Source organism: Benincasa hispida, chromosome 1, assembly GCF_009727055.1.
Source record: "Benincasa hispida cultivar B227 chromosome 1, ASM972705v1, whole genome shotgun sequence".
NCBI lineage: Eukaryota > Viridiplantae > Streptophyta > Magnoliopsida > Cucurbitales > Cucurbitaceae > Benincasa > Benincasa hispida.
The window spans coordinates 4,442,459-4,514,547 of record NC_052349.1 but is presented as its reverse complement, the minus strand read 5'-3'; the positions used below and the strand labels follow the sequence as shown (position 1 = coordinate 4,514,547).

Sequence of the window (72,089 nt, the reverse complement as noted above, 5' to 3'; positions counted from 1 at the left end):
CTTGCGCCCATTCGAATAAAACACTAAAGATAAATTTTTTGCAAACTGAGAAGTCCAATCGTTTTCGTATTCCAAAAAATGATGATTGAGCAGACGAAAGGACGTTTTCTCTGATACCTCATAAGTGAGAGGGAGTGTAAACGGCAAAGCCTTTTGAGTGTCTTGAGGCCTGCCACCGCAGAAATAGCGTTGGGTCCATCAATGCCCAACCTATAAATTGACCCCCCCCTCCCCCTGTCTGTGAGCTCATTTTGCTTCATTTCGCAATTAGAAACCCTAAATCGCTCTTGCATACCAGACAATTTCTTCCTTTTCAGAACCCTAACAATTTCCAGTTTCTTTCACTCAAGCATCCATGGCAGATCCACTTCCCAGCCATCCGTTTCACCTTTAACACCTTCAACAACCCAACTTACCATGTGAGAGGCAGTATTCCTTGCAGCCAGTCGTCGTCTCGCCACTCGACCACAAACCGTCCCTCGAGTCATCGAAAGACTTAGGCGAAACCCTCTAGTAGCCAGGCCATTCTAGTTCAGAAGGGGACAAAGTTCTGAAAGCACCCCACTTCCAACACCAACATTCTCCACTGAAAGTGAGAAGAAGAGACAAGATGATAAGAAGGTGTTTGGGAGCATCCTTAGCAACCTGGAGAAAGGAGAAGGACTGTCCGAGGTTGGGGTTGTGAACGAACCACTGCCTACGGAGGAGGTGACAGAGAAGGTGATGGAAGAGGAAACAAGGAGAAACGCTCTGGTCATCGTGGATCCTAAGGAGACTGCCAACGCATAATCCAATAAAGGACCCTCCATTGTTGCATTGGAGGAAATGGTGGTTGAGAAGCAGCCGGAGGTGGTTGAAGAAAAGAAGAAGAAAAGGAAGAGCAAAGAAAAGAAGGTTGGAGAAGATGAGCCATCCCATCATCGCAAAGCAAAGAAAAAGATCAAAGAGAAGGAGGATGAAGAAGATGAGGAGGCCAGGCTGAGGAAGAGGAAAGAAAGAAGTGAGAGGAAAGAGCGCAGGCGGGAGGAAAGGCGCATGAAGAAGGAAGAAGAAAGGAAGAAGAGGGCTGCAAGCCCAGGGATGGACGGGGAATCCACCTCCGTGAGGGAGGATAAGGGGAACCAGCGCAACTTAGAGAGCCAGCGCAACCTAAAACAACGCAAATGGTTGCGACTAACGAAGGAGAAGAAGAAGATATTACCCTCTTGATACGGCATCGCAAGGAAAATGTGCAACAGGGGTCAACTGTTGACACTCAAATTTTGATTGATGCATTAGAAGAAGAGGAAAGGAAGAGAAAAAAGGAGGAAGAGAAGCAAGGAAAATGGCGTGGGCACAACTTATCATGGCAGAAGACAGTCGGAGGAGAAGATTATAAGATGAGGAGGTGCGCTGCAATAATGAAATCTCGAGAGTCGAAGAAATAAGGAGGCTCGAAGAGGAACAACGCCTTTTGTTGGCCTCTGAGCAGTTTGAGAAAGAGTTTGAAACAGAAGAGAGAGAAGAGGTTGAAGAAGAGAAGAAGAAGAAGGCAGAAGAAGAAAAGAGGAAGCAAGAAGAGAAGAAGAGGAAGTGCCAAGCAAACAGATAGTCTTTAAGAGAGAAGAAAGGAAAAGAACTCGTTGAACGAGAGAAAAAGGAATAACACAAAGAGCGGGAAAGAAAGCAAAGGGAAGAAGCCCGCCTTGCATTGCCTAAAGATAAGGGCAAAGCAGTGGCAGAGAGTAGCGAGCCCACGTTGACAAAAGGGCGTCCATCGAGGAAAAGGGGAAACGATGACATGCTGATGGAGATGGGATTTTACCATGCGCCAACAAAATCATTGATGACCCTACTAAAGAGCAAATGAAAGATGCGCTGGAAATATTAACGCAACCGGGCACCAAGTGGACGGTTTCTCCTAAAGGCATCAGAACCATAGCGTCCAAGGCACTGCTTTCTGAGGCGCGGCTTTTGGTATACTTGGTCAAACGACGGCTGATCCTAACAACGCATGACAAGACGGTTTCAAGGGATCGCGTCATGGCCGCATACTGCATTGTGCGCGACATTCCACTCGACGTGGGCCAGTTGATCGCCAGACAGCTCAAAGCTTTGGTGGGGCACATAAGAGGACAATACTTCTTCCCATGGACCGTCTCAAGTCTATCCCTATCACTGGGTGTAGGCATTGACAAAGAACCCATGCATGAAGTCCATGGCCTCATCAATATCAAGATTCTGAGGATGCTCCTCAAAGACTCCTCACACTGCCCCGAGCTCCCCTTGAAAAGGCCCACCATCGATCTCAGTGCGCCGCAAGAACCCAAGCTGAAGAGACAGCACAAAGATGATAATGGAAAAGAAAAAGTCCAAGACCCACCAACGCAAGAAACAGAACCCTTGGACCCTTTACCCTTAATAATCCGCCCTCCAAGCCCTCCCGCACAACCTTTTTTCCATTTCACGAGCATTTTACAAACCTTCTCCTTCCCCCAGATTCTCCAACCGCATATTCAATAGCCCCAACTTCACCTTCATCATCATCACTGCAACATTCTCTTCCACCGCCGCATGTTGATGACCCACACGATTTGGGTGAAGGCACTTTTGCTCAACCCCAAAATGTTGATGGCGAGACATCGCAGGCACAACCCACTGTCGCCTCCTTAGCTGCTGAGTTAGCAGATATACGGTCCTTTCTTGCCCAGCAACAACAACTCTTCTCCCAACAACAAGAACTTTTCTCCCAGCAACAAGCCTTCTTTGGCCAGAGAATTGATGCGGTAATCGAGCGAGTTGACGATTTACAACGCAGTGCTACCATGACAAGGCAGGTGATGATTAATATTCAGCGCAACACTTATACGATTCACCTGCACTAAAGACAGCTAGCGGAGCGCAACTATGAGTACTTCAATTTCCTGACAGCATATCTTCATGGACCCATGGTGCCTCTGCATCTTCAGCAACCTCTGATCTTTGAAGAAACTCCTCCTGTACCACATCAAAACCCTCCTCCGGAACCTCCTGCTTCTCAATAATCTTTACATTTATTTTTTTTATTGCGGCCATTCTGTATTTTTATTTCAATTCATTAATTTTTCTATGTTAACTAAATTCTTTGATTCTCTGTACAGGTAAAATTATTTTGTATTGCGTTAATTGTAATTATTTGTGTACTTAGTGAACTTTCAATACAATTGAGTACATATTCTCTCTATATGCCTTTGCCTTCTTTATCATTCTTTGTCAATTTTTGCGATATTCTTGATCTTTTATTTTTGCGTTCTTCATTCGCTGTCATGATGTATAATATGCATACACTTAGTAGCATTTCCCACACTTTGTAATTTCTGACTAACACTTAGTTAATTCGTAGCTTAGCAACACTTTACCTTTTATCTTTCAAAATTCTGCTCAAACCTTCTTTTTGAAAATTTGTCTAAGTGTTTGTCTATTCTGCCCAAACAACGCAATGAGGACCTTGCGTATCTCTAAATTTGGGGGTGGGGAAGGTCTGAGTAGATGAGATCAAGATTATGCGGTCATTAAGAAAATGCATTCATTTTCCATCTCAAAAAAAAAAAAAACATACAAAACTCCAATGTCAGCACAAGGAAAAACCTAAAAAACAATCCCAACTTGATAAGAGTTAGTTGTGAAAGGAACCTGCTCGTAGTTGGATGTTCGCATGACACCCGTGGGAGCAAGCCAAAACGAAGGTGGGTTTCCAAGAACGACGCATTATGAAAAGAAAAAAAAAATGAAAAAAATGAATAAAAGAAAAATAAAAGAATGTAAGGGACAATTATGAGTTAAAGTTGAGATTGGCACACAATCGTAGTTGGATGTTCGCATGACACCCGTGGGAACAAGCCAAAATGAAGGGTGTAACCATGATCAACAGTCTCTAAATAATTGACGCAAAAGTTAACCACCGCATACGGATGCATCAAGTTATTTTGACTAGAAGAGGTAAACATTCTTTTTAAAACTAGAAAGGAATTTTTTAGAAGAAATTTGTTGTATAGAAGAATAAAGTAGGGCTTTGTTAGGAATTAGCAAGGATAGAAGGAAATTGCGTTGTTAAGTAATGTGCCTAAGTGGAGCATTCGAAGCAACCAATCGACGCAAAAAACTAGGATAGGAATTGAGCATTATTGCCTTAGTAGAAGATATGCTTAAGGACAAGCATATATCTAAATTTGGGAGTGTGATAACTTGTAGAAATACAAGTTATTTATACTATTTTATTTAGATATTGCAGCTAAAAGAGAGAAAAGTTGCATCGATTGTATGAAAATTGGCTAAGAAATGCAAGAATTATAAATTATCGCCAATACACCTGCTAACACCATCGATGGTAGAAAAGGATGTTTCCATTCTTTTTTGTAGGAAATCAAGTCACCGCTTGCGTGCAAGGCTCAAGAGAAACTGAACAACGCATCTCTGTCGCATTGCGCTCGTCAATCAATAATGAAGAGATGATCAACGCAATGACGGCGCATGCGACAGTTGATCCAGAGCTGAACTTCAACTGCATGCAGTAATAAAAAAAACACCGCATGCGAACACATGATCGAAGTTGCAAAAGAGCAATGCAATTGCGGAGGATTCAGACACGTGTACAGCTTACCGTTGTGCTTTTTTTATGGGATTGATTGCGTAACAAAAGGAATATTCATTCTACCATTTCCGGAATTTCCTTAACAATAAAGTGGGGTCCACACTGCAGAGATTCAAAGCTGAGTCTATAAATAGCCTATGAAATTCCATTGCAAAATATACTTGATACGAGGCTATTTTGATATTTGTATATTGAGAGAGAGATTGGTCTGAGTGCTGGTCGGAGAAGATCCGGGAAGAATTAAGAGACAAGGTCGAGAGGTGAGTCTCAGGGCAAATACTTTCAATCTCCGCCATGAAGCTCTATACCAAGGTCACTCCTACCTGACGAGCAAGCCTGAAAGGGAAACTCTTCCTTCCATTCATCCCATACGCCGACAAGCAAATCCACCGTCCAGATTTGTGTCAAGATGTTGGCACTCTTCTGTATTTGTTTCTATCTCTTATCATCAATTGTATTCATTTTCTTAATCTCTATCATTCACACCATGTATTAGACGCTAAATTTTAGTATTGAATGTCATGATCATTTCCATCTCCATATTTCTATCTGTTTCTGTTCCTCCATGAACCGCTTTCTCCATGATGTTTTCTTAATCCCTTGATAATTAGCATGAATCTAACGAGTAAATTAATCTGTGCTAAAGAAATAAATATGTTTAGCTAAAGCATACTAGACGACATCTTCACCTGTGAAAGTAGAAGTGAAGATGCCATTCTGCCTGTCGAGAGAAGGTTAGAAGAATGCGTTAACTAAAGTGAGAAGTACTTCCAGAGATGGAAGCAACCTTGCATTCATCACGTTCATCCCTGTTTTACCATAGAGACGTGGGAACGCGACCGATCACCGAGAGGTGTACGCCAAGGAAAAGTGAAACCCTAGTTATATCTTTGACGCAATTAATGAACTTGCGATGTTTGTACTTGTTATCCTTTCTATTTCTGACTCATACATAAAGCCTTGCCCCCGCATAACATGATCCTTTGTATAATCTTCACAGTCAGTCTCAAACTCGGTATCATGTATCATGTATCCTGTATCTTGTTTCATAATAGCTTAGGTTTACTTTTATTGCACTTTATTTTTATTGCAACTTTACTTTATCTGCACAATTTTACTTTACCGCACTTTACTTTTCTGTACAAACCACAAACTTTTATTAATTGAAAAACCCCCGGTCGCATATATCACGAACGTAACGCATTAACCTAAAACAATCCCTGTGTTCGACCTTAGATCACTCCGAGAAACTTGCGTTGGAATTATACTTGGTTTTAGCACAAGGAAACTTGTGACAACGCATAGCATACTACAAGTATTTCATTAATAACGCATACATCTAGAAGTAGTATCGCATAAAGTCTGAATAAGCATAACACATCATCCACATTCCATTTCCATCCTGTGTCATCAAGTTTATGATAACATGAACTTGTATGATCCATCATTCATCACTATCCACGTGTTTATTTTAGAAGAACACATCAAATTTCAAGTTCAACAATCGCTAACTCAACAAGCCTACCATTTTGGGGATTCGTCTGATTGGAGAGATGGGAACACAGCTACACAATAAGGAATTCACTCCTTCCCCGAGGTCGGGGTAGGTAGATAAATTGCTCCCTTAAGGGCTGATTTCGAGGCTTGAACAATGTGGCGCTACACCCTCTCCTGGCACGAGAGAGGTTTAGTCATAGTTGGTTTGATCTATTGTTCATTAGAGAGATTAGTGGTACTTAAGGAGTTAGATGTAACTATAGGGGCAAAACAATAATTTTTGCTAGTTGTACTTACGAGCAATTTGTGAAGGGTCATCGTACTGTTGATTGGTTATATCTAATGGACACAAAAATATATCTATAGTGCGAAAAGTGCAACTGTCGGTCTTTAGTGGAGTGCCCAATAGTTAACAAACGGTGAATAATTTAATTAAAGAGTTTGATTAATTATTCATGTACCATTGGAGCTTCAAGCTACAGATCCCTGAGGTCCCCTTGGTAGCTCAATAGGATTAATTTGAATTGTTCAATAGAGGATTTAATTATATATGATATAATTAAGTTATTTTAATTATACGTGATATAATTATTATAATGTATTTGATACATTATAGATTAATTGAGAAGAAAAATTTTGAATAAGATTCAAATATTATTAATATGAATTGGATTCATAATTGTTAAATTTAATATCAATGTGATTTATATTAAATGTCATATAAAATAGAAAAGAAACTATAGATTATATTTATTGTGATACAATATTAAATCTATAGGTTATATGTTATATTGATATATATATATATATATATATATATATATATATATCATATGATAAGTTATCATATTTATATTTATATATATATTAAATATCATTTTTATTTTTTTAAAATAAAAATGAGGGAGGGAGTTAACTCCCTCCCCCTCTTTTCTCTTACGTGGGTGGTTGTGATTTTTGGTTTGAGTCTCCTTCTAAAATAATCGGTTCATCGTTTTTTACAGTGGAGAAAACAACAGAAGAATTCTGTGTGCGAGTTTGATTTTGTTGGTGAACAATTTCAAACCTTCCTCCTCTCTACTCAAAATTTCCCTCATTCCAAAATAGCCAAAGCCCACCACTTTTGGGTTCTCTACCTGAGAATACCTAGGAAGCCTTTGTGGTAGTGTTTGTGCTCTTGATCAAAGTTTTTTCTTGTAGAGAGTCTTCAAGATGTTCGTGTGTTGTTCGAGGGATTCTTGACGAAAAGTCTTCAAAGGTAAAGTTTCTAAAACTTTTTTTATAGCATGCTATAATTTATGTAAATGCATATCTAGTTCTTTATTTACTGTAAAATTTACATTCAATGAAAAATGGATTTGGGACGATCTTTCTTCCGCTCACATTTCTCTTCAATTTGGAATCCTTTAATTGGTATCAGAGCCAGGTAATTGGTTTACTGATCCCAAATTTCATTTTTTTGTTGAATCAATTTTACAATGATGGTGGGTTTTACATACTCTGCATTCTATTTAAAGTCATGTGATGAATGGTTTAGAATGTAGTTTTTGTTGATGGATGTTTTGGGATAGGATACTTAGTTTTAATCCTTAATTTCATTTACAAATTTAGTTTGTAAATGTAAAACCCAAACCCTAATTACTTCAAGTAAGAGTAAGTAATGTGAGGTCTTCTAATGAGTTAAATGAAGCCATGTTTTAGGAGGGATAGAGGATGGAAGCAAGAAGAAATAAGCTCTTGTGTAGTTAAGTGTAAGCCCCGAATTCTAAGTTTCCTAAACAAGCGTGTTTAACCAAAGGAATGATATATTAAATATCATATAAATAAAAATCCATGTTATTTATAGAAGTTGTGGAGAAAGGAAAAGAAAAACATGTTAAATAAGGAAACACATTTATTAGTTTGGCACGTGGCGGTTAATCCTTGAATTTGGGAGGTGGCAAGAAGATTAAAGGGGAAAAAAATTCGAAAGCTTGGTTTCGGCAATCTACATGAGCAAATTTGGTGAAATCGGTGCCATTTGAAAGCTGAGAGAATCTAGTTTTCAAGGTTGTCTTGCCAGAGAAAGATTGTAGGAGAAGAAGAACAAAAAGTGAGGAATTTGTAGAGGAGGCAGAATCCCGGATTAATCAGGGCCCGAGGTGAAGATTGGAAGCATGGTGCCAGAAGAACTTAAGGAGTTGAAAGTTCAGTTACATGAATCAATAAATAAGGGTTACAACACATCCAGTGTGTCACCTTAATGACATATTGGTGTATTCAAGCAGTAGGGAAGATCACTGGAACCATTTAAGGATAGTTTTGTAGATGCTATGGGAGAAGCAGTTGTATGCCACGTTCAGCAAATGTGATTTCTGGTTAGACCAGGTTGTATTTCTTGGTCATATAGTTCCAGCAGCAGAAGTGAGTGACTCTAAATGCTTTAAATGTTTTAAGTAAATTGCTAAAGCTTATGAATGTTTAGCAATGCATGCTTACCGAAAGCTATTTATGACAACTATTCTCAAATAGTTACCACACAACGCACCTCACATTAATGTTGTATTTATGCTATGTTTTACAATGACCATGAGGATGCGTTAGTATAAATGTTTTTGGGCAACTAAGTCATTGAAAGATAAGAATATGTAAGTTGAGTATGAGTGGCTAATTACTGAAGTACACAGAGAAGGCACTGAAGCTCAATCTTAGAAATTGAATAGCTCGATACTGAAGTACATGGAGAAGGTATCCGAGCAGCTCAATACTGAGGTACACGGAGAAGGTATCTGAGCAGTAGTACCTAAGGTACGATGGTACTTGAACTAGAATTGTACAATTAAGGGAAAAGTTGTGATTGATAGTGTCGAGAACACTCCATTCTAGCCATGAATTGATATTGAGGGATTGAGTAAAGATTCTCTCTTAACTAAGAATGCAAGTTATGTTTGTAGGAAGAGAACAAGAGGAGTTCCTTCCCAGTTAAGTAGTAACGCAGTAAAGAATGATAAGGAGTGAGCAAAACGGCCACCCTAGACTAATAGACTAAGGCATAGTCTAGCAAAATAAGAAAAATGCTATGTGATGTTTGTTTTGTCAACAAGTGAAGCCTGGAAGGCAAAGGCCGGCAGGATTACTCAATCCACTACCGGTACCTGAGTGGAAGTCGGTAATCACACAGTAAACATAGACTTTTCACTAGAAATGGAATGTATAGTAGGTTTGCTCAGAGGGTGGTGACAAACGTGAAGTCTATTCTAGTGAATTCAGAGGAAATGATGTAATCTAGAGGAAGTCCTAGTCAGATTAATCCTAAGAGGAGGGAAAAGATGAGCCACAGTGAGCTCAAAATGTACCAGGGGTACATTGAGTATTAAAGTAAGGAACAAAATGGTCAGCAGAAGACAAAAGGGAAAAGTTCCAGATCTGCTGATGTTTCAGATAATAGCTCGAAGTTTGGATTGTGACTGAGCTAGGGACTAATACAGTTAAGAAAACCTTATGTATACAGTATGGTCAGCCATAGTTTGGGAAATGTTATAGTACAAAGAATGCCTTCTCCCAAGCATGGATAGAAAGGACATCCTAAAAAGAGTGCTCTCGATTAGGTCGAGAAGTCTAGTTGACACAAATATTGATTTCACAACTAGCAAGTAATTCAAAGGTATAACAACTGGAAAAGAATGTTCTAGTGGTATTGCTGAGAAATGGAAAATGACCACCCTAGTAATAAATGAATATTATGACTCAGTGAAGAATGGAAGAGTCACAAGAGGGTGTGACAAATACAATGAACTATGATGACCAAGTTGTTCATGCATATTAGTATTACTCAATATGAACAAAGTTAATATCAGAGTAGCGCAGCGAAAACGTAGTAAAAAGGGGGAAGAAGAAATAAAAAAAGAAGGTTGTAAAGTTTACGACCAAAGGATGTTGTCAAAGTCTAAGTGATAAATAGGCCGAGCAAATTTCGAGGACGAAATTTCTTTTAGGGGGAAGAAATGTGAACCCCGAATTACTTCAAGTAAGAGTAAGTAATGTGAGGTCTTCTAATGAGTTAAATGAAGCCATGTTTTAGGAGGGATAGAGGATAGAAGCAAGAAGAAATAAGCTCTTGTGTAGCTAAGTGTAAACCCCGAATTCTAAGTTTCCTAAACATGCGTATTTAGCCAAAGTAATGATATATTAAATATCATATAAGTAAAAATTCATGTTATTTATAGAAGTTGTGGAGAAAGGAAAAGAAAAACATGTTAAATAAGGAAACTCATTTATTGGTTTGGCACATGGCGGTTAATCCTTGAATTCGGGAGGCGGCAGGAAGATTAAAGGGGAAAAAGAACTTCGAAAGCTTGGTTTTGGCAATCTACATGAGCAAATTTGGTAAAATTGGTGCCATTTGAAAGCTGGGAGAATCTAGTTTTCAAAGTTGTCTTGCTAAAGAAAGATTGTAGGAAAAGAAGAATAAAAAGTGAGGAATTTGCAGAGGAGACAGAATCTCGGGCTAATCAGGGCCCGAGGTGAAGATTGGAAGCTGTAGGCCAAAATATAAGCCATTTTTTACTGTAATTTTAAGGTAAGAAAGTAACTCAATTCTAAACAAGTTTATAGAAGAAATTTTCTTCAAAAGAAGTCTGGATTTTGAGTTATGAATTTTTTTAATTTGTAATAGAGATTTTGTGCATAAGTAGACAACTGTTTGGGAAGAACAAGCAAACAGCTCACCGTGGAGAGTTATAGCGAGATTTTATGATGAGGATCTCGCTCTAGAAGAAAATCTCACTAATTTTGTGATGAGGATCTTGCTCTAGAAGGAAATCTCGCTAATATTGTGATGAAGATCTCGCTCTAGAAGGGAATCTTGCTAGAAATTGGGTTGAATCTTGCTGGAAAGGTGAGTATTGCTAGGATGAAAGGATCTCGCTCATGAGAAAAATGCTCTCATGATGAGTATCTTACTAGTAAAGCTGTCTTTGATGATAAAAGTTCCATTAGTTAATGAACTAGTTGAGGTATTTTGCTAAGAATTCTAAGTAGTGTAACTGGGAATTATGTCCTTTCAGGCCAAGAAGAGCTAGAAGAGGCGTATAACCCGTTAAGAGGCCAGTGAGCTGTGAGTGACTATGCGATGAATTAATGTTTTAATGATTTCAGGCTAAGTGTTTAAATGAAGTGACAAGCAACATATTTGTGAAACTGTTTCTCATGCTGAGTAAAGCATGTTTTCCATTGAATTGATATGACTTAAATATGTCATCCTGTCCAAATACTTTCAGCATGTTTAAGTAACTCCATTTTTATGATGAACTATGATGATGGATGAACTAGTATGATGATTTGAGCACTAAGCCTTAGTGTTCAACTAAATGTTTATGACTAGTTATATGACGGATACTGAAGGACAATGAGAAGGTATCCTGTCAACTAAATGTTTATGACTAGTTATATGACGGATACTGAAGGACAATGAGAAGGTATCCTTTCAACTAAATGTTTATGACTAGTTATAAGACGGATACTGAAGGACAATGAGAAGGTATCCTAAGGATATTGAAGGACAATGAGAAGGTATCCTAGTCAAGTACCTAAGGTATGACGGTACTCAGTTATAACCACGTGCACGTAGGTAATACGACGTCGAGGGATTGAGCAAAAGGGTTCTCCTCGACTAAGGTTGACATTGAGGGTTAGATCTAGTAGTTCACTCTCAACTAAAGATAAAGGCAGTCATATCTTTTCCTAGGCTAGAAGGATAGTTTGGAATTGCTAATGCTTATGAATGTTTATCAACGCATGATGTTACTAATGTATGAGTTTTCCAAGTATGTTTTCCATATCTAACGCATGCTAATAGTTTTACAAGCTAGTTCTACATGATTTAAGCCAACTTATTTTGCAAAGTATGAAGCATGCGTTAAGGTTAAAGCTAAGGTCGTATGAAGCTTGATGTACTATGCTTTAAATACCTAAGATTGTCAAAGTACATGCGTTAGTATTCCTAAATATACTGAAAGGGATACTGAAGGTAGGGAAGGTATCCTAAAGAGTTTTCTATGCTATATTTGAGAACTATTCTTTAAATGCTTTTTGAGAACTTGATAGCTTGAGTGAGCTGGATACCAAAGGTAAAGAAGGTATCTGAATAAATGTACCTAAGGTGTTGACGGTACATAGAAAACTCCATGAGCACGTAGGCAGGTCTGAATAAGAGACCAAAGTATGGGTCTCTTAGCCGATAATAGACATTGGGAGCTAGGGTGATGTATGCTCGTTCTCAACTAAGGAATAATGATGTTTAATGGTGGTTTTAAAGGTTTTATGTACACGTTTGTTTGGTATATTTTAGCTTCAGTATTATGTTTTCAAGCTTTCAATTTAAAGCATGAGATTTATGTTTTTCTTAAGTCACTCACTGGGCTTCTAGCTCACATTTTCAATTTTTTTCCTTTTCAGGTAGTGGTCAGTTCCCAAAAGACTTTTCTGCTGCTGCTCTGCCACTCAAAGAAACAGGTTGAAGGAAGCGTAATTGAAGACCTGTATTAGTTAGTACAAATGTGTCTAGCTAGTGACTAGTATTCTTGATGAAGCTCACTAGGTTGTAATATCCATGTATAAACAATGTTGCGAAACCCTGTAATGTAAATGTGTTAAGTTCTGAGTTAATATGTATGTATTTAGGGTTTGAATATTATTTAACAGGTAAGATAGGCAGTAAGTGCCAGTAAAATGGTTGGTAACTGCTGCAGTCACCATTCCGTCCAGGTTAGGAGGATAATCTGGTGCGGGATGTGACAGTAAAGGCCCCTGTTTTGGGCATAATTATGTTATAGAGTCTATAAGTCATTGTGTTTGAGTCGCTCTGCTGTTCCCAGGGAGGTTCAAAGAAGAAAATAAGAAGACGAAGTAGTTCTACAAGATCATGTAGCTACAGCTATACGATCGTGTAGCTTTTGATAAACGATTTTATAGCTTTTGCTAAATGATTGTGATCGTGTGGCTAATGCTACACGATCATGTAGGTTTTGCTACATGATCGTGTAACATTTGCTACAAGATCGCACAACAAGTTTGCTACGTGATCGATGCAGAGGGTTCGTTAAAGTGCAATTCGATTCAAGCAGTTTAAGGCCTGGTTCACCTGTTTAGAACCTGATGACTCTTTCTCATGTAATAGTTAGCCTTTAAGTTTCTTTTTAGGTGTCCTATCCCGGTTCATCAACTATTTATATTAAATATACATGTGATGTATGTTTTTCTTATATGCCATATTGTATGTCATACAGTTTTAAAATCCCACCATAGGTTATGCATTTATATTCATGCATCATTTTATATTATAAGTGTTATAATATATATGAATATGCATGATTTAAATTATATAGCATGCTCATGCATCATATAGTATAAATGTTATAGTATATGTATGCATGCACTATAACATTTTCATGCATCATTTATATTATAATTGTTATAATATATGGTTGAATGTATGTATGGAAAGTATGTTATAGTATGATTCATTACCTATTTATATAATTGTTATATATATTAGTAATGAATGGAAATTTCATGAAGCCTTAGGTTAAATTATAAATGTTATGATTAATTGAAGTATGTCAAGCATTGGATGTTTAATTGTTTCATTTATTTATAATCGTTATAACTAAATGAAATTAGAATTAAAATCAATAATTAAGAGTTGCATGCAATTATTTTTAAAATTGTTTTAAAATATGATTGAGATAGACCTAAGATCACCTTTCTAACGAGATTAGAAATCTTAGTTTAATCTTTTAATAGGTTTAATAGGATTAAATAATTCTTAATAAAAGATTAAATATGTAACAAATGTATCTATACGGGACCTTTTTTATAAGGCAGGTTCTAGCTAGGTGGGGTACTTAAGTTGATGGAAACGTCGCACCCCTACCTGGGAACCTACCTGGAAAGATGAATTAGATAGTTTGTTACATGTATGAAGGTTTGATCAAATTCTATTAAAAAGTTTAGTGAGACTTCAATCAAAATTGTTTAATCATCAAAGCAAGCGTTATTAAATTAATTTAATTAATTAAAATTGTTTAATTAATTACTTTGGAATTAATTTTGTTTAAAATTAGTTAAGTTTATTTAAATATTAATTATTGAATTAATATTTTATAAAATTTATTTTCATTTTAATTTTTGAAATTAGATTTCAAATTAGAGATTGAATTTTGTATAAAATTCAATTTTAAAATGAAAAATACAAATTTAGTGGGTTTTTCCCACTTGGGACACCTAAATTTCACTCAATCTCAACTTGTCTCGATGTCAAGTTCACAATCAATTGATTGCATGAGATTTTTGAACAAAAATTCAATTCTATTGACTGAGAAGATGTCATGCAATATGGGTTTTTTAGAAGAGAGAAAAGTTCTCTATTGTTATTGAAAAAACACCTAAATATTCTTCTAAAATCTCTCTTAATTCAGTCTCATTTTAGGTTCTACCACTCAATTTAAGGTTCTAGAGTATAGTAGAAAAGATCAAGTGATGGTCTACTAGCCATTGGAGAGGAAATTCGAGTAGGGAGTTGCTAATTTGTGAAGGATTCCTCAAATGTATGAATTTCAGAAACTCTATTACTTTATTGTGAACATGCTTACTTGATTGCTAAAATTAATGGAATTAGAGTTCTTAAGATCCAAATTACTTCCACTTGTTGATTGTCAACACCGACTGAATGGACCTGCAATATAATATATATATATATCAAAGAATAATTACATGTTGTTTTACAATAGATCTATCACTGATAGACCAATATTAATGATAGACCATATCAGTTAAACAAGTCTATCAAATACTGATTACATACTCATTGAAAGCTTGATTAGTGATATATAAAGGATATGAGAAAAGAAAAACTTGGATTCATTTCTTTTAGATTTGTAAAAAAAAAATTGGGATCAAGGCATAAGATTCCTTTGCATCACCATTCATTGACTTCATAATGTATTCTTTGGTCCTCCAAGCTTTATAGTAGCTAACATTTACCTCAAATTTAGTACGCATGAGAATCATAATATCATTCGGAATCAAATGGTCACAAAGGCTAAAATCTTTTATCATACAATCACCAATTAGGGGTGGAAACAGTTCAGTTCGGTTCAATTTGGTGGTCAAACCAATCCGAATCGATTTATTGGTTCTAATCGAACCAAATCGAACTACATATATGCAATTCAGTTCGGTTTTAAATTTGGTTTTGATATATTTTTTTTAAAATCTATGTTATATTTTTTAACTAAAAAATGGTTCAGTTTGGTTCGGTTTTAAATTCGGTTTTGTTCTTTAAATTAAAAACAGTACAATTTTAAATTCGATTTTACTTTTTTTTATATATATATAAGTTAAAAATGATTCAGTTCTGTTTCAAATTCGGTTTTCGAAATTGAAATCGAACCGAATCGAATTAATTCGGTTTCAAAATTTCTTCAAATCGGACCAAACCGTATTTTTTTTAATTCACTGAGTTTTCGGTTCGGTTTGATTTTAGAAACGGTTCAATTTTTGTGGTTTGAATAGCCACCCCTATCACTAATCAATGATAAAGATGCTCGTCTATAAGAAGTTTGAATAGCATTTATAGAACAACTGTGATTAGCAATATACTTTTTAAGTTTCCATAGTTCCCCACCCTTATAACGAGATGCACGAACGTACCATAGACAATTATCTCGTGAGCACTTCAACACAATTGATTTAGAATTTGATATTACAGTCTTGAACTCAAAATTGTTCTTTATGGATATGTAGTAAAAAGACTTTGATACTATTTTCTTACTAGCAAACATATCATTCTCCTTTAAATCAAATGTAGAAGACAAGCTACTAATATGAACATCTGTTATAATGTTGAAATCATCATTATTTGGAGAAGAAGAAGACACAACACATAGAAAATGATCAAACCCACTATTAGAAACCCCTTCTAAAAACATATCAGTTGCATGAATAACTAATGGATGTCTTATACGTTGTTCTTTAACTATATTAAAAAACCAAGCAACGTCATTATCGTCATGAATGTCAACCATATTTTGAATGCCATCGATACCAAAGTCCAATAAGATTGATAATTGTATTGAAGAAATAGTTGCATCCAATTGAATCTCTTTTAATATCAAATGCACAAAATTTTCAAAACATATAATCTCATCGACTAATATGCCTTTAGTCTTGTAATTCAAGCAATTATGTTTATCATCCCACTGTCCGCTATGAAACACCACTACTGCAAGCTTAATCATATTTTCAAGTCACTGCAAGAAACACAAATTAAACTCATAACATTGATAAACTAGTATAATAAATAGAAAACAATATCTATTAGTGATAGACTAATATCATTGATAGACTATGATATATATCTATCAGTAGTAGACTCATATTAGTAGACTAATATCAATGATAGAAAGTTCACGACTGATTGAATAAAAAGCCTAAATATAAACCAAAATAGAAATGAAATGAAACTTGAAGAAATAATCAAATCAACTGATAATATCAAAATACTTCAATTAAACATCAATGAAACCAAAAACAGTACAAATTTAAAACAAATCTTAAAAACCTAAATGAAACTAAATCCAAAAATTGAGGAAGAATTGCGACCTAGACTTAGGAGAGAGGCTTGCACAAGAAAAGGATGAAACAAATTTAAATTAAAAAACTAAAAGGATGATAAAATACCAAATCGCAAATAGAAATAGCAAACCGTGAATAAAAATATCAAATCGCGAGCAAAAAACTGATTAACCGTTCCTCTCATAATCGCATGGGAAAGAATGAAGAAGACGTACTTGAAAATCGCGCATGAGCTCTGTTCGCACGAGATTTCAAGAGAAATTTATTTCGTGAAACTTTAATTTTGTATTTGTATTAATTTTGTGGAAAGTGAGTACAATCTCTAATACATAATATTTTGATGCTTTCAAAATAAACTATAGTCTTTAAGCCGGTTGATCTTCTTGAATGATCGGCCTTTGGGCTTGTTGATCTTTTTAGATGATCGACCTTTGGGCTTGTTGATCTCCTTGAATGACCAACCTTTGGGCTTGTTGATCTTCTTGGATGATCGACCTTTGGGCTTGTTAATCTTTTATTATGATCGACCTTTAGGCATGATGACCTTCTTTGATAATCGGTCTTTGGGCTTGATGATCTTCTTGGATGATCGGCCTTTGGGCTTGTTGATCTTCTTGGATGATCGGCCTTTGGGCTTGTTGATCTTCTTGGATGATCGGTCTTTGGGCTTGTTGATTTTCTTGGATGATCGACCTTTGGGCTTGTTGATCTTCTTGGATGATCGGCTTTTAGGCTTGATGATCTTCTTGGAGGATCGACCTTTGGGCTTTTTGATCTTTTTGGAGGATTAGTGTTTACACGAGGCATCCTGAGAAACTTATTTCGTGGAGTTGAACTTAAGTTGGTGCTGATGTTGATGTTGATTTGATGCGATGTGGATCGATCTCTAGTACTTGATCCTCTGATTCTCTCTCGGTTGAATGCGTACGCTTGATGTATAGAAGCAAAGCGTGTGGATGTTCTTGAGCTTGGAGTCTTGGAAGAATGCTTGTATCTTCAAAGGACTTCAGTCTTCAAGCGTGGTCAAAATGCTTGTATCTTCAAAGGACTTTAGTCTTCAAGCGTGGTCAGAATGCTTGTATTTTCAAAGAACTTCGGTGTTTAAAATGCTTGTATCTCCAAAGGACTTTAGTTAAGCATGGTCAGCTTCAGGAGTCGAGGAGTCTTCTGATTGTAGAGAATTCCCTTTAAGCTCTCGGGAGTTAGAATTGCTGACCCTCCAAACGAGGAGAGCTTCTTTGTTTATAGAGTTCATAGGTGGCCCTTAGGTTTGTGAAGATACAGTTAATTTGTTGAAATCTTCTAATCTTCAAAGCTTCAAATAGTTTAGATCTTCATTTCTTCAGAATTTGAGAATTTCAGTCTTCGAAGCTTGAGAAGCTTCAGTCTTCAGCACTTGAGAGCTTGAGTCTTGGATCTTAGGAGCTATCTTCATAGCTTTAATGTCTTCTGATCTTCAGAGCTTTAGTGTCTTCTAATCTTCAGAGCTTTGGAGGAGTCATAATCTTCAGATCCTTGGAGCTTTAGACTTCAAATCTTTAGAGAGCTTTTACCTTCCATTCCTCCCCTAAATGAAGAGGTAGGGCCTCTATTTATAGAGATTTCTTATGGACCTTACATGGACTTGGGCCCAAATTGGGCTTGGTTGGTCCATGGGCCTGGCCTTTATGCTCAATTAATCGAATTTGGGTCTGATTTGACATTCGGGTCAAATTCAACCTATTTTTTGGCATAGTTGAATTTTAACCCAAATAATAATATCAAATTGGGCCAAATTAATCTTATCGGATTCAACGGTCATGATGAAACCACATCATTGGACTTTGTCGTCAACTTAAATTCGAGACACATGTCCACTCTTAATTGGTTACAAATTTGATGATACGTGGCAATTTGTAATTGGTCCAAAATTTCTCCTCCAACGAGCTCGATGAAAAAGAAAAGAGAAGCAAACGGGAGAATAATGAAGACTACCTCAAAATCGATCATGAAGAAGACGACAGAAACGAAAAAAAAAAATGAAAAAATGCAGACTACCTCAAAAGCAAGCATCAAGAAGATCGCAAAGACCAAAAAAAATCAAAGACACACGAGAATGGAGAAGACGGACAAAACGAGGATATTTTAGGAATAAAATGAAATTTTTAACCGAATATTTCAAAATATTCTATATATGCAATTAGTTTTAAAAAATGATATATATTTATTTATTTGTAATAAAAAAGACACCTATTACAAATTTCCCTTTTAAAAGTCATAAATGACTACTTATTTATAGGGATTTTGGCAAGTAGGATGTGACACATTTGGATTATTGTATGACATATGGCCAACACATGTGGTAATGAAAGGAGGACATTTGACTTTTGACACTGAGCTTGGGCATCTATCTAACACATTATAATATTTATAATAGACAATACTTGTTTTTTAAAAAATTTTAAAAGTAAGATTCTTCTAATTTGTCCCATATTCCCATCTGATTTTTATTTTTATTCATTTATCATTATTATTTTCGGCCATTTTTAACTATCTAGTCCAGTTTCCCAAAAGAATCAGTCAGGCCCAATCACCCATCTAAATCTATGCACGAGCCCAGATTTTTGGTTGGGCTAAATTTACATAAAAAGCCCATTACATTTTAGGTCCACGATGAGACAATAGGCCTTGAAAAGCCCAATAAGGCCCAGTTCATCAAATCAAAATCGCCATATACATATTGAAATCTCTTCTCAAAGGGCGTCTTCTCTCCCAAAACCCTAGCTGCTCGCTGAGACTGAGAGAGTAGCCGCTGAACCAAAAATGGTGTCGGGTTCTGGAATCTGCGCGAAGCGCGTCGTCGTTGATGCAAGGCACCACATGCTCGGGAGGCTTGCTTCGATCGTAGCCAAGGAGCTTCTCAATGGACAGAAGGTGGTCGTCGTTCGATGTGAAGAAATTTGCATCTCTGGAGGATTGGTTCGCCAGAAGATGAAGTACATGAGGTTCTTGAGGAAGCGTATGAATACCAAGCCTTCTCATGGCCCTATTCACTTCCGTGCTCCTGCCAAGATCCTCTGGCGAACAATCCGTGGGTAATGTCTATTGTCGCTCTGTTTTTTCTCTGGTTAGATTGAGGTGAAAATGTGTGTTCGATTGTCTTCTAGATTGCTTGAATGGCGTTTACTACGGTTTACTTAGGTCTGTAGTCGATCATGAGAGCAGCAACATACATTCATGTATGCTTTGTGGTATTTTAATAGTTTGTGTAGTTTATGTCTGGTTAGGCTAGGAAGAAAATTTCCTTTTCACCATCTTCATATTCCTTGTAAGGCCTTGTTATAATCTAAATGACTTAGAAGGAGCAGCAACACAGGTGTGCAACTTATGTTTTCTGTGATTTGTAAGTGACATGTACGGTCTACACTGTATTGGGCATCTGATGCTTGTGGAATCCAATTTCATGGTTAACTATGTTTGGTTGGAAAATTGCTAGGCTTGTGAATGGAATGTCATATTGAAACTGTGAATTCATTTTCCATATTTTGATTTCCTCAAGGAGAAGAGTCGTCTTTCATGCTCTGCTTCTAGATTGGGGGCTTGGGTTCATCCCTCATCTGTTTTGAATTTTAATTCCATAATGTATGCACTAGATAGAAAGGTTGACAGCTTAATTGGTTGCTATTCGTGCGTTTCTTAGGATGATCCCACACAAGACAAAGCGTGGAGCTGCTGCTCTTGCTCGTTTGAAGGCATATGAAGGTGTTCCTCCTCCCTATGATAAGATGAAGAGGATGGTCATCCCCGATGCTCTCAAGTGAGTTTGAGGACAATGTCTTCATATTATATTAACAGTGCCAATAGGCAGTAATGAATTCCGTTTTTCTTTTAGTTGTAGTATATAATCTTAGCTATGAGTTCAAATTTTTAGATACAAATGGAAAAAATGAAACAATGCAAGCAAGCCTTCTTGTTCTGATTTTCTGTATCGCCGTGTTCTCTATATTGTAATATTAGGGTTTTGAGGCTTCAAGCTGGACACAAGTACTGCTTCTTGGGCAGACTCTCATCAGAAGTAGGATGGAACCACTATGACACTATCAAGGTAAGCATTAAGATTGATGAATCTATACCATTCTACATGGTTTCTATTCACAAATTCTCTCTTCCAATGCTATCAAATCAACATTTTGCCATATTTTTGTGCTCCCCAATTGCACATGATTTATCTTCGAAAAATTATAGTACCATATTAGTATGGAAATTTTCCTTTTCATTCTTTGCCATTAAAGAATCATTTAGGAATAGTATGGAGGCGTGGAAGGAGTATGTACTACTCTGATCAGTACTAAAATTTTTTCCCATTTTCTTCAAGCATCCCTCATATCTAGCCAAGGCTTTTGGTCATCTTCCATATATATTTTCATGTTGATGAAGTGAATAGATGATGTTGGCTGAATCTATTATTCTTTTACACTGATTTCTGATTTCTTTTTTTTTTTGTTCTCTCAGGAGCTTGAAAGGAAGAGGAAAGAGAGGGCTCAAGCCGCATACGGGAAGAAGAAGCAGTTGACTAAGTTGAGGGTCAAAGCCGAGAAGGTTGCAGACGAGAAGCTCGGTCCCGAGTTGCAAGTAATAGCTCCAATTAAATACTAGTTTGTTTGCAAGATTTGTGTTGAGAATGCGTAATGTTATGGGAGAATGGAATTGCAGTTGTATTTGCACTTTGCGTTTTCTTTTTTAGTATCATTTTGTTGTCTATTGAAATTGGTCGCCATTTTTCTTCGGATTTTGAAATTAGTTAAATTTTGGGGAATCACTTATTATTCCATATTCTACTCTACTACAATAGATCTTATACCCTGAAATTTTGTTATATTTAACATGCACGTGCTTTGAATGGACGACACCCATTCGTATAACATTATGTTTTTGTCTCCTGTTTCAAATTTATGGTGCTAAAGAGAGATCGATCAAATAGAAACTAAGGGGCGATTGGAATAAAAATCATCAAAATATAATAATGCTAATTTATTACCGTTTCTACTATTTTACATTTTTTTTGCTATGGTATTTATTATTTCTTTCTTAAACTAAAATTGTTTACATTTCAAATACATATAATATTATAACTTAAACTAAAATAATTTACATCTCAAATACAAACTATCATAATCCAATTATAATAATTTTGAACTATAATAACTAATTTATTGTTCCAAAAGTCTCCTATCTGTATTTCTTGAAGGTTTTTACAATTGTTTGAATTTTATGAATATGTTGAATTTTATTAATTGTGGTAGTTGTAGTTATATTCAAAACTTTTAATTGTAAAAATTGAGTTTTCAAATTTATAAAAGTGTTAGAATTAGATTCAAATTCATATAGTTGTAGAAATTGGATTTTCAAACATTGAATGATAAAAAATTAAGTCATTAAACTTATACAATAATTAAAATTGGGTCTTTAAACTTATACATTCGAATAAATTAACTCAAACATTAAATTTGAGGTACCATTAAACTACTGCCAGACCTCTTTAACTCACTTCTCGAAACCCATCTCTGAATCTGTCCAGAACTGTCCGAAATTTGAAGAAGAAATATCCCAAAAAAACATGTTTGATCTTTGAGGATCTTGGAAAGCTGAAAGAGAGCTTCTATCCAAAAAATGACTTGAAATGCTCCCATTCCAGAAGGGTTTACAGAAACTCCTCAGATTTTGATTTCAGAAATGGATACAAATTGGGAACTGACATTCCTGATCATGAGCGTGAGAACCCTAATGGGCATTGTGGAGTGGGTTTGAGATGCATCTGCCATGTTCTCGAGTGCAGTATATATATTTTCTAACAATTATAAAACTATAGTAAAACTTCAATATCTAAAATTAAATGTTTTAAGGGATAAATTTTTACAAATTTAAGTTTGGAGGCCCCATTTTAACTATGAAGGGCTCAATTTTTATCATTCAAACCTAATGTAAGTTTGAAGATATACTTTTATAAGTTTGAGTGCTTAATTTTTATAATGGAAAATTTGAAGATGTAATTATAATTACCACTATATTTTAGAGATGTTTTTTTGCTATTTGTCCTTAATAAAATTATTATGTTAATCAATTTTTTTTAAAAATTTATTTAAATTAATAATCTGACTTTTAACTTTCAAATTAAGTTGCAAAATTTTATTATTGGGATTAGTATGCTATTTTTCCTTTTTCTTTTTTACATAAAATAATAACAATAATAAAAAAGATATTGATTATCTTGATATCGATTTTGAAACCTGAAGTTTAGAAATTAAAAAAAGTTTCAATCCTTGGTTTGAAAGTGGTGGATTAAATGTGATGCATTCAGAAAACAGGGGGTCAAACTCAGGGACTGGAAATATGGTGAAGATATATGCTTAGCTAATCAATATATCATCAATTAACAGATTAGAGATTAACATCAACATTCAAGTACAAGATAATTTCATTGTCATTCCCCATTCTTTATAAATAAATAGAAAGTCATTGCTTAAATGGCATACAAAAGAATGAATAGATGCTTTTTATTTTCCCATAATTAGTTTTGAGTAAACAAAAAGAACTCTCTTCTGCATGAAATTAACTACTTCCATGACTAGATGCTCCCAGTGATTGCAGTTGCAGCTGCCTACTTTCCTCCTTTTCATTTCATTTCACACTATTTTTTTAAATAACTGAATCTCTATAACCGTGCCCGCTCCAAGGCCCGGAACCTGGTGACATCCTCCTCTTAAATCTGATGAAAATCAATATTTCAGAGTATATGTTTATGACCTCTTGCGTGGAAATGATCTCTCCAGCATTTCAATCGTTACCATGTCCAGAAAAGAAAACTTCCAAACCACTCTTCTGCTTTAGAGGCGACTCGATGATGATGTTCATCCCGTCCCAACTATCAATTTCGATAACCTTTTTTCTCGTCTAAAGAGATTCCATGTTCTGATTTCTAAGGCATACAAAACGCTATGAAAAGAAAGAAAGAATTCAAAATTTTCCATCACATAATTGTCCTAAGCCTCCTCACTACCTCTACTACTTGATGTTGTATGTTGGAACGCTGAGATAAAATTTAGTGTTCTTGAAGTCATCCAGAAGGGGATTGTAATCATCCTTCAATCTCGTCTTTGATGGCAATCCAAACTCTTCCATGAAAGATGAAGTGTCAAGCTGGCACCAGAAACACAAGTTAAGCAATCCGAAGAGGAATTTAACAGTGAAATCGAACTCATCGTGCAGTAATCACCAGAATTTAACTACGTCTCGTTTGTTAATGATTTCGTTTTTAGTTATTTGTTTTTTGAGATTTATGTTTGTTTCCTCTCAATTTCCATAAACTATAGTTTTCACATTTTTTAAATGTCCCAAAAATTGACTTAGCTTTGGAAAACATCAGTAGAAAGTGAATAACAAAACAAAGAAAAGTGAAAGTTGTATTTATATGTTTAATTTTCAAAAATCAAATGGTTATCAAATAAAGTCTTAGTAGTTAGTAATCTCGTTCGCATTATAAAGAAATCAGAAACAAAAACAATATTTAAACTTTGTTTCGCATCACAGGTTATTCATCCCTCATGGACTAAGTTCTCAAGAATCAAGCAGCATTTTCCTCAAGAGCCCCCCAACTTTCTAGATGTTTCAACGAATAATATATCAGAAAGGGTGCAACTTACAATTATTGTTCGCCTCTTTTTCCCCATCTTTGGCTTTTTATCTTCATGTAATTTCAGCCATCCAGAACAATAATGGTCAATCTGTTCCAGTAATACAAAGTCTGTGGGGAAGAAGATGTCAGCATCACCCTGCATATCAACCAAAATCACTTGAGTACTTATCACTATGGAAATGGCAACGCTCGCTAGCAAATAAAAAGGCAATAGCTGGTGCAGGAAAGATAGAAAATTGAATCCAATTTCAAGTTTCTGGACTCCAGGCTTGCATACCGTTGCATCTAAATAGCTTTCATAGTCTGAGCTGCTTCCATTTGCCTGCGCACAAAAAAAAAAAACGAAAACAATTGAAACTACAATCATTTTATGTTCTTGTTTTCCAAAAATAAATAAATAAAGAAGAGAGAAAGAAAGAAGAAGTTTAAATACTACTTTAGTCCCTGTATTTTTTACTATGGTTCATTTGGTTAGGTAATTTTAAAATGTTCATTTTGATCCCGATACTTTCGATTTTGATTCATTTTGGTCTTTGTACTTTCAAAATGTTCGTTTTAGTTCTTGTACTTTTAACTTTGGTTCTTTTTAGTCCTTGAACTTTTAAAAAAGTGACTCTTTTGATCCCTTAGAAATGAAGTTAAAATGAAAACAAAGGGGCCAAAATTGTTACTTTTGAAAGTACAAGGATCAAAATTACACCTTTTGAAAGTACGGGAACCAAAATGAACCAAAGTTAAAAGTATAGAGACCAAAGTGAACTAAAATCAAATGTACAATGACCAAAATAGAACCCCCCAAAAAAGTAAAGAGAGCTCATTTTATGTACTGGTTTTGAAATCGAATGACATAAGACCTATCATCCAGAAGATGCCAAGCAGCAGGAATCTCAATTCTCGTCAACTAGAAGAAAGAACATACTTTGGTTGAAACTAATGGTGCTCTTTCACCAGCTATCCTCACATCAGGTAAGTAACTAAAGTCTGAGGCAATTAACGACATCTTTGGTAGCACACGATGCAACACTTCGAGTAGATTCTGAACAACCAGTATAGAACACTAAAAGTTAGTGAAATCTTGGGGGAGGGAGGGGGACAAGATCAATGAAATGGTTTCTCACCAAGCATCCAGTTGGTAGCCAAGATCTTCTGGGTTTTGGAAAAGCTTTAGACCAAATGCCTTTTGCCTTTGATAAAACACTGCTTTTGGCATGGTCATTTTCAGTGAAATTCACAATATCTAGACAACGCTTAATAAGAGGGTCTTGCAGTGGCTTATATAATTCCACAAGTGATTCCCTGTAGCCATAGACAAGCACGATCAGCAACAACTCGAAAAAATTGTCATGGGAAAAAATAAGCAAAACACCTTGCTAGGCGACATTTTTAGTTCTCATCCGTCACCAAATCACATCATAAGAACTAGAGAAATTTCTTATATGCACTGAATAAATAAAATATCCAAGAGTTATACAAAAAAGGACCATTTCAAAAGGTATACAAAAGATGCTTCCAATTCAAAATAAGAAAAGATGAACTGTGGCTCGTGATGGCCTGTACATCTATTATCTTTACACCAAAAGAATGCATTCATAATGGCCAACTCTAAAACCTCATCGGAAGATTTGACAATGTCTTGAAAAATCCTAGCATTTCTCTCCTCCAAAATCTTCCACAAAATAGCTGGAATGATACTGGTCCATAACCATTCTTAGTCGTTCTTGAAAGGACGGTCAGTATACAGTGATAAAATCCATTCAAGAGAGTCATTTGGGTCTCAACGGAAAAAATTCAGTGAATTCCGACCAAAAATTGGCTACAAATGGGCAAGTGATGAACAAGTGGCTGTGAGATTCGTGCACTGCCTGATGACTACAATTTTTAAAATAGAGGCAGGTAGGAAGCAAGTGGATGCAAGTGGCCAGAAAAAGAATGAGATCATTTTTTTTTTCTTCCTTTCTTCTGGATGAGGCCCAAGGATGCAAGTGGCCAGAAAATGACTATGGACCAGGTAATTAAGGTTAAAGTTGTTAGCAGAACACCTTTGTTTCTTAAAATATTTAAACCATATCACATAAAGATGAAATAAATGAACCACTAGTCTAACAAGAGATCTCTTTTAGGAAAATGTAGCAAGATCTAAATTTAGGCAGGCATGAATCATAATGCATACCTGTCAAGTTGCTTTTCTACCCATACTTCCATCCATGAGGAAACCTGATTTTCTGAGTAAATAAGATCATGAGGAAGATTGTCTAGTACCTGTGAGAAATCAACAATTTAACTGGTCAATGAAACATAAAATTGACTCAAAATTGAAAGAAGTTAGAAACCACTAGAAGATTAAAAATACATGCTCAACAATGTCTTCAGTGAAAATTTGTCACATGATTATGGCTCACATTAATTGGGCAACGAAACGAGTGACAATTGAGGAAACACAACTATGATGGACTATTTCATAAAAAAAACATCTCAATCCCTGTGTCCATATTCCATGCATATGCAATCATACATAATTTAATTTTCAATAAGGAAATTGAGGAAAAAGCCACGGACCGTTGATGCATACGGTTACTGATTTACAATTTACTAGTATATTTTATCTCAGTAAATTCTTCTGATTCAAAGATCAAAGATCAACAATTTCAAATGTTTCACAAGTTAATCTTTGGCTCTTTTTCCCTAAGTTTATAATTGAGCATGGTTTCAATTTCTCATGCACGATCACCTTCTCTACATGCTCACATGCAAGATTGACCAGTGCTAATTTAAGTACAAAAAGGCGACTGTACAATCAACAATTATTCCCTGGTATACATATAAACGTGGAAAAAGAATCTATAAATTCTTTCCTTCACAAATTTGAAAGTATGTGAACTTTGTGAAGATATACGTACGTGAGCTAAAAATGAGATATACCTCAAGCATAATTACCCAACATGGCTGCTCCTCCACGTCTCCTGTGATACAAGGGCAATGGATAATATTACAAATATATTGTAGAATCATAAACACAAAATAATGTTTAAATAAAGAAGAAAAAAAAAAGTAATAACCCACTATCCATTTCAGATTGTCAAGGATACAAGAATAACAACGAACACAGTTTAAACTTTAAACACTTGTATCTACTTTGGAATATCTTCTCTTTTCTCACCCACACTTTAAACTGAATGCTTAACCCCACCCACCCACACACGGCCTAAGACAAAGGTGTGCAACTGATTGACAGCACTAGTTTAGAGAAAACTGAAAAGTACGAGAACATACCCCATCCACTCAAGTCAACAGCATCACGGCACTCTACTCTGAATTTTGATTGGTGACTACGAACCTCTCCAACAGTTTGTCTTTGTATCTCTGCTAATGATGGACTTATTTCCACTGAGCTACAGTCATATATGTAATTTTCACATGAGACATGAGGACAGAATATTGAAACAAGAGGAAAGGGGAAATTGTGAAATTTTCAATAATTTCTTACAAAACAATCAATGTATAGGTTTTAATTATTTGACAAGTACCAGTGAAAATATTGTTGATAATTCAAGAATAGAAGACTTAAAAACTATTCTTATATATTTTTAAGATACAAATAGAAGATAAAATGTTCTTTTTTTCCTTGTGATTTATTTTATGATATCCTACTAATTGATTCACTGGTCAAAGTATTCATTAAGATTGTTATATATTATGTTTCTTATAAATAAAAAATCAACACTGTGCAATGTATATCTATCTTTTAATAATTTAAAGTTAATGCACTGTTTCCTACCAAAAAAAAAAAAAAAAAACAATTTATGGTCAATAACATATATTCTTTAGGAAAATTGTATTATGAAATATATGATCATATACATATTATAGAGGATATTTAGGGGAAAACTATAGAAGTCTATAAGATTCCCTCCATAAAAACTGAGCCTCTTTAACGAAAAGAAAGCTGTTGAAAGTTGTTCCTTGGCTATATTTAGAGCACAAGGCATAGATGTGCTATGCATAAAGTAATTGAGCCCTAAAAGATAGAAATATATCTCAGCTCAATGCAGGCATCGAAAGGTATTACTAATTTCATGGTAGAGAAAAAAAAAATGCAGCGAAAGCACATACATATAAGTCATATTGTTGTAAACTCTTGTAGGTGCATTCAACATTATGTAATCCATTATCCCCTTTGCACACGTTCCTGATCCGCCACCAATTTCATATATCTGTGGACACATAAAAAACACACACATACACACAATCAAGCAGGCATAACATAATTAAAGATTAAAGATTTAAAACATATAACTTGTTCAACTTCCTGAAGGCTCCTATTTTAAAAGAAGGTTATGACTAATTGATTGTTTGACTGCTCCCAATGCCAATGGAATATTTGGATTCAAGAAACAGAATAAACCTGTGAAGAAAAATATAGAGATACTTTTCAAACCCCTGATATTGTTCATCTAGTGGCTTGGTCTCTTGCACTCTACTGTATATCTCTGTTAGTGATACAACATTTTTGCTTTTTTGCTTCCAACCCAGAAAAATAATAGCATAGTGTTGAGGCACCCGGCAGGGGAGTATCCATATAGCTCGAGTAAAAATACTGAATTCTTAAATTGAAATCCAAAATCAGTTACCAATTAGCAGTAATGGCTTATAACTTATAACCACATATCTCATGCAATACTCACATAAAAAATCAGTAAATCTCAACTTTCAACTATAGTCACATTAAGGTTGTATGGAAAGGAGTGTCAATAACTTAAATACGCAACAGGATATTGTAAGTGGCAGAATGGCCTTGCTACCATGATCCACTGATATTCAACCCTTAGTCGCTCTGATTCATCAAAAAGAAAAAAGAAAGGATTGCCAATGCTTCAATTTCCTACAATACAAAGATCTTTAGCTTTTTTGGGTGGGACAAGACATCACAAAGATCTCTAGTTTCTTGGGTGGGACAAGACACCTCAACAGGCTATCACAAAAGTATTAGTTATTTAGCACTCAAAACAAACCGAAGATGGGAAGACAAGATATCCTCCGATAGCAAAGTTAATTAGATTTAGCAGCCAGGAAAAAGTTTGGATCGCATGCCTCCCCTAAGTGGGAAAAATACCACAAAAAGATCCTGTGTGGCTATGAACTAACGGTTAAAGTAACAAGAAAGATAGAAATCTTACTTTTAGTGGAACAGAAAGATTAGCAGTACGCATGATTGCTTCAGCAATCCCATGGGCATACCAAGGCTACAAGGAAACAAAATTGCAAAATCAAAGACAATAAAAGCTGACGGTGCAAAATTGACCAACAAAAGCAAACGTGAATGATGTAGCCACAAACTTACTATCAAATTAGCTAGATTTCATAAATGTTGAGAAAGGAAATTTTGATTCTGGAAATTTTGATTCTACTCTCACCATGGTCTAGCAAAAAATTAACAAGGAAGATACGTGAATATATTTTTTTCATGCTAGTTTAAATTCGTTTCTCAAAAATATTTAGAGAATACTTCTTAGAACTCAAGAACACAATGATACTAATATACTTTATATATAACTAACAGACCCTTTTCAAGTAAGGTCATATTGAGGAAATACTCAATATTGAACCCATTGGTACAATGGAAAACAAATATCTTATTCTCCACCAATATGAACATAGCTCGACGGTTAAGGCATCTTTACTCCCCTCTAAGAGTTCATAGATTCAAACCCTGCCTCCACATATGATATAGTATTCTCAAAGAGCTAAAAAAAAATCTAATAGTCCCATAGACATATTTCACATTTGGAATTTTTTATTATTATTAGAAGAAGAGTAAAAATTAAGAAACTATTCAACAACTTGGACAAAAGAAATATGAAAATCTACAAAATGATTTAGTTAGGGGAGGAACAATGAATCTGTGCATTGTGTGCATATGTGCGTGTGTATGCATGAGAGAGAGATAGAGAAACCAATTGCCTTAAAAATCTCCACTGGAGTAAACCATGATATGTCACTCTGCTTGTAAATTTTATCCAAGTACCTCATATAAGCTTTCCTGCCTAAATCAAACATTATAGAATGATATCAATAGTACTGGATTATGCTTCTTAAAAAATTAGCATGTTGAGTTGACAAGAATATAATACAACACATTGAAAAGATTTAGCAGAAAACTACACATTAGAAATCTTGGGAAAGGAAAATGTCAGCATAAATTAGGAAAAACAATAGAAATGGAAGTCTCGGAGAAGGGTGCCTTCCAAAACATAAATTCAATATGACATAAATATCATAGCCAAATAAACCCCGTAAATCATTATTCACATAATTATTACTAAAATCAATTTCAATGCTGAAAATTTGAGAAAGAAAAAAAAAAGTGTACGGTGCCACGCACGAGGTTTTCTGACTCTTTCCTTTATGGAAGCAGCTCACTCGAGCTACTATTGTCTGCCATAGAGTGTTTCAAGGTGTGGACAGGGATCCTAACGAAATTTGGTCTTTGGTGAGGTTTCATATTTCTCTTTGGACTTCAGTCTCGAAGATTTTTTTTGTAATTATTCTCTGGGCAATATCTTAGTTGGAAACCTTTCTCTAGTGAGACTTTTTCTGTGGGTTTGGTTTATTTATATGCCATCGTATTCTTTCATTTTTTTTTTCAATGAAAGCATTTGTTTCCATAAAAAACAAATTTGAAAAAAAAATGGCATTGTTTCCCATTTTTGTATGAAAATATTTAATTCCATAGACCTATTCTACAAATACTTTTGACCTTAAGAGGAGGGCTTTCAACAATTATAGAATGGGCGAAAAAAAATACAAAAGGCCACATGGTCAGCAAAATTTGCTTATAGATATAGCCGTAAAGTTCAAAAACAAACACACACCACCTCCTTCAAAGTTCAAGATAAACAGCATAAATCATTTGATCGGAAATATGATTACTCTTAAACCTGCCTCCTGGACACAGTTTGCAAGCCATTACAGCAAAACAGAGATAACACAATTTTGAAACTCTCGTCAATCCCAATAACTCATGCCTAAATGCTCGTGAACACCCAAACTATACAACTTCGAAATGATGGCATACCTTCAAGTTGATTGAACTTAATGCTGTGTTCCAGAACTCCAACCGACCGTGACCGGTGAGCGAAGTATCCATGATTTGGATCATATAATGCGGAGTGTATGAAATCCCGAACCTGAGAATCATTCATCGAAATCCATAACTCCGAAATGCAAAATGTGAGGCAATAGGCGATAACCAATCGGCAAAGGAGGGGGAACCAAGTAATACTTACAAGAACCGGCTTATCACCGACAATGTGAGTAGAAAAAAGCAATTGAGATAGAAGAGCGCACGAGCGTTGACATGAAATCACTGCAATGAAGAAATCAAGTATGGGAGAGGAAATTGTGGAATACATTGAAAGAGAAAGAGAGTATACCTCTGGAAGAATGGAGGAACAATGAAAACTTTCTGTAAGGGAACACCAGTGAGGCCAAAACCATGATGTTTTTGAGATTTGCCCTACTTTTTTAAAATGAGGTTTTTTCTAATCCTTTGTCTCACGGGTGAAATTACTAAAACCGAACCCCGCGCACGCGATTGAGCTTTATCGTCTCGCTCTCCGGCGATCGGTCTCGCTCTGCAACCCAAACTGAAACGACGGAGAGAAGAAGAAGAAGTCGCGTGGTCTCGCCGGAGAAAAAAGCAAACGTCGGATGAAAGAGGGAGAGAAGAAGAACAACAACAAAATTAGATATATTTTTTAAAACAAAAACCAAAGTTGAGAATACATTTTGTAATTTAATCTTAAAATAGTATAAAGGGGTGTACAAACTAATTATAACCCAGTTATAATAATCTAAGACTATAATAAACAACTTTTTGCTCCAAACGGTCCCTAAATATTCATATTTAAAAAGATAAATATTAAATTTAACACAAAATCTTTAGACTGTTTGGAGGCCCAATATGAGATGGTATATCCAATATCCTATATCATCTTAGTGCTTGAATATACTCGATCATACTTGATCAAAACTCCCCAGACATCAAAACTTTCTAGACATCAGAACTCCTCACATCATATATATCTCAATGCCCCAAACAGTCCTTAGAGGTGTATCAATTCTCACAAACTTTAAATCTCATCGACTTGTTAAATTTTGATACCTTAAAATTCAATTGCCAAATTTACCTTTTAACAGACTTTTTTTTTCAACTAGTTAAAATTAAGTGCGTGTTTTGTAACATTAAAAATGAAATTTAGTTATACATATGAGTTAAAATAAGATTCTTATATTCGTAATAATCTTTTTTTATATATTATTTTAAAAGATGATTTTCATATCACTCAAAACAAATTTGAACAATTTTGTTAAAATAATTATCATCTTAACACATGCTAGTCTATATGCTTGTTTGCTAAACAATTTTGTCACAAAATTACTAGCATTGACTCATTTTCCATTGTTTGAAGGTACAAGAGTTAGGGTGGTTTGTCCATTGTCTTCTTCTTTATATGGGTACTTTTTACATTGAATTTTTAAGTGCTTCCATAAAGTACTAGTTATACAAGTATTACTGTCACATGTGTAATTTTTACCACAATAGTTACACTTGCACTTAGCTCCATCATTAGCACTCGCTTCCATTTTTGTGAAATGATCCTAATAGACGAAGTTGATTTATTAGGTCTCTTTCGATTAGACTTGGGAGGTACGGGTGGTATATTTATAGGAGTTTGGCTAACATTTGGAAGGGGAGGAGGAGGAGGAGGCGACATTTCATTATTACCAGTTTCATTTGTATTATCACTACTACTGTCCATCTATAAAATAAATAAAACTAGTAAACAACTAATTACACCTACCTATACAATTAAAAAAAAAAAAACATTAACTTCTAAATTAACCCAGAACAACTTATGTATAAAGATCAATCACACATAAATAGTATATTTACATAATAGAAATTAATTTATTTTACTCACGATGAAGTTAGAAAATGGTGATTCGGCTGTATCTGATTTCGTGTCCGTCGTGACGGCTTTAAAGAATCTAACTATCCTCGAGACACTGCGAGGTCGAACAAAAATTGATTCAATTAGTTACACAATGGTAAGGTAAAAATTAAGTAATGAATAATTTAGGGATTAACCACTCATAATTCATCCTAATATTGACTTAACAGTGATTAACACATAAACAATACTACAGATTTCCAATTCAACATCATCAATAAAAAAGAAAAACAAAAACTCCATACCAAAAGAAACAGACGTTGAAGATCTGGCATGAAGGACTGAGAGATGATGAATGAACTGAGAGATCTGGTGTGAGACTAAAACGCACGACGAAGATATGGCATGAAGGACGTTGGATCGGAAGCGGAGGCATGAAGGATAGCAGATCTGAGGCAAAGGCGTGAAGAACGATAGATCTGACTTCTGAGGCATATCTGAGGCAGAGGCGTGAAGAACGACTACGAGGGGCCGGGAGGGTGGAGGTGTGAGAGACCATGAGGCCGAAGGCGTGAGGCATGAGAGACGGGAGGTGTGAGGTGATTGCGATTTGCAAGTCTGCGATCAACGGCCGAGGGCATGAGGTCGAAGCGTGAGACTGGAGACGTGAGGCCGAAAGCATGAGACTGGAGCCAGAGCATGAGGTCAGAGTCAGAGGTATTTACAAGTCTTCGATCAACTGTCGAAGGCGTGAGGCCGAAGTCAGAGGCACGAGGCCAGAGTCAGAGACGTGAGGTCGGAGACTTGAGATGAGAGGGATCGACAACATTGGGGATTGGGGAAACATTTAGGCGACGAGGGTTCAACCTGACCCTAAATGGGAGTAACCCGAGACCCGACCCGGAATTTAATTTTTTTAATACTTTTTAACCCAACCCAACCCGACGATTTGGGTTGGGTAGTCCGGGTTGGTCGGATTATCAAATTTTTTTAAAACCCCTAGGATAAGTAGTATGCAGCTTTATAGTTTCATGTAACTTATTTATTTCTCTACTGGTCTCATTTTAAAGCCCAAACCCATGGGTTTGTTATGGTTTTTTCGAAACCACTCTATTTCTCTGTTTTCCTTCACTCTTTTTCTCTCCCAAAATCTTGCATTATTTTTTCAAAAAAATATTTAATTGCATCCTAGTTGATACTTATCTTTGTGCATCTCACCAAAATCGTTCAACCATAATTTGACATGTCTTAATTCTTCTTATTTCTTTTTTGCAATATTTTAATGATTTTTTATGTGAATGATGAGAGTGGGAAGAATAAAGATGGACGATACTCGGATGCACTTAAGTGTTACCCTTAATTTTTTTCTCTCTTTTTCCTCGTTTCTTCTTTATTTTTTTTAGTTTATATTTATTTAATTGTTGGAAGCGTGTGATGGACATTCACAAATAAATAGCCAACAAACGATCATTTGAAAGGGAAAAAAATACTTTTAATTGAAAGACTCTTTAAACTTGGTTCATACTTTTGATTGAACTCACTTTCTGCGTTCTTCTCTATACACTTGGATACATCAACAATGTCAATGTCAATCCTATTTATAGGATTTTCATGAGTAAATTTAAATACATAACTCATACCCTAATTAAATATACATGGAACAATTAAAATCCTACACTTAATTCATGTGAGACTCTACTAAATTAACTTTTACCTTAACATACTCAATTAACTCTCATATTTAATTTTTCCAACTCTCATAAATTAATTCATCTATAACTTATCTAATTAGAACATGTTTATTTTTCAACATCCCCCCTTAAACATGTTTTCTGAAAACTCCAAGCAAAGTTCTTAACTTGTTAAACACATCAACTTTAATTGGCTTCGTGAAAATATCCGTAATTTGATCTTCAGTCTTCACATATTCAACTTGAACCTCCTTTCTTGAAATGTAATCTTTGATAAAATGAAATCTTGTATCAATGTGTTTGCTACGATCATGAAATACTGGATTCTTTGTTAGAGCAATTGTTGACTTATTATCTACATGGATCACAAATTGCATCATCTGCCAAAATTCCAACTGTCTTCAGCAAATTCCTTAACCAAATTGAATGACAAATAAATGAGGCCACAACAACATATTCTGCCTCACAAGTAGATAATGTCATAATAGGTTGCTTCTTAGAACTCCAAGTAAATGTAGTATTACCAACAAAGAACATATATCCACTTGTACTTTTTCGGTCATTAACATCTCCAGCCGAGTCACTATCACAACAACCTTCAAGCTTGAATTCTTTAGATGGAGAATAAAACAATCCATAATCAACTGTACCTTTGAGGTAACGAAGAATTCTCTTTGCCACTTTTAAATGACTAATTGTAGGAGATTCCATAAATCGACTCACTAATCCAACGTTGAAAAGAATATTTGGTCGTGTGCAAGTCAAATATCTCAAACTTTCAATTAAGCTTTTGAAGTATATAAAGGATCAACAACATCGCCTTCTTTCTTTTTGGACAGTTTTATCCCAACTTCAATTAGAGTTGTGATAGGATTAGAATTGAGCATCTTGAACTTCTTTAGAATTTCTCTAGCATATCATTCTTGAGAGATAATACTTTCCTCTGACTGCTTCACCTCAATGCCAAGTTAATATGACATCAGTCCAATATTTATCATTTCAAATTCTTGGGTCATTGCCTTCTTGAGATCTTCAAACATACTTGCACAATTTCCTGTAAAAATTAAGTCATCCTGTAACGACCCGACCCCCTAGGACTTAAGTTAGGCCGTTACTAAATACATGCATGCATGAAACTCAAAACGACACTCGGTTATGGTGAAATAAATGCTAATTAAATAAGGTAAGTTTAAAAGACTTTCATTAAATTCAAATACTAAATCAATAGTAGGGTACCCATAAATCATAAAGGATAATAAATAAATTTGAAAAACGATTCTTAAAAGTAAGTTTTAAACATCAAAACTAAAAATTAAGAGAAATATGAAAAGAACTTTAAATATCATGAGCGGAAGCGTAAAAACTAGTCTCAGTAGCTTGATCACAAATTTCGCTTGACCATCGCCGATGCATCTCTACCCTTACCTGAAACAACAACATGAGAAAGAATGAGTATAAAATACTCAGTAAGTAACCTCACTACTGGGGTCAGGCTGAGCATCTATGTCGTCTAGATACCCATATAAACTGCTTTAGTCCTCATGGGACACATATGCACATGGAACAAGAAGGATACTGAGTCCTATCCTACTATAGTTAAGTATGCCCACTACCTCTACTGAATCCCGAAGGAAACACAAACTGATGAATCCCAAAGGAAACACAAACTGGTGAATCCCGAAGGAAACACAAATTGATAAATCCCGAAGGAGACACAAATTGGTAAATCCCAAAGGAAACACAAACTGGTGAATCATGAAGGAGACACAAATTGGTGAATCCCGAAGGAAACACAAACTAGTGAATCCCAAAGGAAACACAAACTGGTGAATCCCAAAGGAAACACAAACTGGTGAATCCCGAAGTAGACACAAAGTGGTGAATCTCGAAGGAAACACAAACTGGTGAATCCCAAAGGAAACACAAAATCTAATGGGCATCTAATTAATCAGTAAGGACATTTGCACAGTCTCAACATCATAATCATCACTATACGAATCTATGACATACATATAAACCTTAACATCATGGCTCTACAACATACACATATACCTCAACATCATGGTTCTACAACATACATGCATACCTCAACATCATCAGATCAAATACAACCATGGAAGCACATACCATTTCATACTAGCATTCAAGTGTCTATGTGCATAAATAAATAATTCGGATCTCGTAACAGAACATACTTTAATCATGTTATACTATCAATCTTTCATGTTGTCATTCTGCCATAACCTTCATTTAACATGCTAGCATACATCTAATGCCTGGCCCGTGGGCAGTTCTAGTAGTAAGATTACTTACCTTGAGGTCGAACCAAAAGCAATTGAATCTTTGTGAAATTCTTGAATCCTTAATCAAGCCTAAACATAAACCAAGCTTTAAAATTAATAGTTAAGGCCAAATTCCAAACACCCAAATATTACAAAATATTTCCAGATAACCTTACCTAAGATGTGGTCAAATTCGAATTCACCTTCCAAACCTCCAATTTTAAGCCCAGATAATTAGCAAACTAAACTCTTATTTATCTTGAATGAAATTCTTGAATCAACCCCCTAATCATAATTTGAAACTAGGCTTACATGATTAAAGCTTGAATCAAATACATACTTCACTACCAATGTCTCAAATAAATTATCCATATGTAGCTTTGTCAAAAATCACTTCCAAATAACTTTACCAAAATTTCTTAACAACCAAAATTAATCCATAAGAGGGTAATCAAAGCATAAAACTTACCCAAATGGGTATCAACTAATTGATGCCAAAAGTAAATGAGTGTTCAAGAATCAACCGAAAACAAACCCAAACGCCAGAAATCTTACCTAAATCGATAGATCCAATGACGACAAAAGCGAACGACGCTTGAGCAATGGTGGACGGAGATCATGAAGAAGAAATTGACGCGGCAGCTTTGGGCGGCGTCAGACAGGCTCACGAACGTGAGGAAGAAAATGAGGGTGGGATTTGACTTTTTAAAATAATAATAAAAAAAAGGAAGTAAATATAATTACATTTAATTCCTTTCTGTTTTATACTATTAAATTCCTTTCCGTTTCAAAAGAAAATTAATTCCTGCCATTAATTTTCAATTTGAATTTCAAATTGAATAATTTCACGCCAACAATTAAATTCCCGCACTTATACTTGAAGTCCAAAATTCCAAAAATGCCCTCCAACTAATAACAATTATTGAAATTCCAAATAATAAAGTTACTGAAATTACATTATTACTAAAAAAATGTGCGGGGTGTTACACATCCACATACAGATAAACAACAAAATATCTCCACGATCATTAGTCTTAATATATAGAGAATGTTCATAAGGACATCTCAAATACCCATTGTCAAGGAAATATCTGTTGATTTTGCTATTCCACATTCTAGGCGCTTGTTTCAATCCATACAATGCCTTCTTTAATTTCAAGACTTTATCTTCTTGTCCTTTCACATCATAGCCAAGAGGTTGTTCTAAGTATACTTCTTCTTCCAAATATTCATTCAAGAATGCTGATTTAACATCTATTTTAGATCTTCCATTTACTTTGAGCAGTAATTGCAATTAACAACCTTATGGTTTTCAAGTGAGCAATGGGAGCAAATACTTCATCGTAGTCTATGCCTTTTCTTTGAGAATAGCCTTTTGTAACTAATCTTGCCTTATGCCTCTCCACTTCTTCCTTTTCATTTCTTTGTCTTGAATACCCATTTAACACCGATTGCTTTCTTTCCACTTGGAAGATAGAAAGTTCCCATGTATCGTTCTTCTTTATGGGCTTTATCTCTTCATGCATGACAGTCTTCCACTTTTCATCTTGCAAAGCTTCTCCAAAATTCAAAAGTTCACTGTCACCAAATAGACAAAAGATAGTAAGATTATTAAAACTTTGACTTAACTCTTTAGTCTCATCATATATGTCTCGTAAACTTCTCATGCCATGAGGTCCTTCACTTGATCTTATAGACGATGAAGGCGTGCTTTGTTCTGGAGTGATTGGCGACATTGGTGGTGTTGATGGAGAAGCAATGTCACTAGACTCATCATCATCATTAGGAAAAAGTAAAAACTTATAGTCTTTTGGTTCATCATTCCAATTCCATGTTGTTTCCTCATCAAACACAACATCTCTACTTACTATCGTCTTCTCTATAGTAGGATTATAAAGCTTGTAGTTTTTTGAGCTTGCATCAGAGCCAATAAAAATATGCTTATCACTTGAGCTTCCTACGCTTTTGATCAGGCATATGTGCATAAGCGATGCTTCAAAATACTATCAAATGAGCAATGTATGGTGTTCTTCTTGTCTATGCTAGTTGAGGCATTTTGTTCCACAAGCTTCTAAGGTTTCCCTCCTTTATCCATATACTACAGACCATTTTGGTTATCACTTAAGATATGATCCATCTGTATGTCACCACATACATGCTTAAGTTACAAAAGACAACCAGAGATCTTAGTTTATTGGTTTGTGGTAAAGAAATTAAAACATCAAATGTTCCATAGACAAAAGTGAAGAAAATATCATATATTACTACATCACAAGTGTTTGTTCAAACTGTGTTTACAAACTATAGGACCCAACGAGAGTTTAGGGCATCATCCCCAATAGGATCAACAATTTTAAGACGACTCCAATATGTCGCTGTTTTTTATGGTCGTACCAACATAAAATGAGATTTTGTCCACTGATCTCAACCGCCCTTTCCGTTTTGAAGGACAAGCAGAAGATGTTATTTTTCCTTGCGGTGAAAAAGGTTGTTGTTGCCTACACCACAGAGAAGCCAACTGTTTCACAAACAGATCCGACCAAACAACAGATCAAGGATGCTTTTGTTTGGGAAGAAAATGATTTTCTCTGTAGAAACTTTATTTAAATGATCTGATTGATGATCTGTATGACTATTACAGCACACCACACCAAAAGAAGTCAGGGATGCCCTGCAGAAAAAATATGATACCAAAGAGGCCGATTCGGAAAAGTATGCAAACAACCGTTATTTGAAGTTCCAAATGACGGACGAAAAATTTGTGGAATCCCATGAATTGCAGAAGATTGCTCATGAAATCATCAACGAAGGTATGTCCCTAAACGAGCAATTTCAAGTTCATGTTATTATTGGCAAATTACCCCTTATATGGAAGGATTTTAAAAACACACTGAGACATAAAACCAAAGAATTTTTCTTGGAAAGCCTGATAACACGCTTGAGGATTGAGAAGGAAGCTCAAAAGTAGGACTAGAGGGAAGAGGTAAACGTCGTACCAAAAAAACCTACCCCTACTGTTAAAAAACCTAGACTAAAGCCAAAGGAAAACAAGATTAAAGTTCAAAATTGTGGATCCAACAATCAAAAAAATCAAAAGAATTAAAACCCCCTTCAAGAGAAACGGTGCAATTTCTTTGCTTTAACTGTAACAAACCTGGGCATATGGCTAGGAACTGTAGGAACAAGCATCATCCTGTACCTACGCAAGTGCAGGTGAACCAAACTAAAGAAAAATTAGTTGCCATGATCACAAAAGTAAATTAGTTGGAGGTTCTGAAGGGTGGTGGCTAGACACTGGCACTACGCGTCATGTCTATCATGACCGTGGTTTAATCCGTATTATGAAACAAAGGATAGAGATATGTTGTTGGGTGATCACCACTCAACAATAATTGCTAAAATCAATGAGGTATAGCTAAATTTTACCTCTGGAAAGACCATCACTCTGAAGGAACTTCTACACAACCTAGAAATAAGGAAGAATATGGTTTCGAACTATCTCCTTAACAAGGTTGGCTTCACTTAGATCATATAGGCTAACTTATATACCCTCATAAAAAATAATGTCTTCGTGGGAAAGGGTTATGCAACTGATGGAATGTTCAAACTAAACCTTGATATGAATAAAACTCAATCTTCTACTTATATGTTGTGTTCTTTTAATGTTTTGCATGCTAGGCATTGTCGTGTAATAAGAATAATTAGTAACATGGGTAGATTGAAAATGATTCCTAAATTTCCATTAATGACTTTAGTAAATGTGAATATTGTAGTCAGGCTAAAATAACTAAGTCTTCGCATAAATCTGTATTTATGAAATCTGAGCCTTTAGTTTTGATTCATTCAGACTTAAGTGAGTGTGATGGTGTTTTGACTAGGAATAGTAAAAGATACTCTATCACTTTTATTGATGATTTCTCTGACGTCACATTTGTATATATGCGGAAAAATAAAAGTGATGTTTTTGACATGTTCAAATTGTTTGTGACTGAAATAGAAAATTGTTTAACAAAATAATAATAATAATAATAATTAAGAGACTTTGTAGTGATAAAGGAGCCAAAGACAATTCATATGCTTTTAACAATTTCTATAACTCACATGGAATAATTCATGAAAAGACGACACCTTATTCTCCTGAAATGAATGGTAAAGTTGAAAGAAAAAATAGAACTCTATCTAAATTAGTAGTTATTATTTTACTTAATTCAAGAGTTGCCTCTTATTGGTGGAGTGAAATTATACTTATTGTGTGTTATGTGCTCAATAGAATACCAATGTCTAAAAACACAACCTCACCCTACGAAGTCCTTAAGAATAAGAAACAGAACTTGTCATATTTCAGAACTTGGGGGTGTCTCACCTATGTAAGAAAAGCAAAATCCTAAAAGAAGGAAGCTTGCTAGTAGAGCCTATGGACGTGTTTTTATAAGGTATCCAATAAATGGTAAAGCCTATATGTTTTATGAACTAATAAATCCAGATATTATAGAATCCAATGATGTTGACTTCTTTGAGGATCGATTTCCTTTCAAATCAAGGAATAGTGGGGGCTCTAGAACTAGTAGTGTGCCATTAATTAGAAATCAAACTCCTAATGAGGAAGCAAACCCAGAGCACAGAAGAAGCAAAAGAACTTGTACTATTAAGGACTTTGGGGATGACTTCCAAACCTTCAACGTTGAAGAAGATCATAAGAACCTAAAAGATGCCCTATCCTCAGTAGATGCCAATTTATGACAAGAAGTAATAAATGATGAAATGGATTCTTTTGAGTCAAATAGAACTCAACATTTGGTAGATCTACCCCCTGGTGGCAAGGCAATATGATGCAAATGGATCCTAAAGAAGAAACTCAAACTTGATGGAACAATTGACAAGTACAAAGTCAGACTTGTAGCTAAAGGTTTCAGACAAAGAGAAAACATATATTTCTTTGACACTTTCTCTCCTGTAACCAGAATCACCTCAATCCATGTGTTCTTTTCTCTCGCTGCCTTAAACAACCTTGTAATTCATCAAATGAATGTAAATATTGCATTCCTAAATGGTGAACTTGAAGAAGAAATTTATATGGAACAACTTGAAGGCTTCATAGTCCTGGTTAAGAGAACAGGGTTCGTAAGTTAGATAAATCTCTTTATGGCTTGAAACAAGCTCCTAAGCAGTGGCATGAGAAATTTGATAATCTCATCACATCTAAAGGATTCAAAGTTAATGAAAGTGACAAATGCATCTACTATAAGTTTAAAACAATCTATGCACTATCATATATTTGTATATAGATATTTTGTTAATTTTTGGATCGAACTTGTACGTTATAAATTATGTGAAATCCTTGTTAAGTGAAACTTTGATATGAAAGACTTAGGAGAAGCATATGTAATCATAGGCATAAAAGTGACTAGGTCTGAAAAGAAAATTTCTTTAGATCAATCTCATTATATAGAAAGGATTCTAAAGAAATATCATTACTTTGAATTAAACCAGCATGTACTCCCTATGATCCCAGTGTTAAATTGTTTAAGAACACCGGTGACGGTGTTAATCAATTTGAGTATGCTAGCATCATAGGTAGTCTTAGATACGCTACTGATTGCACTAGGCCTGATATAACTTATGTTGTAGGATTACTTTATAGGTTTACAAGTAGATCTAGTATAGAGCATTGAAATGCTGTAGAAATGATTATGAGGTACTTGAAGAAAACCCAGAACTTAGGATTACATTACCAAAATTTTTTCACTATCTTGGAAGGTCCAACAATGCTAACTGGAACTCCCTTTCAGATGATTCAAAGGCTACTAATGGCTATATTTTTAATATAACAAGTGGAATTGTTTCTTGGAAGTCTAAGAAACAGACTATTTTAGTCAAATCAACGATGGAGTCACAAATGATAGCACTCAATAGCTAGTGAAAAAGCAGGTTGTCTTAGAAGTCTGCTATTAGAGATTTCCCTATGGGAAAAACTGATACCTGTCATATTGGTTCATTACGATAGTACTGCAACAATCACAAAAGTTCAGAACTGTTATTACAACGTAAAGAGACGAAAAATACGTCGTAAGCACAATACTATTATGAAATTAATATTTACAAAATTCAATTTTTCAATTTTAAAATTAATTGATTTAATTAATTAAATAATTTAATTAATTCTATTAATTTAATATCAAATATTAAATTAATTACTTATCAATTCCACAACCATGAGTCCTTATTCATGAAATTAATATTTAAAGCATATTTAAATATTAATCAATTCTCCAATTTCATTTAATTCATTGATTAAACGTGTAATTATATTGCATATAATTATGAATTCCCTTACTTCGAATTTGACGTTTCAAATTAACTCATCAAGCTATTCTAAGGTTTATTCCGTTTGTGAGCTAGTAGGGGAACCTAATAGACCTACAGATCATGTGCTCCAACGATCCGAGATTAACCAACTAAACTCTTTAGCCTAATTAACCACCACTCGTTAACTACCGGGTCAATCCATTAAAGTCAATAGTTGCACTCCTCTCACAGTAGATATATCATGTTCACTCGATATAACCATGATTACTAAGTTAACCCTTCATAAGTTATTCATAATAACGGTTGGGTCAATCACTGTTTCACCCCTGAGATTACCTCTTATTTCTTAAATCCCGCTGATTCTCTAATGAACAATTGGTTTGTGATCCAATCATCAAACCGAGTTCCTCTTGAGCCATGAGAGGGTGGGGTCCCTTGTTCAAGACCCGGAGTCAACACTTAAGGGAACAACCTCTCTATTATCCCTGAAAGCAGGTAGGAGTGAATTCCATATTGCATCCTATGTCCCCAACTATGTACCTGGTCTTACCCCTAAAATGAGAGACTTATTGAGTTGGCACTGTTGAACCAACCCCCACCCATGAAAATCTAAGGATAATCCCAAATAAACAAGAGTTCATAGTTAGCTCAGGATTAAGGTTAAGTTACATAGGTCATCGTTTTGAAATAGTTAGTTTTAAATAGTAAATGGCATTATAAATTAAGAATGACTTATTTCTTGGCCCGATCTTATGTAAACTCATTGCACATGACGCCCCTACTCCTCATGTCACCACATGAACGAATTAGGATTACTTCATTTGTAGCACTTTACAACAAATTGTAACAACTACAGAGTAGACCGCATCCAATAGTGTTACCATAATACGGTACCCAACCTTATTTGTATATTATAGATCGTCTTGGCTATTTACTGAACTTGATCCACTCTTATCTCCACATAAAGTTTAAGTATTCATACATAGCCATAGTTCTTTAGTTTATTGAATTTAGTCTTTACAAGTGAAATTTACATATTCAACAAAAGTTTTATTGAATAAACGTTAATAACATCCTTTTTTATAATAGAATATGTATAACATTACAAATTGCGAGTTTTAGAACATACAACCCAACAAATTTCCACTTGGACTAAAACTCCAGTGGATTTTCCATATATACAATGTTGAGTAATGAAAGAATAAATACAATAAACTAGGGCATCAAATACCCAGTAATTGTGGAGAGAGAAAATCTGACTCTTTAGAAGATGGCTCGAGTGATATTACATGCAAAACATTTGCCATTCAGTTTTGGGCAGAGGCATTAAACACAACATGTCATATCCTCAATAGAGTTGTTTTACAACTAGGTACCTAGAGCATAATTTATGAATATGGAGAGGAAGGAAACCGATTGTGATTCCACATCTTTGGAAGTACTTGTTATATTCTTGTTGATAGAGAGGCTAGATGGAAATGGGTTCCAAATCGGATGAAGGAATTTTCTTGGATATTCCACAAATAGTTGAACTTACCATGTCTACAATAAACAAACTCGTACTGTCATGAAGACTATTAATGTTGTGATCGACGATGATGCAACCTTTTTCAGTGCTACTTCTTTGGAAGAAGAAGATTCCAACACTACTCCATTTATCAATACTGATGTTCCTAACAACTCATTTGACATGCCTTTAGATATGAATTCAAAAATCCATATGGAAGTCATCCAGAATGTTTTTGAGCAGGTAGAAGCTAGTAACAAGCAACCTTCTAGTAGGGTTCATAAAAATCATTCTGCTAGTAACATAATTGTTGATCTCGAAGAAGGGTTAACAACCAGAAGGAAAAATAAAGTCAATTATCTTGATATGATCAGTAATATTTGCTTCACTTCTCTTGTTGAACCAAGAAATGTCAAAGAAGCTCTTGAAGATGAACGTTGGATTAATGCCATGCAAGAAGAACTTGAGTAATTTATGAGAATGATATCTGGACTCTTGTTCCCAGGCCTGAATCTGTGAGTGTAATTGGCACAAAGTGGATTTTCAAGAACAAGACTGATGAGGGTGGCAATGTTACTAGGAATAAAGCTAGATTTGTGGCTCAAGGGTACACTCAAATCGAAGGGATGGATTTTGATGAAACCTTTGCTCATGTTGCAAGATTTAAAGCTATCAGACTCTTACTTAGTATTTCTTGTTTTTTGAAATTTAAACTATATCAAATGGATGTGAAGAGCGCCTTCCTAAACGAATTTCTAAATGGGAAAGGTTATGTTGCCTAACCTAAAGGATTTGTGGAACCTTCTCACTCTGATCATGTACATAAACTCAACAAGGCCCTTTATGGCCTCAAACAAGCCCCCAAAGCCTAGTATGAACATTTAACTAAATTCTTTTCAACATGGGTACAGTCGAGGAGGAGTTGATAAAACTCTTTTTGTGAAAAATTCTCGTGAGAATTTTGTGATTGTCCAAATTTATGTTGACGACTTTTCTTCGGAGGGATGTCCCAGAAGATGGTCGAGCTCTTTGTGAAATAAATGTAGGAAGAATTCGAGATAAGCATGGTAGGAGAACTATCCTGTTTTCTGAGATTTCAAATAAAAAAACTAAATGAGGGAATCTTTATTTCTCAAAGCAAATATGTCAAGAATTTAGTGAAGAAATTTGGCCTTGAAAATACAAGTGTTAAAAGAACTCCTACTCCAACTTAGGTGAAAATATCAAAAGATTTTGGTGGAACTAAACTTAATGAGAGTCTATATAAGAGCATCATTAGAAGCTTGTCTATTTAATAGCCAGCAGACCAGACAATGCTTTTGTTGTAGGTGTGTGTGCCAAATATCATTCTTGTACTAAAAACAATCATTTGCTTAGTGCAAAAATGATAATCAAATACATAAATGGCATAAGCGAATATGGTTTACTGTATACGTTTGAGACAAGTAGTTCATTAGTTGGTTACTATGATGCTAATTGGGCAGGCAACTCAGAGGATATAAAGAGTACTTTTGAAGTTTGTTTCTTCTTGGGCAACAACTTGATTTCTTGGTTCAACAAGAAATAAAATTGTGCTTCATTGTCAATAGTTAAAGCTGAAGACATTATAGATGAAAGTAGTTGTACTCAATTGATTTGGATGAAGCAAATGCTAATGGAGTATGATGTCCTAAGAGATCTCATGACTCTTTACTGTGACATCATAATTGCAATTAATGTATCCAAAAATCCAGTTCAACATAGTCATACTAAACATATTGACATCAGACACCACTTTATTCGTGACCTTATGGAAAGTAAGCGGATCATGTTAGAGTAAGTCAACACTAAAAATCAATTAGTAGGTATCTTTACCAAGGCTTTAGATGCTAATCGATTTGAGGCTCTGAGGACAGCTTTGGGTCTTTGTGTTTTGAAGGCATAGCAATTAAATTTGCAGGCCATTTAGCTAAGGATCTCAACCCATCAAACGTGTAAGCTCGTGAATTTGTTCATACAAATAACCACCTTAATTGCAGTTGTTGGGAGTTCAAAGAAGCCTAACTTTGTTTTATTCTTAAATTACTTTTTGAATTTGAACTGATGGCAATTTAATCATAACAAACTTCCTTACTGAGTCGTGGGTTTGTTCTTCTCTCAGTCGCCTCTTTACAAAATTTATGTGCTTGTTTGACATACTAAGTCTCCTCTAATGGTGAGTACTCATTAAGGAGTTCAAACTTCTAATAGAATCATGGTGAGATACAAAGAGAAGGTCAAACAAAAATTGCATGTTTCTAAGGATCTTCCTCCCACTTTAGTCAACAAACATGGAGTTCGTTTGCATGGATTATTAGGTTGTATGTCCTAAAACTCACAGTTTGTAAACATTAAACATATTTTATTTGCAATAAAGATGTTATTGAGGTTTATTCAGTAAAATTATTATTGAATATGTAAATTGCACATGTTAAAGCCTAAATCCCATAAACTAACGAACCCCTGACTATAACATGAATACTTGAACTTTATGTGGAGACATAAAAGTGGATCAAGTTTGAGTATATAGCTAAAAAGGTCTATAAGTATAAGGATAGGGTTGGGTGCCTTATCTTTGGGACACTATGGATATGACCCACTTTGTATTTGATACAAACAATGTGATCCTGAAATCGTTCATGTAGAGACATGTAAGTGGAGACATCCTATACAAAAGATGTTTGCATAAGACCGGACCACGAAATAGTCACTTTTCTTTATAACTTGTTTACTGTTAAAACTGATTATTTCAATTCGATGACCTAAGGTAACTCGAACTTAATCCTTAGCTAACTATGAACTCATGTTTATTCAGAATTATCTTTTAATCTGCATGGGTGAGAGTGGCCCGTCATCACCACTTAACAAGCCTCTAATTTTAGGAGTAGGATCTGATAAATAGCTGGGAATATAGTCCTAAAAGATGGAAATCACTCCTACCCAATTTTAGGGTTAGTAGATAGGTTGTTCCCTTAAATACTGACTCCTAGTCTTGAACAAGGGGTCTCGCCCTCTTTATGACTGAGAGGGACTCGATTTATTGGTAGCACTATAAACCAATTGTTCATTAGTATATCAGTAGAGACTTAAGGAATAAGATGTATTACAGGGGTAAAAATGATAATTTTGACCTAACAGTAAATACAAACAACTTGTGAAGGATTGATTTATCAATCATGGTTAAAGCAAATGGACAGAAATATATCTATAGTGAGGAGAGTGCAACTACTAGACTTTAGTGGAGTGCAAGGTAGTTAACGAATGTTGATTAATTTGGTTGAAAGAATTAGCCAATTAATTTCGGATCGTTGGAGCTCATGATCTTTAGGTCCATTAGGTTTCTCTACTTGCTCGTAAATGGATTAAACTTTATAATACAATATAATTAATGTTTGATTATCGAATAAAACAAATTTGGAGAGTTAAAAATTTTTAAATAATAGGGATTCATATTAGGAATTAGTGGTTTAATAATTTAGTATTCGATACTAAATTATTTTTTAATTAATTAAATTATATAATTAATTATTTAAAATTAATTTTTGAACTAATTTTTTAATTTATTGAAATTCATATAAAATTGGTTTTGAGAAAATCAATTTTAAATAATTTTATGCAAATCATTTTAAATTAAAAGATTGAAGAAAGTGGAATTATCCAACTTTCATGAAAATTAATTTTAAATTGAAATGTTAAAAGTGGAATTATCCAACTTTCTCCACCTAATATTCTACTCAATATGTTTTGGTTTGGTACCAATCTCATGGGAATAGAATTGCATGTTGTACTTCTTTAAAAGAAGAAATGTATTTTGTGAATGAGATGATGAAAATTGTTATTGGTTGAAGAAATAGTTCTCCATCTAAAAAACACTAAGAAACCAGAAAAATCTCTCAAAATTCCATCAAAATCACTCTCAATTTGGGTTCCACCATCCAATCTAAGGCCTAGAGATTAGTAGAGAAGATCTTGTGGTAGTCTACAATAAGTTAGAGAGTAGATTTCAATAGTATATTGGAGTAATTTGTGGATTCTACAAAAGTTGTTTTTCTTAAACCCAAATTTCTAGAAATTACGAACATACATGCTTAATGGTTGAAACTGATGCAGTTAGAGTGCTTAGGATCCAAATCTCTTCTGTTTGTTGAATGTCAACTCCTTTATGGACTCCCCGGTCAACAAAATGAAATCAGAGTTCTTCCTCCCTCGATGAAACGAAGACACTTAGGGGTAGGATTGATTGACGAAACAAAAGGAAATGAAAAGATAAGCTCCCCTGCCTTTATATTGTCTGATCTGATAAGACCTGAGATAGAAATTCGTCCAAATATTGAAAAATTTACTTCAAAGGATTCTTCTCATCACATACATGATTTTATGGCCTTACCTATAAACTCTAATGAGATTGTTGAACTGCCTGTCAATGTTCAAGTAGAAGCTAGAGTTTCCGAGAGTAGATTAGTTACTGACGAAAGTATTGCATCTAGTTTTGGCACTATTGATTCTACCGTTCATACTTCTGATATTGTTTTGGGAGGAAATGTTGCTATTCCTGGTAGTTATGAGATTAATAAATTGTCTGTACCTATTGAGACTATTGTTGAAACTGTTGTTGAGTTAGAAGAAGCTGAAGGTGTGAATGTCTCTGAAGAAAATGTTTTAAAGTCTGTTGTTGAAAATATTGTTTCTGCTTCCTATGTGCTTGATGCTATCGATTCGCTAAATTCTCCTACGATTCTGGTTGTGGCTAGTACTGGGCCTAGTGAAGAGGCTCAAACCGTTGAAGAGAATGTCAAGACTCTACCCGAGTCTTCCCCTTTACCGAATCAAAGACTTGTGATTGATAATTTGTTGACGATAGAGACTTCTGAGTATATGAAAAATACTGCTTTATCTGATGTTTTCTCTGAGTTCAGTGATCAAAGACATGGGGATTCTCCTTGCTCTACTCATTTTAATAACAAAGACGATGAAGAAAATATCACTCTTGTAAAGTTTCAATTAAAGAAAACTGTTGTTGATGTTGGTGTCTCTGATGTTGTTAATGTTGATGTTGATACCTCCTCTAAGACATCTGAAAATGAATATGAGAAAACTGCTTCTAAGGAAGCTTCAGACAGGGGATTCAAGAGCAGCTCGAACAACAACGATACTAGTTTTGCTCATGTCACTAGGGCCTCTACTCAAGCCAAAAGAAAACAGCCAGCTATTTCCAACGTTCTCTCTATGCCTTTAAATGATGTTTCCTTCCACTTTGAGGAGGGTGTTAGCCTGTTGAAGTATGTTGCTAAGCGCATAATTGTAGATGAGAAAGAATTATCTGAGTGTACTCAAGAATGTGTTGACCTTACTATCCACAGCTTGTTCGTGAGTTTATTGTGAATCTTTTCTCTGGTTTTGCAAATTTAACAAGCCAAGTAGGTGCATATTAGGCGTCATTCATTTGTTTTCTCTACTGCTTTTATCAATCAATTTTTGCATCGCAATGTGCCTGAGAATGTGAGGGAACAACATCCTTCCCTTAGAGATTTAGTGTTTGAACTGACGGGAGGATCCCGTTCCACATGGTCACGAAGGGGTCAATTATCTACAACTATTTTGAGTGTTAAATATGTCTTTCTACACAAGATTGACATTTATAATTGGTGCACATCTTCTCACAAATCGGGCTTTTCCATTTCTCTTGCAACCTTGCTATATCAAATAGGGACTCAAGCTCAGTTCAATATGGTATGTTTGTGTTGAACCAGATTAAAAGGCATATTGGATCCACAACTCTTAAATTATTATTTTTTTTTCTCATCTTATCTACGGTATTTTGCTATCCCAGAAGCCTGGCCTTCTTTCCCTTACATAACCTGTTAGGCCCTCTCCAAGTCTCTTCTCTATCAACCAAAAGCTTCTACAAGGACATTATGTTCTTAACCTAGATACTACCACCAGGACTCATCATCTTCATGGTCCAAGCAGAGCTTTAATTGAGTCTGTTTTGGTAGCCGTATCCTTCACCTACTATCAAATGAATCTTGTGACCTTGAGTCCTTGGTGCATGGACTTAAAGAGAAAAAAAACCGAGGTTGATGACATTCTAAAGATTATGCGGTCTATCATGTTCCAAGATGGAGGAGCTTCCTTTTCTCAACCGAGGAGTTGATTTTTTTTCTTACAGTTAGGAAGGGGAAGTGTTTGAAGGTGATGTTTTGTGTTTGGTTCTGCCTCTGACTTTGCTGTTTGATACTTCGTTAAATATGTTCGCTGCTTTGTTTATAGTTTGATTTGTTCTGGAAGTCCTTGATGTTTGGACTTGTTTTGTATTGTTACCAGTGATGTTTCTTTTCGTCAAACCTTTATTTCAGACATCCTGTATTTCAGACATCTTTTATTTCATTTATCTTTATTTTATTGAAGAATGGTTGTTTGCTTTTGTTCGGCCTATAAGAAAAAGTCTAAGTCAAATGGGGACTTTGTTGGAGATCTTTTTTATTGGCTTTATATTTTTTTTTCTAAAACATTGATTTCTATAGATGTCTCAAATAAAGTCTCAAACATTTTTTTTTGTGACAATAGAGTATCTTCCTACAGAACATTTTCCTTATCTGGAAATACCCGTAATATTTCGTTTGAAATTTTCCAATATTTCGTCTGAAATTTTCCATTATTAAAGCGCGACCTTCCTGTTCTAAATGGGAATTTGTTTCCTCTCTTGGATTTGTCTATTTAAAGATAATTAAGTTGACCATTTAGGTCAGCCGCATTGTATTCTATTGAGCAAGAAGATTTCTATTCAACGGTCGAATTGTTCTACATTGTGTTTTTGCCCGTTGCTCACTGTTTCGCTGTGCAAGCTTTTCATTCATTGAAGAGCAATAATTAAAAGTAAATGACGGTCTTAGGGGAGCCTAAGCCATTGCTGCTAGAGAAGGGATTCTCAATCTTAGGCAGATTTAGCTTTGGAGAAGGAGTTCTCCATCTTAGGGGAACCCTAAGATTCATGAGTGAAGGGATTTTACTAACTAAGGGGAAGATATCTTAGTGAAAGGAGTCTCACAGAAACCAAAGTGTTTGACAATAATATTATCAAACTTAGGGGGAGTCTGAGTACACTTAAAGAAGGAGTTGCACATCTCGAGGGAGTCTAAGTGGTTAGTGAGTTGAGCTCTACGATGTCACTGTAGTAATTGTGTATTACAAATAAGTACTATGTTGTAAACTATTTAATTCTTTAATATTAATGAATTATCTTTCTGGGCATACTACCCCAAACGTAGGTGGATTATCACCGTACTCGGTTACCAAGTTATGTGTGCCCAACTTCTGTGTGCCAAGCTTTAAAACAATCACTCTCTTCTTTGTCAATTTGTGAGTATCTAAATTGTTTGAACTTTGAGAAATTTGAACCTAAAAAACAAGGTCTTTTCTCCACCATCTTTAATATATGAAGATCAATAAGAAAATCTGCTGCGTGTATAGAAAACACTATAGAATCATATTAAAAAAAAGTTGTATTAAATCCTTCTATATGTTCTTACAAATTTCAAAAGTGAAAAAGATTGAAAAGGAGGACATACATTAATAAAAAGACGGAGAGGTGATATCTTAATAGTGAAAGTAAACCTTTTAAGGAAGAAAAAGAAACATTGGGAAAAATGTTGCAAATTTCTACCAAAAAAAAGAAAGCAAAAAAGTTTGAGAGAGTCTGTTAAGAGAAAAGATATTTGGTGGAAAATGGGAGGTTGAAATTAGCTATTTATAGAGAAATTAGATCTCAAGTCATAATTTGATTTGTTTTTTTTTTTAAATCCTTTATTTAATGTGAAATATAGATTATTAAAGATAAAATTTAATTTAAAAAAACGTGAATAAGGGATTAGAGAATAAAATGTGATTATTGTTTAATCTTTTTGACTTTTTTTTAACTTTAGATATTAGAGATAAAATATGATTTTAAAAAATGATGTTCTTGAATAAGAGATTAGATGACAAATACGATTTTTTGAATTTATTTTCTCTTTATTTAATGTGCAGTAGATATTAGTGATAAAATGAAATAATTTTAATGAGTTAAATGATTAAAGATATCCCAATAAACATAACTATTTTCATCTATTAGTATATAGATATATGAATATATAGATATTTTTAATCACAATATGAGAAGATTTCAAAATATTTAATATGTAGATATCAAATGTGGTAAAAAAAAATTTGAACCAATTTATATTGGGATTCATTTTAATACAATTTTTTTAAAAAATCTTTAAAAAAATATGTTGATATTAATTTCAAAGTTTTATTTATTAATTTACAAGCGTCCAAAAATTTAATAATAAATAAAGATGGGCAAAAGAAAATAATATAATACCTTTACATATTGATAGATTAGTATTGATTTAGTCAATCTAAACTTTTCTATTTTTCTTTGATAAGAGTCGATCTAAACTTTTGAAGACATGCATAAACTAAACTTTTGTACATATACTTAAATTCAACTTTTTGAATAATATTACTATTTTCATCTACCCTCCTTCTTCTCAACCTAATTTAGAGAATAATAACAAACAGAAATGTGAGATTAAGACAAAAAAAGAAAAAAAGAAAAAAAGTGAGAGATTGTTGAGATCAATAACAAAAACAAAATTAATAATGAATACGAAGAATATTAAGAAAAAGAGATTCATAGATTAGTGAGATTGTAAAAACAAAAAACATCATCCGATCATCATAACAAAATATAAAGAAAGAGTAGAGAATATAGAGAAAAGAAACACCTTACAAAATTGGGAGTTTACTTGTAAAAATTTATAATTCGATCTTGATTTTGATTTTGATTTTGATCATTGATCTTAAATCAAATCTGGAAAAAAAAAATAAAATTCAAACCAATTTTTCTTTTGTTAAACGTATTAATTGTATAAATGGGTAGATTTGAAAATGTATGTAAATAAGATAAAATGAGATTTTTATTATTGAAAATAGGAATTAATAGATAAAGTTAGAATTTTTTTTTCAAAAATTCTCATTTATCTTAACATGGATGATAGTTTTTTTTTTGGGAAATTTTTTTATGCATTTAACTTGAATATAATATAATGAGGTTATTTAAAGATTTAACGTGAATCTGATAAAATATCAGAATTGATAAGATTTTGATCTTTATTATTATTTTTCTTTCAAAATCAAAATTTAAACCAATCTATCCTTACCACATAGAGCGATAAACCAATTAAATCAAATTGGAAACCAATATATACACGTGAATATGATAAATCTTAAATCAAAATTTAGAAAAAAAAAATCAATAATGATAAGATTTTGATCTTAAATATTTGAAAAAAAAAAATCATACAAAAACCAAATTTGAAACCAATAAATCCACATGAATAGTAAAACCAATTGATATGGGATTTTGATTGAAATGTCAAATTACTCAAGATTACGCTATAGCCATCATCTAAAAAGGCAAAAGAGGATTAGAAAATTTCTACCCACAACCCCTCTTAGATAGTATAGCTAGATAAATCCACGTGAATGATAAAGGAATATTTTTTTTAATGATTTAAAGGTCAAATTACCTAAGATAACACTATAGTCATCATTTAAAATAAGTAAAAGATGGAATCAAAAGTTTTTCCTATATCTTTTAAGATAGTATAGATAAAATTATATCTAAAATATATAAATGAATAATAAATGTAATATAATAAACATAATTAAATTACCTAGAGCATCCTATAACCATTCAATAAACGGGGCAACAAGTAGAAGAGATCAAACAGATGAAAATTGAAGATGTAATTTAGGCCGAATTGAGAGGATTTAGATTGAAATCATTGAATTAAAAGCATATCTAAAATATATAAATGAATAGTGAATATAATGAAATTACCTCATATATCCTATAACTATTCAATAAAAGGGCCAAAGGTAGAAAAATGAAAACTGAGGATGTAATGGTTGGATTTTGAGAAAAGATTAGAAGTACAGTTTGTCCCACACTAGTTAAATTGAAGAACGGGAATAGGCTCCAAGCCTATAAAAGGAGCCCATGTCTCTAGTTTCAAGTTGTTTCAAGCACTTAAATTCCCTTGATGTATTCTCTAGTTTGAGAATGAAAAAAGGGTGTGAGTAGTATAAATGCTTTGAGAGCTTGGGATCGGAAGAGAAAATTAGATTTCTTTTTGGTGGGTCATAGTTTTTCTCCGAATTGGGATAAAAAGAGCTAGAAAGATAAATCAATTTTTTTTCCTATTAAGTCCCTTTTAGACAGTATAGATAGATAAATTGTCACAATAATTTATTTGACAAATTTTTGTTATTTTTTTTGCACGTGACAAGTATTATTTAAGAAGTTAGTCATCTTCACCAAAAACATAAACATAAACTATAGAAATAGAGAAAAGAGTTTTAAAATTAGAATTAAAATTAACGTTAAAATACAATGATTGTTTCATAAGTTATTAATGTACATTGAACCAAATTTGTAATTTGATATGTTACTAATTATACCTTTCTTTCCTAACTTTCCAATCTTATTTTTATTCTGATTCACATCAATTCAGTAGGCAAATTTGTCATTTTTCCAACATGTGCTAGGTATTATTTAGGAAAAGCATCCATTTTTTCACATAAGATATGATGCCTATATAAATAATAATTTTCCCTTTGAAAGAGGAGAAAAGGGAGTTTCAAAATGAGAAAGCTTAATTTACTTATACATATCTTCTACTTTGATAGTACTATTTGCCAACACAAAGAACATTTCCATGTGAAATAAATGGGCTTTTAAAAGCAAATTAAATATTTAAAATAACAATTGTCAATCATCATTATTATACAAATGTTACACCACTTCCTCTTCCCTTCACCTCCATGGCTGCAAAAGCCATAGAAACATGGAAACAAATCTTAAAAATAAAATAATAAAAAAAAATCCCATATAACTATAGTACACAAAATATATTGTATATTTGCAAACTTAACTTTATTTAATTTAAAGTTTGGTTAAAATATCATTTAGTAATGTATTAGCTTTTAATAAATCTTAGAATTAGTTTACATGAATAGTTTATTGTTAATTTTTTTTTAAATATATTGTCTCGTTAATCTTTTTTCGTAAATTTTAAAAGTTGTTCACGTTGTCTCTTCTAAAATTAGTATTATTATTGTTTTATCAAGATTGGTGAAAGTTAACATCATACTAATAATAAGTACAAATTTTAATATTTCAAATATTTATAAACTTGTAAACTCAATGAAATGGTGTTTCAAATATAGGAACGAAATCAGTATAACACCCAACGTCTACGTTGTTAACCATACAAAGAAAATGATACATCAGACAAATGAAATAATATATCTCTACAACAAGAACAAGTTTCCATGACTCTTAAAAATTGTCATAAACACATTTCTTGACTCTTTTTTGAATCCTTAAATCCACCATCATAGAAAGTGAATCAACATCACATCTAAAATCTGTCATTATTGGATGTTTCCTAACTCTTCAATATAGTGGAGAATAAGTATTTATTGACATTTATTATGTGTCATGGTGACATTTTTTATGGCAATTTATCAATGTCAATAAATAACCCAAAAGTTGACTTTTTCTGTCAATCAAACTGTTATGTTAACACTAAAAATCTTTCACCAAAACTATTATAATGTCACATTTATAGTGACAATAATGCTTTAATCGTGACGGTTTTTAGACGTCATTGAATTACATGCATTGGCACTTATTTATAGTCATCAAATTTCAATTGAGGGCAATGTCCTATTGTCAAATACATAAATCTCATGACATTTATGAAATGTCAAAATTGCTTATAATTATGAATAATTATTTGTTTATGCCTATCATCATTTTGCACCCGTGTTTTCTCCAATTTTGATACAAAATATGCACAAACATAAATATGAACTTTCATATATGATAATAATGTTGGTAACGATTGTACAAAGAAACTATATACAAGGAAACAAGTAACCAAACTTTAGTTAAGTTATTTACAAAGAAACTAGAATACAATAAATGTTGCAAAAAGGCGTTACACTATCCCAAAAAAAAAAAAAACACATATAAATTACTTGCTTGATAGTTGCCTTGTTCCAACAGATTTATGCAAGACCTAGTTAAAAAAAACATTCATATCAGAATTCAATCAAATACATCAATGTCAATGTAACAATAATAACAATATTCATAGGGTATGTATACATTCTTAATGTTCACAATCTCTCTTAGTATACACCCATTACCTTTACACTCAAAACAATCAAAACTACACTTGAATCATACTATGAGGTTCAAATGAAACTTTCAATACACAATAGACTCATAATATCACAACATAATTGATAGCACCATAAAAGTGCTATGACATATGGCTTAGTTTTCCCTATTTATGCATTTTTATACCTTAAATGTTGTATTTTGTAGGAAATATTCGTCCAAAGGGTAGAAAAGTCAATTTGGAACAAAAACAAACTTAAAGGAGTTAATTTGGAGCATTGGAGCATCAAATTCCAAAAAGTCAGCAAAATTACCAAAATGCCACTCACAACAGTAATGCCATGCACAATGTGGAGTTACGCTAGAAGACAGAATGCTTACTTTCAATGTATAGTCGCGGCGTCAAAGGGCTTTATCATCGGTACAAATGGGCTCCATATCTCTCCTTTACTCTTTGCGGATGACATCCTTTTATTTTCAACAGCCAATGTGGAGCGTCTCAAAAACCTTAAACAGGTTATTAAATCCTTTGAACTTGCTTCGAGCCTCAAGATCGATATGAAAAAATCCACTATTGCTAGTATAAACACTGATGAAGCTCTGAATGCATCTGGCAATGTAGCTCTACTTGTCTTCCTTTTTAATATCTGGGCGTGCCTTTGGGGATGATATGAAAACTACCACATTTTGGTCCTCTATTCTAGAAAATATAGAAAAAAAAAGAAAATTGAATCTTGGAAGTAATCCTATATTTCTAAGGGCGGTAGATTGACATTGATACAAGTTGTTCTCTCAAATCTCCCTACTTATTATTTGTCTATTTTCAAAGCCTGCAGTACGATCTGTAAAACCATTGAGAAGTATTTGAGAAATTTCCTCTGGGAAGGCACTGCTAACAAATAATGCCCTCCTTTGTAAATGGCTGTGGAGATTCCTCACTGAACATGATAATCTTTGGAAGCTTGTGATTGAAAACAAATATGCTAAAGTCTCCCCTGACCGTCTTCCCACCATATGCAGATTTTCTGGCTCGAAGGCTCCTTGGTTCCATATTGCTAAATTTGGTGATACTATGTAAACTGAAATCCAGTCATTGATGAGGGCAGCTCTACCCTTTTTTTGGTTCCATCAATGGACCTCAAATGATAAGCTTTGTTACCTTCTCCTTAGATTCTTTTCTTTAAGGAATGGCAACCTTACTTCTATTAAAGACGCCTGGAATGAGGATGCAAATGGTGCTCAAACTTTCAAAGGCCTTTGTTGGCTTGTAAAAAATTAGTTGGAATTAGATTTTTAGAGATTGGACACATGTAGACGTTTTACACGATTCTTTCCACTGTATGTAATCGGTCATATACATCTTCTTCATCTGGACTCTCTTACACAAAGGCTTGAATATTAGTGATCGATAGATACGATGTCCTAAGATGATGCTAAGCTCAAATTGGTACCAATGCCCCTATGCCAAACGCCTTTGGGCCAATCTCAATTCTACTGCCTCTCATCCCCTACCAGAAAATTTGGACGATATTTTATTTGTCACAACTCACATGGAGCAAAATAGTAGTAATGTGGAGTAATCTTATCTGTGCGTGCCTTTGGACTCTTTGACTGGAGCGTAATAGGAGAATTTTCAATGAGGAATCAAAACCATCGAAACATTTGTGGGAAGATCTCATCAACCTAGTTGGCTTGTGGAGTACTGGATCCAATTTATTTTGTAATTGTGATGCATCTTTAGCTCTCAATTGGAAGACTTTCTTCTAGCCTCTCCTCTCTTTTGTTTATGCTCTCGTGACTTTGATTTTGTATATTCTCTTATATCAATGCATTCTTTGAACTGGAGACGTGATGAGGATGCTATAGATGTATTAACTTAGTTGAGATGTCTAAGTGTGCCTACTCATCCTTCGACCTGTGGTAATTTAAAAGAAAAAAATTGTTTACTTCAAATGCACAAGTACATTCCCTCCTCCAAAGACCCCAACCAAACATGTCCTTAAACTTCAAAACCTAGAATAAAAACAAGTTAAAAAATATTGAACTTATCGAATAAAGAATAATGTTGAATACTATTAGCAATTATGATCGTGAGTTGTAATTTATATCCCTGATCTTAGCCTCTAAACTATTTTATTGGGTTTTTATCTTCACTATCATGTATAATAGATTTGTGAATTTTAAAACTCGTTGAATAAGTAAAACTTTAAAGATCTATTACACTCTAAAGAGCTAATTATACTAATAACTAAAAGTTCATGGAAGTATCATAATTTTTTTTAAAAAAAATTAATGAACTTGTCCATTACAAACTCTAAAATTAATATACTAATTTAGTAATTTAACCCAGTTTTAAAAAGGAAACCATTTAAACAAAGCACATTAATTTTAAACAAACCCAAATACATAAAAAGGGAGAAAAAAACAAGAAAAGGCAACCGTACAAGGATTCGCGATTTTTTTTTTTTCTTTTCTTTTTTTTTTTAAAAAAACCCGTACTATACTTTAAAAAAACATATAAAATTAAATTTTAAGTACCTATAAATTTATTTTGAAAGTTTGCTTTTATATATTTATTTCAAAGTAAGGGATAAAATAGGAAAAATTGTACAAACCGCGCCGATGAAGTTAAAAGTTTTAATTTGATCAATTAGTCCTATAATTTATTAAGTATTGCAATAGGCCCCGTGTATTATAAATAGAAAAAAGAAAAGTAAAGAAATATTTCTTGTCAATTTTCTTTCTTTTTCTTTTTCTGTTTTTAATAGTTCCTTTTCTTCCCTTTTATTTTTTAATAGTTCTTTTTCATTTCATTTTAATAGTTTTTCTTTTTGTACAAATTTATAAGGAAAAAAGTACATTTTAATCAAAAGATATTTTTTAATCTCACACACAAGCTGAGATAATTCTAGATTATTATTATGTCTAGTTTAATTTTGTACGCGTAGAGAAGTTATGACATCTATAAGAAATCAAGAGTCTCATATGTCCTCTAACTCTCTTAGAAATAAGGATAGAAAACTTCACATTCTATCTGAAGTGAAACAGAGGATTTGACAACGAGACGGTTTATTGAATGTTTTTAAAGATGCCATGAAACATGAGCTATTTGTAAAAGATAGTTCGCAGGTAAAATATTTCACTTCTCGCATTTTTTTAAAAAATTTAATAACCAAAATATATATTGTAGGTGGTCAAAATCGATAAGTATAAGTTTGCTTCAAGAAACGATGAATGAGGGCTAATTGATGTTTTAGACAAACAATGTGTTTGAGTAGGAATACTAGCCAGTGATGATATTGATGACAATCACGGGTAAGATTTTCTAAATATATTTAATTTCATTAATTTAATTTTAAATAATTAAAATTTTAATTTATAAAAAATTTATCGTTATCTATCGCATATTGACTATGGTGGTAGGGTACACCAAAGTAGCTCATTTTGAAGAATTGTTGGGTCCTTACGAGGGGAAGAAAGGTATATGAAAATTTGCTGCTGGCAAAGTCACTAGACTTTATTTTCAAATAATATATCCATTTAAAAAATAATAGTTGAATTGTTATATTAGATTTTGATATATGTGTTGAAAAAAAAAAAAAAAAACCATCTTTTGTGGTTTGCTTGTGTTGAAGATGCGCTCCTTGGCTCCCTGTCGACCGCGGCTTTCAAATCTCAAAATAATAATAATAATAATAAATAAAATAGTGAGATATTGAATAAATAAATAAAGTCTATGAAGTGTCAATTTCTAAAAAACTAAGATGCGGATACATCTAAGGATGCGTCATTTATATATATTTCTAAAAAAATGAGGATACTGATATATTGAAGATACATTTTCTTTTTCTTTAAAAAAATTCTAGGATATAGATAAATTTAGCATATAAGTTAATAACAATATTATAAAATAGAATACAAACACTGAAATACAAAAAAAAAAAAAAAAAAAACGACTTCTAAGATGTTGAAATATAATAGTTAATAAAATATAATAGAAAAGTGACTCATATTGTAAAGAAGAAGAAGAAAAAGATTAGAAGGAGAAATATGAATATAAACGAAAAATTTCTTCGTTGATCCATTTTCATTTGTGGCTGTTTTTAAAATTGTAAAAAAAAAAACAATAATAATCCTCACTCTCTATTTCTGATTGATGGTTTTTATAAAGGTTTTTTCGACAACTCTCATTATTTTCCTCCTTGCAGCTGTCTTTAAAACCCTAAAAAAAAAACGTTGACACTATTTTACGGTGTTTTCAGAAAGATTTCTCTTGCATTGAAATCATAAAGAACTAGAGCAACTGTCTTCTTTTCCTTCTTGAAACCCTGCAAAAAGCCTAAACTCTATGGCTCCGTTTTTGGAAATTGTTTTCTTGCATTGAAAAACTGTTTTTTTTTTTTTTTTAAAAAAAAAAATTATTTTAATGCAGCAATTCCTCTTCTTCATCTCCTGTGGTTGTTTTCGATATGTATGTATCTACACCAAGTAACATTAAAATTTGTTTGAATATCTAGATTGGAAGTAAAAATTATTTTTTTGAAAATATCAAGAGAATGACGAGATTTTTTTTTAAAAAAACCCATAAATATTTATTTTTTCCATTGGGAGTACAATTGCATGAGTGGGAAATTGTTGGTAATTTTAATTAAAGAAAGAGTAGAAAAGAAATTTATTAAAAATGTAAGGAAATGAGTTTATTGTCATACACCACTTGCACGGACCTCAACCCATTTTCTAGTTTCAAAATTTCTCATATCCTCGAACTCTAAACTAACCATTCCATCAAATGTTACCAAAATTTTCATCATTAAATTGGTTATTTCTCAAAGTTCAAAACTAGACATTTTAAATATTCATCGGAGAAAGCTTAAGTATACATGGATTGCATCCAATTAAAAATTGTCACTCGACAATTTATTTTTTAAAAAAATTAAAAAAAAAATCTAATATGGATCGAAGGAGGAGAGCATTTCACTTAGTTGCAATCTTACCTAAGTGTTGTTCAAATTCATCTTCACTGGTACAAAATTCAAATATATCATGAATTTCTCTATATAAGAGTATACGCAAATTTGAAATACCAAAAAAAAAATTATCTCAAATTTCAAAAGACTAAAATGTTGAGTTTAGAAACTCAACACTCAAATAAAATTTAAGTAAAATTTTAGTGACCAAAAGTTTATTTTAAACTTTTATTTTTTCAAAACCGATAGGGAGTACCGTAGATTTTAAGCAATATATTTTAATTTAAAACGTTTGATTTAATTTCATAAAATAAACCATCACCATTTATTATTATTTTCAAGATATAATGAAATAAAATAATATATAATTTCAGAAAATTCAAATAGTCAAAACATTTATTAAATACACACTATATAGATTTCTTTTTATTACTATTTTTTGTTTTCCATTAATTCTATTGCTAATTTTGTTGTAAAAAGTGGATAAATTTTCAATTTAAAAAAAAAATTAAAATGTTGAATAAAAAATTAAAAACCGATGAAAAAATTAAAAGAAGAAAGCCAAAAAATGTGTCAATAAAATTGTTTATACAGCCTACTGAAAAAGGACAAAAAAAATGGTTTATTTTTTAAATTGGTAAACTAAAATACACATTTTCAACCTTTCAAAACCAAACTAAAAAAAAAAAATAAATGGATAAAGGTTTGTATAGTTAAATTCATGAACCCAAATAAGATAAAAATAAGATTTTAGACTTTTTATTAAATTATTTTTTGGTGTTATTATATTTCTAATTTTTCACTCATTTATTATAAAGGAAATTATCTCAATTATCATAAATTCAATAGTTTTGTTTTCCTTCTTTTGGACGGGTAAAAGAAGCATGAAATATAATGACTAATAAAAATGACCAAACCTATAGGTTGAGTTTAAGTTTTTTTTTTTCCTTATAGCATAAATTATCGAACTAAACAAACATGCCTTTTTAAGTTACTGGTTTGGATAATATTCCTAGAAATAGACAACTCCATAAGTAATAGAGATTCTTTTCACTTTACTTTTATAAAATTATCTTTAAAATAGGATATTTGTCATAGATAGTAACAAAAAATCTAAAAATATATTACATCTTTAAAATATTTATAAATATCGATGAATTGACTAGTCAATCTTTAATTTTTTTTTTTAATTTTCAATTCCCCTCCCTTGTCTTATCTTGTTTTACATCTTTTTGTTTTTTTTTTTTTTTTTTTTTTTCGATTTTGCTTCTTCCCTCAATTTTTTAATTTTCTTTTCTTTCTCATTTTTTACTTCTACCCTTTATTTTATTTTATTCTTTCTTTTATCCGATTTTTCTTTTATTTTTCCAATTTTTTTTGCTTCTCCTTTACTTCTTTCTTTCTTTCTTTCTTTCTTTTTTTTTTTTTTTTTTTTAGTTTTTCTTTCATTTCTCTGGTTTTACTTCCTTTTTTCTTTCTTTCATTTCTTTAGTTTTTGCTTCTTCTTTTTCTCTTATTTTTAAAATTTTTCTTTCCTTTATTTGAATTTTTTCTTCCTCCTTTTTTTCACAAGGATTATGAAACTAAGTTTCGTACTCAATACTTGAAAGTACTCAATTCATAAGTGACTTAACACCAACAAACCAATTATCAAGTTTGATTATTATAACAAATAATAAATGAAAGTCTATCAGTGATAACCACTAATATTTTCTATCATTGATAGTTTAATCTTTTTTTTATTATATTTTTATAGTTAATAGCCACTTATAGAAATCTATCCTTGATAGCCAACTTAGTGAATTTAATTAATAAAGTTGAATCTCAAACTAAAATGTAAGTAGAATGCTTAGAAGTTATCATAATAGCATGTTCATCACTGATAGAAGCTATCATCGAAAAGAAAATGGACTTATATATGTTTGGGAAGGACAAGAAAGGGGCAAAAAGGTGTTTAGTGGCTATGATTAATAGAAGCTACTATTGATAGCATGTTACCAGTGATAGAAGATAATACTAATAGCATATCATCGATGATAGAAGCTACCCGATAGCACGTTATTGGTGATAGAAGCTACCCGATAGCACATTATCGGTGATAGAAGCTATTATTGATAGCATGTTATCAGTGTTAAAGAACTATCACTGATAGCATGATATCAGTGAGATCATTGATAGCATCTTATCAGTGATGTTATCAGTGAAAGAAGCTATCACTGATAACCACAATATGAGTGATGCTAGTGATGGCGGTGATAAAACTTAGGTGATATCTATATGTCGAGTTTCTTTCAAAGGTGATAACCAGTTATAAAAGTTATCATTGATAGCCTAATATTTTAAGGTTGATTATAATTGATGAAAGTCTATCAGTAATAGCGACTGATAGCTGTCATCAGTGATAACCATGATAAAAGATTATTAGTGATAGCTATTGTGGTAATCAAAGTTGTTGGTCTTCTTTAAAATTAAAAGTTGATTACTATTTATAAATCATCACTGATAGCCTTAAGTATTAATATTTCAAGGTTGATTCCAATTGATGAAACTGAATCAATGATTGTTACTAATAATTAATAGCAAATTAAAAGCTAATATTTCAAGTTTGTATTAATTTTTCCCAAATTGAAAGCTATCGCTAATAGCAACTATCATCGATAACAAATTGATAGAAGCAATCAGCAATAGCAAATTGATAGAAGCTATCAGCTATAGCAAATTGATAGCTGCTATCAGTGATAGCTTTTAATTTGAGAAAACTGGGAAGAAGCGAGCAAAATGGTGGCTAGGCATGGGTTTTTTTACTCTTTTACCATTTTTTTTTTTTATCTATATATGCAATTACTTTATCTTTGTACTACATATTCTATTATTTTGGACTTGAATTCTATTTATACAAGCCCTTCACAATATGCATTTAATAAAAGAAGTGAGAAAACGTAAATGGTAAAGATTGGGTCCTTTCAGAATCGACACAAGCTAAGCATGTTTAACTATGAAGTTTATTTGCCACTAAATTAATGATATACCTTATTGGTATAGATAATAACTTTCAATTCTTTTAAACATTTCTTAATCATACTTTCATATTCTCATGATCCAATGTGATTTCGGTTCATTCATGTCTTCTCTAAATTCGAGACGTTATAAACTACAAATGTAATATAAAGAAGATCATCTCATAACTCATTTATCAAATAAAATTAACATCAAACTATTGAAGGGCCATTTGTTTTTTGAAATTCTAGATTTCCATAATCTTTCTATTTCTAAAAGAAAATTTTATATAGCTCAACACCAAAGCTTACGCACACGTGGAATCTTTATTTTTTAACTCTCTGTAACACTATATTTTATATTTTTGTGTGCATTTCAATGGAAAAATATAAAGAAATTAAATGATAATTTTTTTTAAAAAAATTGAAACTTAATCTAAATTTTAGGGGTAATCGAAAACCTAATTCAAAATCTAAAACACACCACAGCCGAACCTTTTTATTTCCAAAATTTCCCAAAATCCTCCGAAGTTCATTACCTAAATAAAGTATCATACTCTCAAATTCTTTTCTTCATCTATTTTTTAAAAAGTAAACAAAATTAAAAATTAAAAAAAAAACTTATTTCTTTTCCTTGCATTGAAATCTTAAAAATAGAAGAAGCACACCCTCAATCTTTTCATAGCGAATGTTTTTATAAAGGTATAAAAAACTAAGGAGGCATTTGGGCCCTATATTTATAGTTGGACGGATCGACTATAATAGCCCACCCAACGTTTGGGGCTCCCCAAACGCCCCCTTAAGTGTTCGATTATTTTGGTCTGTTTCCTTACTCTCTTTCGTTTTCCTTACTCCTATGTTCGATTACTTTACTCCAATTACTCGATCCTCGATGGCTCGTCACATGTTCCTCGATGCACGGTCATTCGATACGCAGCTTCATGGTCACTTGATACAGTTGCAATTGACACGTGTATACTTGATCATATCAATGTCATACTCGACGCTCGATTACTTTATACTCGATTATTTTAAACTCAAAACACGTTTGAAAGTCACTCGATACCCAACTTTATGGTCACTCGATATGCATGCAATCGACACGTGTATACTCGATCATATCGATGTCATACTCGATGCTCGATTACTTTATATTTGATTATTTTGAATTCAAAACACGTTTGAAGGTCATTCGATACCCAGTTTCATGGTCACTCGATACGCCTGCAATCGACACGTGTATACTCGATCATATCAATGTCATATTCGATGCTCGATTCTTTTTCTTGAGTTTTTAAAAAATACAACAAACTCTCCATTATTTTTATTGTGGTTGTTTTCAGAAAGGTAAGATTTTTTAATTTGCTTGAAACCTTAAAGAAAGCAGTTGACTCTCAACACTTTTCGTTGACTTTTTTCATAATTATTTTGGTGTATTAACTTGTTTTAAAAAAACAATGAGAGTAAAATTTATGAAATGTAGCCTTTTGTATCGTTGGAATCAAAATGTAGAAGTCCATAGTATTTGTTCTTACTTCATTCTATTTGATGTAACACAGGAACTACTTAGTGTTTGGCTTAAAAAATCATAGTTCATTTCTTTTCTTTTGCATGTTAAAACCTTATAAAAAAAACTCATATTCTATTTCCCCACGCATTTGGCTGTTTAAAGAAAAGTTTTATGTTTTATTTTTATTTATTCTATTTTATTTTTGTTTCTCTAATATTTTTTATTGTGATTAATTTTTCAATATCAATAAGATAAATATTATTGTTTTAAAAAAAATGGAGAAAAAGTGTTTGTTATACAAAAGATGAAAATAACTTCATTCAGTTACAGAATCAGTTACAAACCAAGCTACCTTTAAATACTTTGTAACTAATTTGTAAAGTGAGAGAGAGCAATTGTAATTGAGTGATCACACTTATCTTGAAGCAATCTTGAATAAAATTCCCGTCAGCTTCTCCATGGACATAGGCCTCCCTTGGCCACGCCACATAAAACTATCGTGTCTTCTTCTTCTCATCGTCTTCCTCTATCGTATATCTATGACCAACCGATCGGCAAACGATCGTTTAGCTTTTAGCCAACGATCGTTTACTTTTGCAAGCCTCATCCTGTAGATGATCATCGTTTAGACGACCTCGTCTAGACGATCTTCAGTAAAGCCTTCATTGTCTAGACGACTTGTGCCTTATCGTCTAGACGACCCCAACTTTACCTCCCATCGCCTAGACGACCGAAGACTCATCGCCTCTGCGATTTCCGGTAGCCTCCCGACGATTCTCTCTTTTCTTTTCTCTCGTTCTTTCTCTGCAAAAAAAAGAAAAGATTAGTCTTTCGAAGTGCATTACCAGCAGAAGAGTGAAGCTCTAATCTCAGCCATCAAAGTGTAAGGTCGAGATCCTTCATCACACGGATTATGCTTTCAGCACGTTGTTTTTTGTTTGTGTGAAGAAATAAGGTAGTTTCTGGTATTCGTTTAAGGGCCATCGTTTTGTCAAAACCCAAAAGAGTTAGTAAATCATTTTCCTTCAGCCCGTTTTCTGCCACTCAAGCTCAACAAGTGGTATCAGAGCTTGCAAGAAAGCTTCAAAATTAGTCAAGATTCAAAGAAGCAATAATCTTGGAGTCTTTTAGTTAAATTTCGAATCAGAAGGCCGTTGCAAGGTATGACATCGAGAAATTTGATAGAAAAGGCGATTTTGGTTTGTGGAAAGCCAAAATTAAGGCTATCTCGGGATAGTAAAGGGCACACAAGACCCTAGATGATCCAGCAAAGTTGCCAAGCACAGCAACAGAAGAAGAAAAAGAAAATATGGAGCTAATTGCTCATGGAACACTAGTTTTAAAATTGTCAGATAATGTCCTACGACAAGTAATTGATCAGGAGACAGCTTACAAGATGTGGAGTAAATTGAATGAGCTATATGAGACAAGGAATCTGCCAAATAAACTTTTCCTAAGGGAAAAGTACTTTACATTCAAAATGAGTACATCAAAGTCTTTAACAGAAAACCTAGATGATTTCAAGAGAATTACTATCAAGTTTAAGACTCAAGGAGAAGAAATTGGGGCAGGCAATGAAGCATTTGTGCTTCTTAACTCATTGCCTGAATCCTACAGAGAAGTGAAAACAACCCTAAAATATGGGAGAGATTCTATTACTACTGATATCATAATTTCTGCCCTTAAGATCAGAGAAATGGAGCTCATTACAAGTAAAAAAGACAAGCCTAGTGCAGAAGGCTTGTTTGTAAAAGGGAAGTCAAAACAGAACAAGAAAGAAAAATACAAACAGAGCTCAAATGATGAAGGAGGGAAAGAGAAGTCCAAGGTCAGATGTAAATATTGTAAAAAACTTGGACATTTAATCAAAGATTGCAGAGCATTGAAGTGGAAAAATGCGCAGAAAAATAAGCAATCTCAGCCACAACCCAAAGTCTAACCAAATCAGTCAGGTGAAGCCTCAGTTTATGAGGACTCTTACTTTTATTCTAATGCTTTGGCTACATCTAATTGCAGGGCAGAAGAAGAAGCTAATAAGAACCTAGATTGGGTTCTAGATTCAGGGTGTTCATTCCACATGACACCTCATAAAGGCTGGTTTAGTACTTACAGAGAATTGAATGGAGGATCAGTTTACATGGGAAACAATAACTCATGTCCAGTGGTTGGGATTGGTTCAGTCTCATTAAAACTAGAAGATGGAACAGTCAAGCCCTTAAGAAATGTCAGACATATGCCTAAGCTGAAGAGAAATCTAATTTCACTAGGTATGCTTGATTCTATTGGCTGTGAATACAGAGGCAAGGAAGTTTACTGTGAAGTTTTGAAGAATAGTAAGCCTATCCTTAGAGGGGTGAAGATAAATGGAGTGTATGTAGTGTAAGGAGTTCATTAGGTACACCCAGCTTTGATTGTGACTCAAAATCAGCCTATTGAAGGAGACCTATGGCACAAAAGACTCTCATACATTAGTGCCAAAGGTCTATAAACTCTAACCAACTAAGGTATTCTACCTAAGGGAGTTCATCAGAGCCTATCCTTTTGTTAATATTGTGTAATAGGGAAGGCTACTAGGTAGAACTTTGTGAAGGCTCAACACACAACCAAGGCCATCCTTGACTATGTGCATTCAGACCTATGGGGTCCTTCACCTTTTCAATCATTAAGTGGTGCCAGGTATTTCTTAACTTTTGTTGATGACTACTCAAGAAAGAGCTGGATCTGTTTCCTTAAATCTAAGGATTTAGTCTTCGAAAAGTTAAAAGAATGGAAGGTCATGGTGTCTAACTGTCAAATTAAGTGTCTTAGAACAGATAATGGGCATGAATATTGTGCAGAGGAATTCAATGTTTATTGTAAACAACATGGTATAACTAGACACAAGATAGTTAGGTATACACCTCAGCAAAATGGGGTAGCAGACAGGTTGAACAGAACAATAATGGAGAGAGTAAGAAGCATACTATCTGATGTGATACTTCCTGAGAAATTTGGGCAGAGGCAGCCTCATATACTGTCTATACACTGAATAGATGCCCTCATGCATCTCTTAACCTTCTAACCCCTGAAGAAATATGGACCAAACAACCACCTAACTTGAATAACGTAAAGATGTTTGGCTGTACTGGCTTTATTCATTAGAGTAAAAGGAAATTAGCTGCGAGAGCTGTGAAGTGTATGTTTTTGGGCTTCACAGAAGGTGTTAAGGGGTTTAGAATGTGGCACCCTACTGAGAAAAGATGCATAACTAGTAGAGATGTAGTTTTCAAGGAAGATGAGATGTATATGCCGAAAACTAACCCTAATGTTTCAGTACCTCAAGAGAAGAATGATATAATTGAGGTGGAGCAAGTTTTAGTTCCTACTTCTGATCCTTCAAGCTTTGAATAATATTTTGATCAACTACCTCATCTAGAAGAAGAAGTAGAAGATGCTACTATTGATACTGAGCAAGAAGAACCAGAGTTGAGAAGTTACAGCCTAGCTATAGATAGGCAGATAAGAAACATTGTCCCACCATCAAGTTATGAAGACTACTTAGCTTTGAATACTTCTGATTTAACTTATGATTTAGAACCCTCAACCTTTGAGGAAGAATGCTTCAAAGATTCTAAAGCTAAGATATGAATAGAAGCTATGAATGAAGAGGTTGATTCACTCAAAGCTACTCAAGGAAAATCTATTCAACACTTAGAAATTTCCTTCACTTCAAAATAGGATTTAACTTTCACTTAGTTAATTTCCTTAATCACCTGCTTAAGTAAGAAAAATGGAAATTCGGGTTTCATATTTACTTCACCCTTAAGAAAATTTCATCCTCGAAATTTACTCGAACTAACTTCGGTTTAAGGTTTCACAATAACCATTGTTGTAACCTCTTAAAACTTTGCCTATTACCACGCTTCCACTACGCTACTCTGATATCAACTTTCTTAGTTTGTCCAACGATACCTCACCTAGCCATCTCTAAGCTAGATGTTGAACCAACTATTTACAACATAATCATTTATATCTCAAATACTAAATGAGAATAACTTAAATTCATACTTACCTTCCTCGGTAGATCTTCAGGTAGCGTTGTGAGTTCCAGTTCCAGTTGCTTGCTAGGTCATGCCACTTCTGTCATTCCTCTTAGTCTCACTTTGACTAACTCTTAGGTTTCTCTTTAAACCTTTACTCTACCACACTTCCCTATGGTTTTACTAAACTCAACCCTCAGGTTTTCAAGAACATATACTTTGATACCAAACTAGTATCAACTAACTCTTCAACTTTCCCAGAAACTTATACTTTGATACTAAGCTGGTATAAACTAATTCCTTAATTATCCCAGAAACTTATGCTCTGATACCAAGTTGTCACACCCTGCCCAGACTTCCCTCCAAGCCTGGGAAAAGGGGTAACCGCAGCAGTTATCAACCCTTTCGTTGACACATACTGCCTAAAAACTCTTGCGAAAATAACTCTGATACCAATGTACAAATTAAACAATCAACTGATTAAGTAGGCCTATTTTATTAAAACAATGTAACATTTATATAACTCCAAGACTTAATTACAAGTTTACAAAGACAACTGTAAAACCCTCCGGAAGTGTACTGTGGCACGTGGTAGACCTTGACCTTAGCAGCACCCTGGAACTTCTCACCTTTTGCTACCTGCGGCGGGGAGGGGGGGAGGGGTAAAACATAAAACATGGAAAACATGAGCTATAAAGCCTAGTGAGTGGTGCCTTTAGATAAAAAAATAACTTTGTCAACAGAAATATACTTTTGGAAAGCAATGCATAGTCAATAAGAACATTACCACAAGTTCAATATTATTTTCCAGCTAAACTGCTGGATAATTCCCAGCTCGACTGCTGGTTAAAACAATCAACCCCAGCTTGACCACTGGTTATCAGATAATAAAAAACATCCACAGCTTTACCATTGGTTATCCCTGATATGATCCTACATTTTCCCCAGTACTTTCACACATATACTAAGACAACAACAATTCCTGTGGAAACTTTCCATGTACCTTATTAACCCGCCAATGTGCACATCGACTATTTTTCCGCTAGCTATGCTTAGGTAACTTGACTATATTTCCCGTCGGTCGTCACCGACTATCATTTTTCGTCGATTGAAGCCGACTATATTTTCCCACCAAGTACCCTTTTCAAGCATGCTAACTATACATCCTAGGTACAATTTCAGTTTCCAAATCAAACATATAAACAATATCTTAAC

The 72,089-nt window shown here is 33.8% G+C and overlaps 2 protein-coding genes across 3 annotated transcripts; one reads left to right on the top strand and one right to left on the bottom strand.

Moving 5' to 3' along the window:
• Window positions 1-19,452: 19,452 nt before the first annotated feature.
• On the top strand, window positions 19,453-21,542 carry LOC120070336 (60S ribosomal protein L13a-4-like). Its single transcript, XM_039022267.1, has 4 exons — window positions 19,453-19,794; window positions 20,400-20,516; window positions 20,717-20,804; window positions 21,212-21,542. Exons 1-4 carry the CDS (start codon window positions 19,523-19,525, stop codon window positions 21,353-21,355), a joined length of 621 nt encoding a protein of 206 aa, XP_038878195.1. The 5' UTR covers window positions 19,453-19,522; the 3' UTR covers window positions 21,356-21,542.
• A 1,614-nt stretch (window positions 21,543-23,156) lies between these two features.
• Window positions 23,157-32,151, bottom strand: LOC120083075. 2 transcript variants are annotated; one of them, XM_039038613.1, is made up of 14 exons: window positions 31,823-32,151; window positions 31,676-31,755; window positions 31,465-31,576; window positions 30,351-30,433; window positions 29,567-29,632; window positions 28,503-28,603; window positions 27,663-27,781; window positions 27,312-27,352; window positions 26,563-26,651; window positions 25,511-25,688; window positions 25,312-25,428; window positions 24,670-24,714; window positions 24,400-24,528; window positions 23,157-23,896 (listed from the first exon to the last, which is right to left on the bottom strand). In XM_039038613.1, the coding sequence occupies exons 1-14, from the start codon at window positions 31,884-31,886 to the stop codon at window positions 23,762-23,764; spliced, it is 1,359 nt and encodes a 452-aa protein (XP_038894541.1). In that variant the 5' UTR covers window positions 31,887-32,151; the 3' UTR covers window positions 23,157-23,761. The 2 variants fall into 2 exon arrangements, with proteins under 2 accessions (XP_038894541.1, XP_038894546.1); XM_039038618.1 differs by lacking the exons at window positions 31,676-31,755; window positions 31,823-32,151 and having other exon boundaries at window positions 30,351-30,429.
• Window positions 32,152-72,089: the final 39,938 nt, after the last annotated feature.

Coding starts and splice junctions, on each gene's coding strand:
- LOC120083075 (XM_039038613.1), bottom strand. CDS start 31,886: ATGGTTTTGGCCTCACTGGTGTTCCCTTACAGAAAGTTTTCATTGTTC. Junction 31,756..31,822: donor GTTCCTCCATTCTTCCAGAG/GTATACTCTCTT, acceptor TCTTCATTGCAG/TGATTTCATGTCAACGCTCG. Junction 23,897..24,399: donor AAAAGAGGCGAACAATAATT/GTAAGTTGCACC, acceptor TTCTGGTGCCAG/CTTGACACTTCATCTTTCAT.
- LOC120070336 (XM_039022267.1), top strand. CDS start 19,523: ATGGTGTCGGGTTCTGGAATCTGCGCGAAGCGCGTCGTCGTTGATGCA. Junction 20,517..20,716: donor GTCATCCCCGATGCTCTCAA/GTGAGTTTGAGG, acceptor TTGTAATATTAG/GGTTTTGAGGCTTCAAGCTG. Junction 20,805..21,211: donor ACCACTATGACACTATCAAG/GTAAGCATTAAG, acceptor TTGTTCTCTCAG/GAGCTTGAAAGGAAGAGGAA.